Here is a 72,089-nt window from a genome sequence, read left to right as displayed (position 1 = left end):
TAGTTATAATAGGGAAGGCATACTAGGAAATCATGTCATACTGCTCATTCCATTGAGAGATATCTGCGTGGAGTGGGCAGGGTTCTAAATCTCCTTTTGTTTCTGATAATGATTTACTGGGGATGGTAAGGTCCCGTAACACCCCTTATCAGCCAGGCTAGCTTGAATCCAGAGGCAAAGTAAGCAAGCTACCCATGTCTGGGCATACCCTGCCAACTTAGGGTGAACAAAGCAAACACAGAAGATGATGGACGGAGCGCTGAAACTTTTTAGACACTCATCCTCAGTCACAGATCTGGATTGAATCCATCATCCTTCTTCACCTCACTAAGCCATCCCAGTTCAGACCGAGCCATATGCAAATCAGTTTTTACGACAGGAACTGGAAGGTGAAGGCAGACCAGAAGAATTGTCTGCTGAGAATGACTTTGTCGGCTGTTAATGTCTATGGTGAGGAGCTTGAGGAGCTCCTGTTAAGATCCTTTAAGAGCATACTCAGCCCCTCCACCACAAACAGAAGTCTTGGGAAAGGGTTAAAAAGAAAAATAATGACCATTATAATGGGAAGAAGATTGACTTTTATCGGAATAGAGGTTGCTTCCAGCCTAAAGGGAATTAATCAAATTATTCTTCTCTTCACCCAGCTGGGAAAAGAAACATGAAACAGAGCACCTGAATATTCCAGGAGCTCTTCAGGTCAAGTGTGGTTTTTTCATCAGACTTGGAGAAGCTTAATTTCATACAAGTGGGTTCTAAACTTCTTGGTTCGGGACATGATAAAGGTGGACTCCTTCCGGGACAGTGTCTCCCTTCTGTAGATCAAAGAGTCTATTTTTCCTGTCCCTCTGGAGGAGAGGGGTTTGCGATTCTACTTAAGGGTTCCCTGTTCAGAACGCCTAAGGGGACATAGGAATGATTATAGACGCAAGGTTCCTAAATGGCAATACTTCCACTACAATCAATATTCAATCAATCAATCAATATTTGTAGGGCGCGTTAATCACCTGAGGGGTATCAAAGCACAGCTTCGGTGGGGATACTCTAACAGCCAGGTCATGAGGCTGCTCCTGAATTTGACGAGGAAGGTGGAGGTTCGGAGGTGGATGGGGAGGTCGTTCCAGACTTTGGCAGCAAGGTGGAAGAAGGAACGTCCTCCAGCTCGAGTACAATGGATGCGGAAGACAGAGTCCCTTGGGTTATGGAAGGTCAGGTGGTTGTTCAGGTATTCTGGTCCCATGTTGTGGAGGGCTTTGCAGGCATGCATGAGCAGCTTGAAGTGACATCTCTTCTTGACGGTAAGCCAGTGCAGGCTACAGAGGTGGAGGATGATGTGGAATCGTCTGGGTAGGTCCAGGATGATTCTTGCTGCTGTGTACTAGATTGTATTGAGGCACTTGAGGAGGTGGGTGGTGGTTCCGGTGTAAAGGGCATTCCCGTAGTTAAGTCGACTGGTGGTGAGGGCCTGTGTGACGGTTCTTCTGGTGTCGGTTAGGATTCATCGGAAGACTTTGCAGAGAATTCTGAGGGTTTATAGGCAGGTGTATGCGACCAAATTGACCTATCATCTCATGAATAGTTTGCTTTCGTGGATGATGCCGAAGTTGCGGCCATGGGTGCTGGGGTCAGGTGGTAGTCCGAGGGCCACCAGGAGTCATTACAAAGTGAGGGGGTCTGCCAAAGAGGAGAACTTCAGTTTTGTCGGCATTGTGTTGGAGGCAGTTGGCTCTCATCTAGTCGGCGATGTCGGTCATGGCATTCTGGAAGTTCGCTCTAGTGGTGTCTGTGTCTTCCATGAGGTAGAGGATGAGTTGGGTGTCACCAGCGTAGGAGATGATGTTGAGTGTCTTACCAGTTGTATGAACCATGCTCCGAGACCATATTGGTGCACTGTTGCGAATATGAATGATATCAAACAAAGCAAAGGAGTACTCCCAATCAACAGAAAACTGTCTATGGGGTATTGGAACGTAGAGCATAGGAAAGAAAATGTCTTTCTTAAGAAAGACATTTTCTTTCCTCTGCTCTACGTTCCAATACCCCATAGACAGTTTTCTGTTGATTGGGAGTACTCCTTTGCTTTGCTTGATATTGTACTGATTAGGGGACTAGGAGTACCCCCTCCAATGGTTTTCCATTGTGAGAATCCCTTTCTCTCCATTTTTGTTTTGTAGCCAATATGAATATCCATTCCAGTGAATTGAATGCCTTCTCAAGATCGAACACTAGGCATCCGGCTCGGGCCCAGGAGAGTGTTGCATATGCTTGAATTCGGAAGAAGCGCCTGAGATTTAATGAGGTGCGACACATGGCCACAAATCCGTTTTGTTCACGATACACTAGTGTTGGAACCAACGGAGCCAGACGGGCTGCCAAAATCCTTGCCCAGATTTTGTAATCCATGTTGACTGTCAGACACAGGGTTGAGGACCACTCACCGCTTAGGCCGGATACAGCGGGAGCGTTGCTGGTAACCCTCTCCCCCTTAGCAGTAAGGCTCGCCAACCTTAGAAACCAGAATGGCCAACGAGGAACACCACTTCAGGGGAAAAGGATCAGGGGGAACCCAGGGAGAAGGAGGTACGGCGGGACCCTCGGAGGCTAATGTCTGGAGTTAACCTCACTCCAGTAGCGTACCCTTCATAGGCCCTGCAAGAAAAGAGCAGAGCATAGTAGGAGAGATACAGGGCGTGAGCACTGACCAATATTTCAGATACACAATGTCAAGCACTAGAACACAACTCACATGACCCTAGGGCGTTGTCCTGTAGGAAGGTAGGTCCAACGGAAGTCGGGTAGGGCTCCCTTTGCTTGTCGCCGGTAGGCGCCTGTCCCTGACCTGGGTCTACGTCGCCCTCCGAGCCTTTCAAGCGGCTCCAAGCGCGGAAGTTGAAGAGGTCCAGGTGCGCTCTCCAAGCCTTTCAAGCAGCTCCAAGCGCGGAAGTTGAAGAGGTCCAGGTGTGCTCTCCAAGCCTTTCAATCGGCTCCAAGCGCGATCGTTAACTGAGGGCCCCAATAGTGAGGAGGATCTGTTCATGGAGCTCCCCCCTCCCTACAGCATTCCTGCTGTGAGGCCCGGAAAGGAAACTGCGGGTCCAAAACACGGGGGACGGCCCACGTGCGTCTTGATGCGCACTCCAAACCCCCCAGGGAAAGAGCGGCGTCCTGTACGGAGTCCCTGCTTCTTAGCCCCGTGGAGGGTTGCTTCCTGCAGTGCGAAAATGAAGAGGTCTCTGGCACGGTGTCTGAGGTCTGGTAGTGGCTGAATGCTCAGCCGGCGTTGCTCCGAGAAGGAGTTCCGATTTGTCTATGGCGGGCCCAACGTTTCATATCGCGGGCGGGTCCCCGGATCGTTGGGCGGTTATGCGTCTCCCCACCGCGGTTCCACTGCCGCTGGGTGAGCGGGAGGAGCTTTAGGCGGCAAACAACGGGCGAGAAGAAACGGATAGCGTCTCCTACGCTTCCGAACGAGATTGTTGTTGACAAGCACCAGGGCACCGGAAGGCGGGGCCTATATAGGTCCCGTTCTCGTGCTCTTCCCTGACATGCTGGGATATGTAGTTCTATGCCCCTAGCGCTGGTCTCCTGCGTGCACGCCGAAACGTGACAGAACCCCCTCCCTGCGCCTGGCGACTCGACAGGCCTCCAGGTTTGGATGGGTAGGCCGCGTGAAAGCGTAGGAGCAGAGCAGGGCAGTGTAGATTGCCAATTGGTTCCCATGACCTATCCTCGGGTCCATATCCTTTCCAGTTTATGAGGTAGAGGAGCCTGCCCCATACGCGTTTGGCATCAAGGATCTTCTTCACTTCATATTCCTCCTCGTTTTCCACCATCAGGGGCTGAGGCCTAGGGAGGAGCCGAGTATGCTGGAGGCAAGGTTTTAATAGGGATACGTGGGTACGTGGAACACGGGGTGGATGCGCCAGGACGCAAGGAGGCTTAACTTCATCGCCACTGGATTCACCACGCTCTCTATGGGATAGGGCCCCACATATTTGGGCTGTAAGCGGGTGTTTTACCTTTTAGGTTAAGGTGCCTTGTGCTGAGCCATACCCTATCCCCTACCGCATGAGCGGGCTCAGGAGACCTTCTTTTATCCACAAAGTGTTTGTCTTGTTTCTGCGCTGCAGCCAACTGTACCTTGGCTGCTTGGAGTATGGAGCGGAGGTGTGCGTGGTGTTCTTGTATGGTAGGATGGTTGGTGAGCACCGGCCATTCGAAGGGCAACATGTTTGGGTGGTAGCCGGATAGACAATAAAAAGGCAAGCACCCCAAGGAGGAGTGCTCGGCGTTGTTATACGCAAACTCCGCCAACCACAATAGCCTGCTCCACTCTTCCTCGTGTAACAATGTGAAACAGCGGAGGTATTGTTCAAGTGTTTGGTTCAGCCTTTCCGTTTTTCCGTCTGTCTGTGGATGGTAACTGGTGGAAAGGCGTGCGTCTATTTTCAGGGCATTGCACAATGCTTTCCAAAAATGGGACGTGAATTGCGTTCCTCGGCTGGTAATGAGAACAGCTGGAACTCCATGTAGGCGCACTACCTGTTGCAAGAATACGTGGGACAGAGCGGCGGAAGTGGGTACTTTGCTGAGGGCTATGAAGTGGCCCATTTTGGTTAAGTGGTCCACTACGACCAGGATGGTGTTTTGACCCATGCTTGGGGGCATGTCGATGATGAAATCCATGGACACCGTATGCCATGGAGATGGAGGAATAGGGATGGGCTGGGTTTCTTGTGCTGCGCCTTTCCCTGAACGCAGACTGCACAACCAGACATGTAAGTTGCCATATCCGGTCCCAAGGTGGTCCACCAGAAGTAACGCTGCATGGCTTGAGTGGTCTTGCGCACTCCCATATGCCCCCCCAGCGGGGTGTCATGTACCCATTGCAAGGCGCGCTGCCGTAGCGTCTCTGTTGGAAGAAACAGCCTCTTCTTCGTGATACAAGAGGCGCTGCGAGGAGGATCAGAGTGTTGGGTTTTCAGCCACCCATGCGAGCGGGTCCACCTTCTCGGTCTGGGTTCTGAGGTCCTCTAGAAAGCCGTCGACACTAGTCGCGGCAAGGAGGTCTTCCGGAAAAGAGGCCTTCTGCAGAATGATGGGGTGTTCTTTGAGGGGCATCCCACTAGGTTCAGGAGGGTATTGAAGTCTTGACAAGGCATCAGCCTTTCCGTTTTGTGGCCCCGGGCACTACCGAATCACGAAATCATAGTCGGAGAAGAACAGCGACCATCGGAGTTGCCGGGGGGTTAGGGCCCGGGCTGTCTTCAGAAAAAGCAGGTTCCGGTGGTCTGTAAAAATCTCCACCGTATGTCGTGCGCCCAGCAGATGATCCCTCCACTCCTCACATCCCTTCTCAATCGCTAGTAACTCTCTATCCATGATGCTATAGTTGATTTCACAAGCCGACAGCTTCCTGGAAAAGAAGGCGATGGGATGTAGTTGGCCCGTATCTGGGTGGCGTTGAGACAGAATGCCCCCTATGGCGTAATGTGAGGCATCGGTCTCCAACACGAAGGGGTGAGACGCATCAGGGTGTCACAACACAGGGGCGGTGGTGAAGCAGCATTTTAGAGTCCGAAATGCCTGTTCCGCTGAGTCATTCCAGTTGAAGACAGCCCGCAACGCCTTCACATTGAAGGGAGATTTCCATTGGACTATGGCTCGTGTCTTCTTGTCGTCCATGCACACTCCGCCAGGGCCGATGACGTAACCCAGGAATTCCACCTCCGTAACGTGAAAAAGGCATTTTGCGTAGAGGGCGAACCTTTGCAGGCGCTCCAGTACCGCTGAGACGTGCCGGACGTGTTCCTCCATCGAGGCAGAATAGACCAGGATATCGTCTATATAGACGATGCACGAGACGCCCAAGAGCCCCCGTAAGACCTCATCCATAAAAAACTGGAATGCGGCGGGGGCGTTGCAGAGGCCAAAGGGCATCACCCGGTATTCATACAGTCCGAACTTGGTTCTGAACGCGGTTTTCCACTCATCCCTCTGCCGCACTCTTACCAGGTGATATGCACCCCTGAGGTCTAGTTTGGTAAAGACCTTGGCTGTCTTCAGTTGATCCAGGAGCACCGGCATCAAGGGGAGCGGGTACCTGTTCTTGACGGGTATTTTGTTAATGGCGTGGTAGTCTATACAAGCCCTCAATCCGCCCTCCTTCTTCGGTATGAAGAAAATCGGCGAGGACGAGGATCGTATGAACCTGTAACGCCCTGAACGTCTCAGGATCGTTTAACAGACACGATAATGAGAACGCAACCACTTGTGAAGGTTTAGTTATTTTAATGAAGGCAAAAATAATACAAGGAATAAACAAAGGTTATAGTCACTGGAATCCTCCAGGCTAAGTACGTTACCAGCCCACAGCACGGATGGTCCTAACCGTCCTCTGCATATACGCCGATCCCGGCGTATGCCAACAGAGGGCAGAAATGAAATGGCCGACAATGCCAATCGGTAGGCTGTGAGGGGCACGAAGAGTGTTGGGGAGAATCGAGGAGTCAGGGAAACACCCAGCCGGGGTCTCTACCTGAAGGGAGCAGCCGCTCAACCTCTTCCTCAGACTGCACCGGGACGCGGAGTCACCTCCTGGTGATACGTCACCGATACCCCAATCACAAGCAAAGAAGACTGAACCGAGAGCAGCCGCTCGATCGATCCCGTGGACTTCCGAGTCTGTAACGCGGCAAACACCTCCTGGTGTGCGTTACAGCTGGCAGTCCCTGTATCTCTGGTCGGGCTGGGAGTTACGACTCCAACCAGCAAAAGCGCCACTGCGCTTTGACTCAGCCGAGTCAAAAAGCGAAGCTCAATAGTTATCTGGTAGAGCTTCCGGGTCCTTCACAGGTGACGATGGGGCAAGACACGGCCCAGGGAGTAACGACTCGACCTACCTCCGTTCTTGCCTTACTGGAGCACCACTCCGGAACACTGCTCTTCACTAAGCAGGTACGTCGGTGTAAACACAATATCCGACAGCGTTGTACCTCCCGGTTCCTCCCTTTATAGGGCGTGTTTTCCTTGAGTTATGTAACAGCTCTCCTGTTTACATAAGGGCGTGTTTTCCTTGAGTTATGTAACAGCTCTCCTGTTTACATAAGGGCGTGTTTTCCTTGAGTTATGTAACAGCTCTCCTGTTTATATAAGGGCGTGTTTTCCTTGAGTTATGTAACAGCTCTCCTGTTTACATAACCTCTCAACCGCTAAGCATCCTGGGAGATGTAGTCCGTTTTCGCTGGTTACCGTTTTCCTCCCCTCGCATGACAGGAATTTTTGACAGAACCCTGACGACAGCATTTCTGCGAGGTATTGCTGTAGGTAGGTTGTTTTGGCCTCCGTGAGGGCATACACCTAGTTCAATGACACAGTCATAATCCTGGTGAGGGGGCAGCCTTCCTGCCTCCTGTTTGTCAAACACAGCCTTGAACTTTTCATACATCGCAGGCAGTGCCGACAGGCAGCATACCACTTGGTCGGTGCCCGCGCTTGCGAGCATCTCTGCGGGACTGGTCTTGGTTAGGGGGCTCCTCTCCGCCCTTTTTGTACAGTGCTCGCGACAAATGGGGGAGGTCAGCGATACCGTGCGAGCAGCCCAGCGTACCAAGGGATCGTGTAGTGTTACCCAGGGCATACCCAGGATGAGTTTAAACTGTGGAGCGTCGATCAAGTCGAACTGTATGTCTTCCACATGATCCTCCCCGATCTGCATCCTGATCGGCTGAGTGTGAAACCGCACCAGGCCTGAAGTTAGAGCAGAGCCATCCACAGCTTTCACCTTCTCAGGCGACTCCTTTTGTTCACAAGGCAGGTAGAGCTCTCTGGCGTACTGTTGATCAATGAAATTTCCCGTTGCCCCCGAGTCCAACAAGGCGTACACCACCACCCATACTCCAGAAGACAAGTCCAACACCGCGCATATGTTCATATGGGCGACCGATGACTGCAGGGTATTGGCGACAGCGGGGGAGACCTCGGATGCTGTGGGCCTCAAACAAGGGGTCTCCTTCTTGTTTGAGTACTTCAGTTTCCCTGCTACTCCACTGCAGTGTCTACCACTAACAGGGTCCTGTGCCCTGGTCCCCCCGGACCAGCCGTTCTCAGTCGACTTTTGCATTCCTTAATGAAGTGCCCTGGTTTCCCGCAGTACAGGCACAACTTTTGGCTTCTCCGTTTTTCTCTTTCGGCGGGACTGAGGGGGCCTCTGATCCCCCCGATCGGCATGGGTTCGGTCCCTTCGCTGGAGGCGACGCGATCCTCTGGAGCTACACGGGGTCGCGAAGGGAGAAGTTTTAGTTCCGAACGTTGTTTGTCCCCCTTCCGCTCTTGGAGAAGGTGGTCTAGCTGAACCGCCAGATCGGTTAGTTAATCACAGGTGGCCGGTAGCTAAACCACCTGGGCTAAGACGTCCTTCAGCTCCCCTCTCAACCCTTGGTAAAACAGCGAGGTCCTCTTTTCCACTGGCCACTCAGTCTCCACTACTAGCCTCTTAAAGGTAGTAATGTATGTGAGCAGGTCCTGTGTGCCTTGTTTGAGAGAAAGGAGCTCTTTGTCCAGGGATAATTGGTGAGCCTTGCGGTCGAACAACCTGCGCATCTCCACGCAGAAGTTCAGGAAGTTGTACAACACGGGATCATCCCGTTCTATCAGGGGAAAAGACCAGCTTGCGGCGTTGCCCCCCAAGTAAGACAGAACAAAGGCGGTTTTGGCTTGATCCGTAGGAAAGACTGCGGGTTTGCACAGGAAGTGCAATCTACATTGCCCCATAAAAATGCCAAATTTCTTTGGATCCTCAAAGAACCTCTCCGGAGGGGCGAGGGGCAGTTGCATGGGTTGTATGACATGTACAGGCGAAGGGCATGTCTGGGGAGGCGAGGAAAAGGAGGAATGCGGGAAAACCCCCATGCCCTGTCCCCCTAGCAAACCTGCCGCTCCCCAGTCTGTAGCGGGCTGGTGTTGCATGGAAGGGGGCGGAAGGGTCCATCCTCTTATATACGAACCCCCGGCGGCTCCTGTCCCCTTTTGGCGGGATAGGCCAGGCACCTCCCGTCTCATGGTACCATCTCCTGCTTAAGCGCAACATTCTTTTCCCTAAAGGCATCCATCTCCCCTCGCAAGGCATTCAATGTGTCCAATATTGCGGAAAGGGTGGTAGCCGCATCCATCGCTCAGGCTATAGGTATCCGTGGGCTTGTCAACCTGTCAGACAGAGGGTTGAGGACCACTCACCTCTTAAGCCGGATACAGCGGGAGCGATGCTGGAAACCCTCTCCCCCTTAGCGGTAGAGCTCGCCAACCTTAGAAACCAGAACGGCCAACGAGGACCACCACTTCAGGGGAAAAGGATCAGGGGGAACCCAAGGAGAAGGAGGTAAGGCGGGACCCTCGGAGGCTAATGTCTGGCGTTAACCTCACTCTAGTAGCGTACCCTTCATAGGCCCTGCAAGAAAAGAGCAGAGCGTAGTAGAAGAGATACAGGGCGTGAGCACTGACCAATAGTACAGATACACAATGTCAAGCATTAGAACACAACTCACATGACCCTAGGGCGTTGTCCTGTAGGAAGGTAGGTCCAACGGAAGTCGGGTAGGGCTCCCTTCGCTTGTCGCCGGTAGGCGCCTGTCCCTGACCTGGGCCTACGTCGCTCTCCGAGCCTTTCAAGCGGCTCCAAGCGCAGAAGTTGAAGAGGTCCAGATGCGCTCTCCTAGCCTTTCAAGCGGCTCCAAGCACGGAAGTTGAAGAGGTCCAGGTGTGCTCTCCGAGCCTTTCAAGCAGCTCCAAACGCAATCGTTAACTGAGGGCCCCAATTGTGAAAAGTTGGCCTGGCATATGCTGGTCACTAGTTATAGTGGCCACCTTGCACCAATTCAACTCGACTCTTATGGTAGATAGGTTTAAGACAACCTTCTAAAGAAAGCTATCCTAGTGGTAGCTGTGGAGAGCAGCCTTCAGGCTAAGTCTCTGAGGAATGTAAAGCAGCTTGTTTTACCTTATAATCTCTTGAATTACTAAATGAAAGGATACCACACAGGTATATATATCAAATATATATGTATTTATTTCTAGACACACTCTACTAATCTCTTCATGAGATTAGAAGCCAGGTAAACATTCAAATGTCAACAGTTCTCAATAAATTAAGCACAAATATGGCTGGAGCCCTAGGGGCGTACCAGACCATATACTAAAAAAATGGGTTAACAAACTCGACTTGCAAAATGACAAAGCCTAGGGCCTTAGGAATCGCTGGGGCTTCACTACTGCAGTGTTAGCAGGTAAGTAACTAGCCCACGGGAGACGCTGGCAGTGTCTAAACACAGCCGCGGTTTTCCTATTGGTTTAAATGGGGCAAGTCGCGGTTTGTATTTTAAAGTTTTAGGGCACTTTGAGGAAGTCAACAAGCAAGCCACTTACAAGGTAAGTATTTCGAGGGCCAACACACACTTGGGCACCGGAGTGCACGAGTTACCTCACCCAGGGAAGCCGGGTGCATAGGTGTCTTTTGGTGTCGGGTCGCGATGCTGTTTTCAATGGAGACCAATGAAGACTTGCTGCTTGAGACGACTGAAGAGGTGTCCGCTGGAATCCGAAGGTGGATTGAAGATGAAGAGGACCTGAAAATTGAAGGGACAGTGTTCAAGGTCACTTGCCAGTGACCGGTGGCCAGCAAGATGGATGACCACAGATGTTGCGTCGCTTCAGGTCATCGATGGTGTTTTGTCTCTTCGCTCCCGAGGTCCAGGAGGGATCGACGAGGACCAGCAGCTGGATTCGGAGTATCCCACAACGTCTGCAGCTGATGATGGTGTCAGCAACCGGATTGGAGCCAACAAGCCTTGGCAACTGCAAGTCTTGTGTAGACGGAAGATGGTTGATGATGCAGACCAGCAAGGTCTGATGGACTCACCCAGCAAGGGTGAGTGAGGGCAGGCCCGGAGCAACCAGGAGAGCCCTTGGAATTGTTGCTAAAGTCTTCGGGGGACCCACTAGCCAACGGGCAAGTGATCGCAAAGACACCACCACAGGAAAAGTTTCACAGGAGCCCACGGTCACTCGGGATGGGGTAGGCCACTGATCTTTGCAACAAGACCTGCTGGGGGTTTGAGCCACAAGTGGTCCAAAGTACAAGTTCGTAGAACGTTGTTTAGGGTTTGCACTTGAAATTAGTGCATGGTTCCCAGGTATTGCAGTTCCTCGTCACTCGTGGGGTCCAGATGCCACAGCTTTGCTGGGGACTCAAAATGGCCATCAAGAGGTCAGGAAATCCACTTCTGGGGCCACAGGGACTTTGGACTCCGGCGGGAGCAGTGAAGTTTGCAACCGTCGATTAAGGTTTTTGGTGCCTGCCAAGCAGGGGAGTCACTCCTTGACTCCAAGAGAGATTCTTCAGTCTTCCAAAGGTAGTGGAATGTCGAAGGGCCAGGATTCTTCTTTGTAGAGCGTCGTCCAGGGTTATCTGAATTGCATTGGCAATGTCTGCTATCTTATAGTGAAGATATGGGAGGGACTAGCTGTATGACCACTCCTCTAGGAGGGTCAGGGTAGTGGGTGGTTACACCCACTTCCCTTTGTCCAGTTTCGCACAAGAGCACGGGCAGGTAGCCCCTGAACCGGTTTGAGCTGGCATATGCACAGAAGAGCCTACTTCTCCCCCAGTGCAGTACTTCAAAGCACTCTAAGAGTGCACCCACCCAGCTCCAATACACTAAATCCTGTCTGGGAGGTGGTGACACCTCCCTGTGACAGGATGCCTTTTGTTGGGCTTCCTCCACTGCGAGTTTCGGTCAGCAGCAGGAGGGCAGCCCAGTGTCTGGACTGGTGGCATCCATTTTGTGATGCCAGGGCTCTTTTAGATTTCTACCGTTTAGTACAGTGGGTACATGTCATCCCCTCTAGAAGGGTGGGATCATACTCCCACACCAGTTACTGGTGTGGGGGTATGATTCCAAGTTGTTTGACACCAAACACAACATGTTTTGATGCAGTCATCCCAAAGTTAGCATTTACCGCGAGGTTATAATGCACTTAAGAGTATATGGTTTAACCGCATCCACAAACAGCAGCAGAGAATAGACTCTGACAGCTGCAGAGGGGTCCTGCTCAGGCAGAAGCACCCCCTCACATAGTAAACCAAGCACCCTGCCCTCAGGATTGATAGGGCCTGCAATAGGGGTGGCTGATAGGTTTATATGTGTGTGTATGGTGAGATATAGGAACCTATACCTCAGTGAGGAGTGCTAACACTACCTCACACAGGCTGCAGTAGCAGGCCTGTGGTGTCAGATTGAGAATGCTTCCCAGGGGTGGTATAATACATGCTGCAGCCCCTGGTAGGCCTGTGAAGTACCAATGCCCTAGGTACCTAAGGGACCATATACTAGGGGCTCATAAGGTACCACAGTATCCAATCACTAGTGCATCTAATATGCACACGAATCATTTAAGGGAGTAAGCAGATAGGCTGGGTTCCTGGATAGCAGGATCCCAGCCAGACTAGTCAAAAACCATGCAAACACCAGGAAAAAAGTGGGGGCAACCATATAGTCAGATTCCACCTTCCTACACCAATAGTGAGGAGAATCTGTTCCTGGAGCTACCCCCTCCCTACAGCATGCCTGCCGTGAGGCCCGGAAAGGAAACTGCGGGGTCCAAAACACGGGGGACGGCCCACGTGCGTCTTGATGCGCACTCCAAACCCCCCAGGGAAAGAGCGGCATCCTGTACGGAGTCCCTGCTTCTTAGCCCCGTTGAGGGTTGCTTCCTGCAGTGCGACAATGAAGAGGTCTCTGGCAAGGTGTCTGAGGTCTGGTAGTGGCTGAATGCTCAGCCGGTGTTGCTCCGAGAAGGAGTTCCGATTTGTCTATGGCGGGCCCAGTGTTTCATATCGCGGGCGGGTCCCCGGATCGTTGGGCGGTTAAGCGTCTTCCCACCGTGGCTCCACTGCCGCTGGGCGAGGAGGGAGGCGCTGTAGGCGGCAAACAAGGGGCGAGAGGAAACAGATAGCGTCTCCTACCCTTCCAAACGAGATCGTTGTTGACAAGCACCAGGGCGCCGGAAGGCGGGGCCTATATAGGTCCCGTTCTCGCGCTCTTCCCTGGCATGCTGGGATATATAGTTCTATGCCCCTAGCCCTGGTCTCCTGCGTGTGCGCCGAAAACTGACATTGACTTACACAAGCGGTCTGTAAGATCCTAGCTCCTTTGGATCTTTGTCAGACTTAGGAAGGGAGACAAGTAGGACCTCACGCTGGGAAAATAAAAGAGTAGCTGTCAAAAATGCCTCTTCATGCATAGGTTTTAGCTGTGGCGTGAGCAATGTAGAATAAGATTTATAGAATTGAGTTGGCAGCCCATCAGGACCCGGAGTCTTCCCAGTAGCTAGGGCTTGTATGCTGGCCACAATTTATTTTTGAGTGATCAGCCCATCTAGTTCCAGCCATTGCTCAGAGGTAAGACGTGATAGTTCTAGTGCAGATAGGAACAGACGAATCTTGTCTGCTGTGGCTTCTGTTGATGATCGGTATATTTCTGAATAGTGTCACATGAGTTCTGAGTGTATCTCCTTTTGCATGTAGAGTAACGGGCCATTGGAGGAGCAGAGTGTGGCAATGGGTGTCAGGGATTCCTCCCAGCGTATGATCCAGGCCAGTAGTCTCCTGGCTCAGTCAGCTGCAGCATGTATGTGGGCAGAATGTGCAGTGTACTTTAGGCATCGCAATCTCTCTAAAAGGGTTTTGAGATCCGCCCGTTGTTGGTTTGCCAGCTGACATATTGCTGTTGGTATATCCACAGCTCGGGTTTCTTCACAGAGAAACGCAGTTTCTACCCGCTTAAACTCTGCTTTAATAGATTTCCGTAGACCAGCCTATGTACTTAAGCAATGTCCTTGGATTACTACCTTACAAGCGTCCAACTGTATTAGGCGTGAGGACGCTGTGAGATCGTTGTCTCTAAAGTAAATTATGGCATTACTCAGTGCTTCTCGAAACGGACAGTCTTCCATTGTCTTCAGCTGCAGGTGCCACGTGGGAATTGCAGGTACATTAGCATCCCACGTTAGTTGAAGATATTGTGGATTGTGATCGAAATGGGTTCTGCCCATCTATTTGGTCCTAGTCACTGACATGGCAATGGTCGATGTGCATACTAATTTGTCCAGCCTAACATGTAGCTGGTGCGAAGCTGAGGAATAGGAGTATATTCTATCTGTGGGGTGTCAATGTCGCAAAACATCTACTAACTGCCAATATTCAAGCCACTCGTGTAGCGCCTTTGCTGCCAGAAGTGTGGGCTCTCCTGGGAGTGGAAGAAATGAGCGGTGCAGATCTGGATCAACAACACAGTTAAAGTATCAGCTTATTAACCATGGTAACCCATTCCAGCAGGATAATATATTAGATAAGGTGTCAAAAAATGTGGTATGGTCTGAATTTGGCGCATGTATTGAGCCAAAAGTAAATGCCTTCTGTCCAGGCGTCCTTTTACTAGAACATATCGCCCCTCTTTGTCTACTTGTTCCATCCACTGCAAAAGGTGTCACTGGTTTAATCCATATTAGCGTCCCCTTGCATATGAGGAATAACTCGTGGTGAAAAGCTGCCCCCACCAATGTCTTTGGAGTGTAGCTATTTCAGGGAATGTAAAATGTGTTTCTTGCAAAAGGGCGATATGGGCAGAATGGTGCTTAAGGTAGGAGTAAATAGAATATCTGTGTGTATATATTCGGCGAAATCATTAATATAGCGGGAGACGAACTGGGGGAGCGCGGCGTCTAGGGGTGTATGGACAGTTTGCATGTGGGCTTGGCCTGGTGCAGGTGGGGGAACCTTTCAGTTGCAGTTTCATGCACACAACCTAACAGTAGAACATAATTAAACAACCAAAACATAAATAATAGTCAACAGACTTAATTAATTCCAAAAGGGCAGGTGTGTAACACACAACCGTCCAAACTGTGAACCAAGCCAGTATGCCTCAGTTGGTGAGTAGGGGCATGCCCTTGGGAATGGCAGGGGTTGTGGTGTAGGGGGTGTAGACCCTCAGTATATTTTAATTTAATTTAATTGTGGGTTTATATAGCGCTAGAATCGACTCCCGGGGGAGTATCTCCGCGCTTCGACTGCTGGGTAACCCATCCTGGCTCACCCTGAGAGATGGTCCCTAATGGGTATCTCTAAGGTGCGACCAAGCATCCCCGGCAGTCTGGGGGGGCCGTTGTGAAGATGAGGCAAGCTAATGCCCAGAGTTGCCGAGTGTGGTCCCTGACTGGAGTAGGCACCGAAGCGAGAATTATCGAGCCCGCTGACCCTGGTCCACGACCCTGCCGCGTCGGGAATCGAACCATGGTCCCGGGCCGTCCTCTGCTTACGGGTCTGCCGCCTCTAACCAGTGAGCCACACCTCTCCAGTATTAAGTATTGAGCGAGGTCAGCTAACACACAAGCCCCTTCCCAGCCCGCATATCTGCATAATTCAGTCTCCAGAGGGGGACAAAAACAAAGGAGCTGTGGGATATACATCACACGATGAGTGGATTATCATTTTGGGAAACATTGACACTTGATGTGCACTTTAATATACTTATTTAGCTACTTGCATATCCTCGGGATCCAGACAGGAACAAACAACAGGCCACACTTTCCCTTTCCAATCATATCATATAGTCTGCGGTTTGTGGGGTTACTTCAGGTGGTGTAGGGGAACCCTGGAGAGAAGAGGTGGCATCAACAGAGTCCTCGTCACTGCCACGTTCTTCTGGGCTGTCACCAGATTCCTATACCTGCAGGATATCCCCTATTGCAGCCACTATTTGCAGGGCCCTACGTTGGTCCAGTATCTCTTGCTCTATATCAGGACTAGGTCCCAGTTTCACTTCATGCTTTCTGCGTAGTTTCCCTCAGTAACTTCCACTGGATGCAATTACATGTATTTCGTCATGAATTCCCTGAGATGCTGGTACGTTGTTCAAGTTTACAGAGTCTAGCCACTCCCATGCCGCAGTGGGGGTGGCTAGACTCTGTAAATTGAAAAGCACATGGAAAGTGGCACATGGAAAGAGTGCTGGAAACAACAAGGAATATTTAAGGTCAAGACTGCGTATGCGGCGCTTCACTGCTAGGAATGAGTTCCTGTGTTTTTGCACTTGTATCACTTGTACAAACTGAAGCTTGCGAACTCCCCATAATATTGAGTCTCTGCCTTTGTAGTGCAATAAGAGAAACAGAAATGGTCTCGGACTTGAGCCCGGTGGAGGGGGGGGGGGGGGGGGGCGGTGTTTCGCTGGAACTCTATGCACCCTCTCCACTAAGAAATATTATGACATAGCTTCAGGTGGAATCACTTCTGGGACCCATCGTTCAACATAAACAGTGGTATCCCTTCCTTCCGTTCCTTCAGGCAGTCCCACCACTAGTATATTATTTCACCTGGAGCATTTAGGAAGGCAAAAATGAAGCACTTTTTGTAATTCTGAAGTGCGATGGAAACAAAGATTTTAGTTGGGTCACAACAATTCAAGACACTTTATTTGGTGATGTACGAATGATGAATACACACTGAAAAGCAATTTCATCACATTATCACCTGTGTGCAATATAGTATCAGTAAACTGTATGTTTGTGCAAATTTAGTAGCCATTTTGATTCGTGGGTTGCGAAACTTTGGTGTTCTAAAAATTGGGTTATGGTTGGGAAGCACTGTGCTAGGTAATTATTCACACACACACACACCCTGTAAATTTGATAGAGATCTAGTTGTGGACCTCAATTGCTATGTAAGGGTCAACAGGAGTGACATTCTTGCTTTGATTATTAATGACATCAAGGGGTTGCACCAATTGCTCCACACTCACCTCTTAACATCCTAATGTTTGCGGCAGATGTGGAAAGCGAAGCTCAAAAATTGACTACTTTAGAATGTGAGAGGGTCTCCCAGAATTCTGCTTGCTTTGTATGCCTGCCATTGTCTTCAAGACTGCTAAGAATAGGGATAGCAAGTGTAGTTTCAGTGGTATTAAAGGGCAAACTGGTGACTAACTACTATCCTTCACTACTCAATGGAAGTTTATAGAGCCTATGCTCCATAAATATGCAGCTTCACACTCTCCACAGTGAGACTTTTCTGCAAGTCTGTTCAGAATGGGTTACTGCAAGCACCATATGGTGAAGCATATGAACAAGTTTTTACTCGATAATTATCCCCTACATCGCGGTGGTTTTTTAAAAGATTTGTTGCTTGTCCTGAGCAGGCCCATAGCCAGAAGTTTATTTTTAGGTGAGCATGGCCCTCAGCTATGACCAAACATTAAAGATGTGCTCTAGTCTTTCCGAAATACTGGTTGAACTAACAAATATTGATCCCCCAGAATATCGTGATACAAGAATATTGATGACAGAATATTGAAAAGTAAGCATAGATTGGAAAGCATAGATTTACTATTCCTAACTCTACATACTTTGAAGATATATGTATTGCGTAAGTATATATATGCAGAGGTAAGTATAGAAAAAACTATATTATCTGTCTGCATTTTAGATTTGTTGTGTTGTCTTCGATATTCTGTGCCTTTGATATTCAATTGCAGACCTAGTGAATGTGGTGTGAAGGAATACGTGGCTATTTGTAAGTTATGTATAAAAGCACACTCAATCATCTTTTCACAATCCAACTTGAAATTCAATCAATTAGATGGGATTTAAAGTAGAAGGGTGTAATGTTCTAAAGTATTTTCTAAACTGTTCACACTTTGTGCAATGCAAAGCTTATCAGTAAAAAATACGCGGGCCTCAGCTCAGAGCCATCCCTTCCACTCTCTTGTGTTAGATGTCCAGCCTCCACACACAAAATTGTTTTGCTGGAGGAGGTCCTATCAGGGATATTCTACCTCAGGAAATTATCACACTTGGCAGTCCCAAAAGGATAAACCTTACCTCGCCTAAGTCTAGGAAATTTCATCTGATTTGTAAAGTGTGGAATATCCTAATTCTGACCAAATTCTGTAGTGAAGTTTTAATTTAACTTGTCACTAATTTAAACTAACTTTACAGAGAGCTTAGAGCATATCCATCCAAAATATTTTGGGAAACTAGTCGCAAACAGTGTGTTTTAAACATTTTAGGGCAACAACAATGATGAAAACTAATTTGAATTTAAATGTCATTTTACAGGTTATGTTGGGAAGGCCCCATAATGAATTTCACTATAAGGTTGTGACAAAAGATGGATAGTTCAAATATATTTGATCACAAGCACTAGTCAAAGCGGCATGGACTTGAAGCAGTCTCTGACATTGGCATACACCCCTCAAAGTTACAGGCATGTTGTGTGAAAGGTTTTGTACAAAAGGAGGCCTTTGTTAGACGTCCACCAGCAAGAGAGGCAGGCATGGTACAGGATAGGTGATTGTGTGAGCCTAAGATGGTTCCATTTGAGGCCGGTGGCCTGGCTGAGGACACTAGTTTCATCTCCAAATAGAGGAGCCACAGATTAGCAAGCAGCAGAATAATGATGGAAATGTTCTACTCTTTCACATGCAGATAGCTTCTTGCATTGAATCCTCAAGTATGTGGCTAACATTGCTTGGACGAGCATACACGTTTTTGAGTGGTGAATTTAGAAAGCATAGAAGCCTGCCATTTCTATTAGAAATTGAAAATATTTCCTTGTCAATGCATTGTTCTGCATTACTACAGGTGCAGATAAAAGTCAAACTTCATGGTATGAAACAGTTTAGAGACAGGCATTTTTAAATGTACATTAGAAGGTCAAATCACCTCCTTAAGAGAACCTGAACTTCTGAGCAAGTGGTTGTCCTTTCCAGCATCTACAGCAGCAAATATAGACATGGCTGATATGCATTACAAGAGAAGTGGCATCAATTTTTACCAAGAGCATATGGTAACAAATAACAAGAGGGTGCCATTCTTAATTAATTCGCAAAATGAAACGTGGATCAGGTAACAATGGTTAGACCTTATTAGTATTTTAAAGGCCAACTGGAAAGGTGTTTTTTTTATTATCTTACACTAAGCTCCCTTCCAGAAAATAAAATGCAGAAGTGTGCTTTGAAATCACATTGGACCAGGTGCTTAGTTTAGTTTATTGTTCATTAATTAAAATCTTATAATATTAGAAAAACAAATATCATGAAAATAATCAATTTTGCCATTATTGTTAAAATCAATAGTATTGTTGAAGTAGTTTTTACATATTTACATTTATAGGGCACCAGCAAGGAGCAATTTTTTCATCTAATAGATAAAAAAGTTTTTGTTACATAAGGCTTAAAAGTATGGTCACATAATAAATGCCAATATTGTTTCCACTGCACTCTTAAATGTTACAAATATACAATTCAATTCCATATCAGATGGTTTTAGACATGCTATCACCGCTTGTCTGCATGAACGAATGTCCCTCTGGCTGAATGGGATCCTTAACAGTCTGCGTTTTAGGTCTAATAGAGCCGGGCATATACAAATTAAATGGGTGATGTTCTCTTTACCATGTTTGCACAATCTACAGGTAGTTGATGTTGTTTGTCTCAACCACAGCATTACATGTTTGATGCCTGGGAGAATTCCAAATCATGCTTTTATGAACCTCCTCCTTTGTCGCGGGGACCAACCAGACTCTAAATAAAAGTGAGGTTTAAGGCATTTGTATTAATTTATAGTCATCCAGGCATGTGACCTAGATACAAATAATTCTTAGTCCATTAGTATTGATTTTGTTTCATTAACACACTGATAGATTTTGTTTAATTGCTGGAGTTAAAGAACTGTCCCATATTGAGCCAATGGACAAGTCTTCTTATGCCTCAGTTAAGTACTTCCATGTTGGTAAATTAGGATTTGTTTGAATTTCCTGCCAAAGTGCTTGATCTAACTGGTTTGATATATTTGCTTTTATTCTTTACCAGGTTGTAACATACAATCCTTTACCTGCAATAATTTGGTTTAACGGACCGAATTCTAATCGGATCTGTGCTTGCATTGCGTTGCATGGTAAATTAAACAGAGATCTAAATATTCTGACAACAATTTTATTTAGTATTACTGCATCTTTACCCCGCATTGCCTCACTCCCATACGAGATAGTTGGTAAAAGTTTTGCTAATATTATCTTCAGTAGTAGTTGGTGGCTGAAACTTCCTAATGATCTCTGTAGGGAACGAAAGGCCGAGAGTAAGGAATTTCCTTTCCTTTTTAACTTTATTTTATGTTGTTTGAAATAGCCTTTTTCATCAAATATTACACCAAGATACTCATATGTTTTAGCGTATTCTAGTTGCCGAGTTTGTAAAAACCACTTATGTTTTTTATGAATCTTATTACTTACTTCCATCACTTTCGTTTTCTTTTAATTTATTACCATTTAATTAAATAACAAGTAATTTGAAATTTTATTTATCAGTCTCTGCAGTCCAACCATTGTTTGGCTCACCAGAATCACATCATCAGCATATAAGAGATTTGATATATATTTCTCTCCTAACATTGGGGGATGTGCGTTAACTTCATCTAGATCTTGAGTTAAGTCAGTCAAAAACAAATTAAATAAGTATGGTGCAAGTACAGAGCCTTGTTTCAAACCTTGAAAAGTTCTATTTTTTCTAGACAAAATAGAACTATCACCCATTTTCACTCTTATCCATGTATCTGAATAAAACATTTGGATCACTTTCAATAGGAAAGGGGGTATATGCAATTTAACCAGCTTTTGCCACAAAAGGCCACCTTGAACATAATCAAATGTGGATTTGAAATCCACAAAACAGAAGTAGATGGGCTGATTCCTTGCTTTGTACTTATCTATCATTATTGAAAGCGCTAGGATATTAGATGATGTGCCTAGACCTTGGACAAACCCAGTTTGATTAGGGGGGATACGTTGCTTTTCTTCTGACCAATGTAAAAGTTATTTCAAAAGTATCCCAGTGTAGAGCTTAGCTTCAATATCCTGGAGCGTAATAAGACAGTAGTTTTCTGGTTTTGACCCCTCCTCTCCTTTAAGTATCGGTACTATTAAAGAACCTTTCCAAGATTCCGGAATTATTTTTGATTGCAGAGCATTATTAAACACTTTTAATAGGTACCCCGCCCAGAAAGGTACGTCAGTTTTATACAAAACTTGCAGGATTCCATTCGGGCCCGGTGCCCCATCTGATCTGCTACGTTTAATTAAATTTGACCAAGTGAATTGGCCTAAACATGATAACCTATAAATTGGACTTACAATCTCCAATCACCATTTCTCTGAGTGTACCTAGCTCTCCTTCTGCTCCTTTAGGCTCTTTCTAACTTTCTCAATTCTGTCCCAATCTCTGTCCGCACTGCCTCTTTCAACCTTTTCCCCACTATCCTGTTCTGGTTGCTGCTGCATTAATCTTCCCATTCCCGTCTCTCAATCTCTCTCTCTTGCCTTTTCAATGTACTCTCCTTTCTTTCTCTCAATCTTCTTTCCTTTTCTGGAACCTTGTTTCTCTATCTTTTCTTTAATTGTCTTTGTACTTCTCAATATTTGTTATTCTCTCTCTAGCCCTCTTCTCCTTGGACTATGTATGTCTATTGAATCTTTCTCCTGCCTGTGCAGGAACTGGAGAGGTCCCCTACTATCATGGCACAAAGAAGTTAGTGCAATGTGTTCATAACCTCCCTGCAGTTTGTTGTAAATTCTTGTTAGACTGGACATCAGGCTGCATGGATTTTGTGGGTTTAAACTGCTTTAAGGCAGATGACAACACGTTGACATTTACCTCACTACCTTCACAGTGCAGTGGACTTGAACGGGTCATCCACAGTGCCGGAAAAGAAAATGTTTCTGGTAAAAGCACTAGAAACATTTTCTTTTCCAAACTGAAAGTCAGCCTACGAGGGAAATGCTCTCCACAAGTCCTGAGTTTGATATATTGCTTTGCTGTATTGCATAGCACAGTTAAACAGCAAAACAAAAGTGAAAGCTAACTGGACTAATGGAGTCTGTGGGGATCCACAAAAGTCTTACCACACAGCGTTCCAACACTTCTCCCAATAACAATAGTACCCCACTTGTATGACTGAGCTATCACCTGTGAAAGGAGAGGCTCTCAAAGGCCCGTAATAGACAAGAAAACCTAAATAGTCTGCCTTGCATATTGACCAATTTTGGTGATGTGGGTAGCTGTTGTATTTAGGTCAGGGCTCGTTCAACATCCAGGGAAACCTGCCAGGCCCAGACATTTGTAACAGCGAGGTGCCTAGGGTAGTCCGGAGAGGTGTAGCTTGCATAGATCCCACTACGCTTTCTTACACGGAATGCCTTGCAAACACCAAACTTTTGTTAAATCATAAAAATTCCTATCACCCAGCATTCCCACACTTCTCCCATTAAAAATGCTACCCCAAATGTTCACCAAATATTTTGTATTCAGTACATTACTTTTATAGGACCTCAAAACAGCAATGTACGGGCTAAGTCCATAAATTAGATAGGAGTCAATAAATTTAAAAAAGCAGATTAATACTACATAGATCTTAAATTGCAATATACAAAACTCACAAAATTGTAGTCAATGTTCTATGGAGATGTGTAGAGAGGTCGATTATAATACAAATGTTTTCAGACTCAAAAGCCCTGATTATGATTTCCACAATATTTGGTTCAAAGAGATGAATCCTCAGTGTGTTGAGTGTGGCAGGATTATCTAGATAAAAAACAATGTTTTGAACAATAGTCTGTTATAGCAGCCTTTTGAGACATAGCAGGCTGTATTGGGTCATTTCAGATTCACACTACTGCTAGTTAGGGTATTTGCCACCTTTTGCAGCAGGCACATTAACATAAAAAACTATCTGGCTCCTGCAAACAAAATAAAGATCTCTAGAGCAGATGCAGTATCGTTCCAGGCTATATTCAAAACAGGCCAGTGTGGGCTGATGCAATGTCAGTCAAATGTAAGACGTACCTGACTTGTGTTAACCTTCCTCCCGCACAAAAAGCTAATCAAAGAACCATGCCATATTGGAATCAGGAGTTTCCTGTTTGGACATTGCTTTTGAATGACTGGTAGATTTAGGTAGTGACAACCACTTAAATTTCTAGAATAGGAAATATCGTGAAAGTTATTCGCTCAAGAACAACATGATTCAATGTCCTTTACAGTACGCAGCAAATTATTGTTTGACATACCGTATATGAAAGGTGAGAAGGGAGTTCAGCTAAAACTCACTAAATTCTTAGCCTCTCAGCTGTGACAGTGAACTAGTATTGGTAGCACCTTTCATATCAGCTCCTCACACACTCAAATTTGAAATGTGATGGTCTGGAAGACTTCTGCAACTTGATGATTGCCTTTGAAACATAAACACATGGATGATGAATGACCATCTAAAGCTAAATAACAAATACCGCATAGACAGATTTTATGCCCTGCGGACAAAAATACCAGCCTACCGCTGTATGGCATAAGGAACATGAGACACCTCCAACAATGTCAAGAGAAGTAAGAAACCTAGTGGTAACCATAGATTCAGACCTATATTTGATACCATATGTTAAAAACGTAAAACGGAATGCCTTCCACACAATTAAAACACTAAGTTGCATCCTCCCATACCTTGGATACCAACAGAAACTGCAAGCCATCCTCGCACTCAATCTCTAAGTTTGACTATGCCGACAGCCTATACCTTGGCGCACCTGAATTCATCATATGCAAAATACAACTTATCCAAAATGTTGCTGCAAGACTTGTTCCCTACCTTCACCCAAGAGAACATATGACTCCAGTTTTGCAATCACTCCACTGGCTATTTACAGCTAGAAGGGCAATGTTCAAGGCACTTTGCTTTGTTTACGGATCTTTCAACTAAAAGGACAACTATACCTAGAAGCTAAATTCAAGCAATTTAAACATATCAGGACACTGCCTTCAGGCTTGCACCACTAATAATCATCTCACCTTACCTTAAGAAATCCGTAGGATGCACTGCTTTCTCAGTATAGGCTGCCAACTTCTGGAGCTCACTACCAGCTAGCATTCGAAGCATCCAGGAGCCTACACGCTTCAGATGACAGTTGTAAATATGGATATTTCCAAGACAACTACACCATCCACAGACTCTGGAAAGACCGTTTCATTCTCAAGCTCAATCTTTAATTTGCAGTCCACAGGCGGAAACAACCCAACCAGCAAACTACTGTTGATAAGCAGGTAAGTTAAGAAGGGCTGACTTATGCTTTGCTAGTGTAGTATATAGTTATGTAAGTTCATTCATAACATTTCTAGCCCACACTAACACCGATGCCCTAAGATCCAGCAGTCAGCAGCCACCTGTAACTTACACCTTTTGCATTCAATTGAAGCATATTTCCTACGAGGGTTGTCCATCATCAGTACTGTGCAGCCCATACACCAGCTATTACTAAATGAACAGACATGGAATAAATGAAGAGCTCTGTCATATGCTGTTGGTCAATTGCAGGACTTTAATCCACTCCATGACTGCAGGTCCTAAATATCTATACACCATGGCCACTTCTTTAATCTCCCAATGACTTTCAGATATGAGATGATAGTAACAATGCCCATCCATGCAGATCTCTCCACTTCTCTTTCCCACCAGCAATGCCAGCTCTGGCCAAGAACTATACACCGGGGGCAGATTTACTAAGATTTAGCATTAGGGTTGCATCACTTTTGTGGTGCAGCCTCGATGCAAAATCATTTTTCATATTTACAAAGCTATGCAAAGCCGCTTTACATGACTTTTGCGAGGTTTAGTAAATACAAAGTAATGCAAGGCAGCACATAGTGCTGCCTAGGGTTATATAGCATTGGAAAGAGTCCATGTTGGAGCATGGGCGTTTCCATGCATCCACCCATAGATTTTGCAGTCTCAGATTTACTAACGCTCGTAAACCTGTGCATTTGTCAAAATGCTACGTCTTCCTCAGAAAGGGGAAAAGAGGAGAAATATCTTTGATTCTCGTTGTTACTTCCTCTTTCTATGTGTGCTGTATTCCTGATAGAGGAATATGTCTCTAAGGATTGTTTTGTGCAGGAAGGTGCCCACTTCTGCACAAAAACAATTGTGCCTATAATGTAGGCACCCTTGCACCATGGTGCAAGAGTGCCTGTGTTGGTGCAAGGCAGCACACAGTGCACCAGCACTAGAAGACAGCAGAAATTCACTCTATCGCTGTAAATATGGTGCATTTCTGCTGATTCCCTTTCACACAACGCAGCACAGCAAGTCACCATGCTGTGTTATGTTGTGTGAAATGCAGCCGAGGTCCATGCAGGTAACAGCGCTGGGGCGGTGGGGCTGGGTAAGAGGGAATTTTGAGGGACGATGCTGAGGGAAAATTCATTATTTATGTAATTTTCCCTCTGCATCATCCCTCAAAATCCCCCCTTACCCGGCCCCACCACTGTTACCTGCACGGACCGCGACTGGTAAAGTGTAAGTAAATCTGTCTCAAAATTACCGATCGGACAACCCAGTGCAGTAACCAGCTAGCAGACTATATTCATATACTACAATAAAGGGACCTGCAGAGCTGTTCAAAGCTGCCAATGTACAGAAAAAACTAACTGCACATCAGTGTCATCTTCCACCACACTTCTACAAGCTGCATCCCACGATAACCACACCTTGGAGGCCATCACGCATAGCATGGAATCACTTCCCACATAGGATCACAAAATAAAGACACCACCTTTCCAACCATACACCACCTTATGGGATATAGCTTGCTACCCATGAAGGTACGCACTTCAGTGCCACACGTAGAGATAGCGAGCACTATATAAATAAAATACATTATTTATCTTTTGTGCATCACCACGATTTGCTTTGAGTCTATTAAAATATTTGTTTCCATCACACTTCAGAATTGTAAAACAAAATGTGCTTCAGCTTTGCTTTCGTACCTGCTGATATTTGTTCAAATATTTGTATAGTTCATTTACAGGTATAAACAAAATGACAACCTACAGTACTTTCTTTCGCACTCCATGCATACAAAGCCACTGGAATAATGTAATTATGTTGCATTTTCCACATATTCCATAATCTGCCGTATAATCCGTAGATTTTAATGAAAGCTAATTTTTTTCTAATTTAAACAGATCAAAAATTACTAAGAAACGCTGCAACACATGATGCCTTCGCAAAAGTGTTGACTGGTCACCTTTTAGTTATTTAAAGCTGTATTTGGATGTAGAATTAGTACTAAATGAGTGAAACATTGGCACAGACAGTGCTAACATATGTAAAAATGTCAAAATAGTGAAGTGAAACTATCACAGAAAGTGCCGCAATAAGCTGCATTATTTGTGTTTTCGTGTCACAAAATTTAGTCAACACTGCTGCATAATTTAGCCCCCTCACCGTATAATTCCATTGGTCCTGTATGTGCCCCAGCAAGATTGTAATATAGTTCACTTTACAAAATCCTGTCAACTTGCAGTCAGAGAAAGAAAAGTGAACAGCATCTACATTTAAAAGAAGAGAAAGCAATTTTTCAGAAGGCAAAGCCTGACATTTAACCTGTCGGGGAACATGAACCAAATGTAACAAGATAAAAACAACATGTAAAGGCATTTTTATTGCTCAAACACCTTCTGAACTATATACTGTGCCAGCTGCCTCACTCATTGGGGGGGGGGGGGGGGAGATTAATTTGGGCTGACATGGCCTTCAAATGCCCGCCCATGGCTACGGTCCTGCCTAGATCGAGGTATAGTGTAATAAGGTGAGTGCTGATAGAGATAAGTGTTCATAAAAAATTGTTTTTGGCTATGGCCAGCTTCTGGGTGTCAGTGTAACTCCAAACTTCGGTACCAAAAAGTGCTGCATTTTGAGCCTTATTTATTTATTCATTTTAGTGTTTTATAGAGCGCGAACTTGACCCGTGAGGGTATCAGAGCGCTTTACAAGGTTTACAAAAATAAATGTACAGAAGTGAACAAAAAGGCTTAGAAATACAGAAGTATACAAAACGATTGGAGAGGGGCAGGGGTGCTGGACACAAAGGGGAAAGAGGGACACGTGTGTGTGGCTACAGTTACAGTTACAGTTAATCAGTATAAAACCCCACAGCTTCTTGGTGGAGTGAGTATGTGATCTGAGGTCCAGGCGATAGTCTTAGATTAGTCAGGCTCTCTGTGGTGGTTGAAGGCAGAGATTAGGTGAGGAATTTTCCCATGAGGAAAGTTTGGCCTTCTTTTTGAAGCGTGCCAGAGAAGGTATTCTTCTGATGGCGGCTGGGAGAGAGTTCCAAATTCTTGGTGCGGCCCCGGAGAAAGCCCGATTGTAGGTTTTTTTTACCGAAAATGGGCAGGTTGGAGCAAGAGGTCTCTGGCGGAACAGGAGTTCCTGCTTCCTCCAGATACCACTTGTTTCTGTGCAAGATAAGCAGGGGAGTTTGCGTAAAGAGCTTTGTGTGTAATGCAATCCAGTTTCAGCTGTATTCTGGCCTATAAGGGGAGCCAGTTCAAAGCTTTTAGATGTGGAGAGATGTAGTCGAATTTCCTAGTGCCGGTAAGTAGTCTGGCGGCCGCATTGAGGCAGGCTTTTAAAGGTGCCATGGACCTTGGGTAAACACGAGAGGGTGGAACAGCCATATTCCAGCCTAGAGATGACTAGTGCTTGGACTGCCATTTTTAGGTCGGGAGCATCAATGAAGGGTTTCAGCTTCCTTAGGTAGCTCAGGTGGAACCTGGCTGATTTAGCCATCGAGTTAATGTGGTAATGCATGTTCAGATTGCAGTTAAGGATTATTCATAGAGATTTGGCCGAGTCCACGATGGTCGGAGGGCAGTTTAAGGCTGTAATGGCCTTGATCCACATCTGAATTTCTGGGTTGGCTTTTGTAGGGGAGATTAGGAGAAATTCGGTTTTCTTTGCGTTGAGTTTGAGTTGGTTAGAGGCGAGCCATTGGACGGTCAGTTTCAGGGCCTCATTCAGGGAGAGGATCTCCTCGAGTGATGAAATTTTAATGTATATTTGGGTGTTGTCCGCGTACATATGGTAGGAGATGTTAGTGGTGCGAAGTACTTCGGTAAGCGGCTCTAAGTAGAGATTAAAGAGGGTGGGGGACAGGGTTGATCCTTGAGGGACTCCAACCATCACCGGGGAGGGAGATGATAGGTTGCCGTTAATTAGGAATCTCAGAGATCGGTTGTGGAGGAAGGACCTGGACCATTCTAAAACAGAGCCATCCAAGCCCATCCCCTGAGTTTGAGGCGTTCGAGTAGTTTTTCATGGTCGACCGTGTCGAAGGCCAAGGATAGATCTAGGAGGATTAGAAGGCAGGTTTTGCCTTGGTCTAGGGCTTGGAGGGCATCGTCCACAATGTGGAGCATGGTAGTTTCAGTGCTGTGCCCCAGTCTGAATCCAGATTGGAAGTTGTTGAGTAGGTGGAAGTTGTTGATGTGTTGACTTAGTTGCTGTTGAACACACTTCTCTAACACTTTGGCTAACAGAGAGATATTGGAGATAGGTCTGAAGTTGTCAGGGGAGGCTGCATCCAGCAATGTTTTTTTTAAAATGGGGAGGACTGGGCCGGCTTTCAGAGAGTCAGGAATCGATCCCTATTGGAGAGAGGCGTTGATTATTACAGTCCAGCTAGGAACAATTGATTGTGTGGCAGCAGCGAGGCAGTTGGAAGGTAGGGGGTCATTAAAGTGTTTATTCAGGTTTAAGGTAGAGAGGATTTTAGAGACGGAGTCTTCGTCATAGTACTTGAAGTCAGTCCAGCGTGCTTGATTTTTAGGTGAGGCCAGTATGGGTGGCGCAGACCGAGGTGGCAGGACAGGAAGGGGTTGAGAATATGTAGCGGCACTGAGTTCATTTCCTACGGCTGTGATTTCATCAGCGAAGAAAGAGGAGAACTCCTCAGATGATATTAAGGACTTAGGAGCTTCTTTCAATGTTTTAGCCAGCTTATTTGATTGGTGTTTGACCATTTCAAAGAGCTTGCGGGGTCTATTCTTGGCATTCCCCAGTTCCGATCGAAAGTATTCTTTTTTTGAATTGAGGATGTTCTTGTTGTACGCGTTTCTCACCTGGCGGAGAAGTTTTAGATTCGCTGCAGAGGGGTGCTGTCTCCAAATTCTTTCCGATTGCTGGAGGGATCTCCTCTCCATGTTGAGGGATCCAGAGAACCAGGGATATCTGTCTTTGATTTGTGTTCTTTTTAGTTTTAGTGGGGCAAGGTCATCCAGAATGTTCGATATAGTCGCTGAATAATGATCATTGAGGTCACTGACCGTAGTTATATGCAAGGGGGGGAGGTCAGATTTACAACGGGCCTCCAGTTTCCTCTGGTCAAGGTTCTTAGTGTCTCTGACCCAGCGTTTGGGAATCACCGGTTGCGGTGCCTTTGTTTTGTGGGTCCCGGGTAAAAGGAAGGCAATGGCGTGGTGGTCAGACCAGTCACATGGGTCTATGGGGATAAGCTTGACTGAAGATTCCATAGTGATAATTCAGTCCAGGGTGGCCCCTTTTGAGTGGGTTTGCAGTGAGCAGGCTTGGGTCAGGGCTTGATCGGTTAGGAGGTCTTTGATGGCGTTGACGTGAGGATCCTTGGGATCGTTCCAGTGCAGGTTGAAATCACCCAGAAAAATCTCTTTAGCGTTGGAGGAAATCTTAGATGTGATTATTTCCAAGAGGTGATCGGTGAAAGAGTCGTTCAAGCCAGGGGGGTGATAAAAGATGTGCAAATTGCACAGTTGAATTGAGTTGCTGCAAATGGAGAGGGTAAGGTATTCGCAGGAGTCAGTGGTGTCCACCGAGAGTTCCGTGACAAGGAGGTTAGATCGGTAGATGCAGGCGATGCCTCCTCCTTTCCTGCTGGATTGTCTTCCAGTCTAGCAATGTTGTAGTTGGGAGGGACTAGTAGGTCCAGGCAAGGCGATGAATAGTCGTTGAGCCACAATTTCGTTAGTATTGCTAGGTCTAAGTTTTTGTTCAGGATGAGATCAGCAATATCAGTGGCGTGCTTAACTGCCGATCGGCAGTTGATTAAGAGACCAGATAAGGGGGGGTCGTGGGAAGTGTCAGGGATCTGTGTGGACAGGAGTACAGGCGCAAGGTTGCTTTTAACCACACTTCTATTACGGTGGGTAGCTGCTCTTTTGGGGTTGATGGTGCCGTGCCGATGGCATGAACGGGACTCGCAACTAGTAGACAAGGGGTGACTTGGACAGAGTTGTGGCTAGGATTTCATTTTCCGTGAGGTCTAGTGGAATAGAGGTGGCAGTGGTAGGGTTGTAAGAAAGGGCGAGAGCTCGGGATTCCTCCTCTGAAAGGTGGCAAGGGTGCTTGCACAGGTGAAGGTGTCTCAAGGGTAGCGGTAGTGGAGCTTGGGAGGCTCTGTGACGTAGGGGTGGGTGGATATCAGTGGGGGTTTCAGGTTGGCAAGGGAGAGTTCGGAAAGGTGAAGGAGGTTCATTAGGTCCAAAATGGAGATATGGATGCTCTGTGTTAGCTTGGCTGCTCTGGAGTGCAGAGTTTCGAGATCAATACAAGAGGGATGTGCTAGGGGGCAAGGGGGCAGAGGTTCAGGAGCAGTACTGGAGGCATGCATAGGTGGAAGGGGAGAAGGGTTGGCTCAAGCTGAATCAGGGGTCTTTGGAGGCATACCAATCTCGTGGTTCGGGTGGATGGCTGGCGGGGAGGTGGTCAGAGATCTCGGGCGGCTCTGTTGGGGGTGCTGGGGGACATGCTATAAAGGTTAGGGTGATCAGTGTTGAGAACCCTTAGGGGGCTAGCTCGATCTGAATCAGGGGACTTTGGGAACGTACCCGTCTCCCGGTCAGTGTGAGGCGCTAGGTGGGGGAGATCAAAGGTGAAGTAGAGATTCTGTGGTCAGGGTCAGGAGACATGCTGGGGAGAATAGGATGAGCTGTGTTGGAAGCCCTTGGAGGGGGGGTAAGTGGGTGGCTAGGCATGCTAGGCTGGCCGAACGGCTGGTCATAGGTGCGGGTGTTAGTTACCCTGTCGGTGTCGTGCACATGGTTTCTGAGGAGGGTGAAAAGGTCTGTGAATTTATTGAGGTTATTAGTTGAGGCTTGGACCAGAACGATGCCGTTTTTGTAGAGGGTGATGGTGAGGTCAGCTCACAGGGCTGAGGAGGGCACTATTGTGAGCTTGGTGCCGTATGGAATGTTCCTGGTTGAGTGGACATTAAGACTTCAGTACTTTGTTCTAAAGCCTGTGTGTTTTTTATTTCACTTCTCTTTATACTTTTTTCAAAATAATTAAACCATTATTCTCATGTCTCTTATCGGGCCACACAAATATTTCAAAGACATATTTACACATTCAAAACAATATATAGTACTATAACACCACAAAATGCAAAACAAAATTCACAATGCAATACATATAACAATACAGATGACCAGCCCGTAATTTACAAATACACTTGGCGGACACTCAAATGTGAACCCAAAGGCTACTGCCTTTTGTCCTGTCTATGTGTAACGCTCAGGGAATACTTAGTTCAAAAGGTGTTGTCTAAGGGGGACCAAAAGATAGATACATTCACTCTTGGCACACCCAACTGTTGATCCCACGAGGGAATGTATCTATCTTTTGGTCCCCCTTAGACAACACATTTTTAACTAAATATTCCCCGAGTGTTACACATAGGCAGGACAAAAGGCAGTAGCCTTTGGGTTCACATTTGAGTGTGCGCCAAGTGCATTTGAAAATTATGGACTGAACAAAGCACTGAAGTCTCGTATGAGTAATTAAAAAATGACCTATCTGGACACTGCGTTTGTTAGTATAATTTAAGAGTGGTCTAGTCCAGATAGTACATAGACCCAAGCCTTTCGTGTCCATAAAGTATTTTGAGCCCTGGCACGATATGCCTCGAGAGCTGGTGAGATTGAGCAGGAATAGGTCCACTTATGTAGTCTGAGTATGGCTTTTGAGCTATGTACTGTTAAAAGGGAGCGCATGTTAATTTGGGCTTCCCATTTGGACAGTCTATTTTTAACTAACCCTACCTGGGTGGGTTGAATTAGTTTAGGAATCAATTTATGCAACCGTGTGGCAAGAACTTTGGCGTAGATTTTACATGCTATATTAATAAAAGATCTATACAGTTGCATTTTTAACATTCAAATAGGTATCTCTAACTAAGTGTGTCCTGATAGTGAGGGAGAATGTTTCCAAGAAAATCTGTGCCAAACCCCCCCTGTTTGGTCTCATCTTTTCTATACAGCCCTGAGGTTTTCTGCCAGGGAACTCAACAATCAGTGATTATGGAGGTTCTTCATGTTTTTGTTCTGTTCATCAGAACAGAGCAAGACTTTGCTGGTCAAGCGGTGTACTCAAGTGTAAGGGCAGGACAAGTGGAACGCCATTTGCAAAGTACTGCTAGTCCAGTCAAATGTACTGTTTAAACCCAAGTGTGAGTTGCTATGGAAGAGATCCCGGATATGGAATCTGGGTAGAGCTTACGTTTAGTGATTGGGCGTTTTGGTACAAAAACTGGAGAGAGAGGGATACCGACAACATTGGTAAAATGGCATTGCTATAGGTAAGGGGTCTCGATGGTAAGTAGAAAATCAGCTTGCTTTCAAGAGATAAGAATGAGTTTTAAGGGAACCTCCTATGTGTTTTTGTGAAGAATGTGAGTGGCTTCAGTAGTGAGAGACTACTGGTAAAGTGGAAAACCAAAATATTCTGGCAGCAACATACTTAAAGCCTACAGGGACAAGTTTATTTGATAATCAAGTGCACTGCAGGAAGAAAATATCAGATCAACATTAACTAATTGAAGAAGTAAAACCATGAGCTACTCTTAGGTCATGTACTTAATGTAATGCACACTTATATCTTGTGTCCTTGCTGCACATTGCTCTTACAAATGGGGACATTTAACATGTAATGCATCAACTGCATGTAGCCATCCCCATGCAAGTGAGGTAATCCCCCTTTCCACGCACATATTCCTGTTTGGAATCATGTGCAGCGACAAAGAGGATCCCAAAGGCATGCAAAATTTACATCACCCTTAAGTGACGGACACATAGTCCATTCGTTTTGGACAGGGCATGTATGGTTCCAGGAAGACTTCATGAACCCTGCTTCATAAGGTAGGTATTCGGTTATGGACTTCTCTCTCCAGGCCATCACCACATCTAAATAATGGTCAACAATGAACATAAATCCCCGTGATCAGTGCAGGCACACCACATACCCTAAAATGAGCTTCCTGGCCGGAATTTTGATGGGTGCAATTAAGAGAATCAAGTGTTCACTGATTCGGAAATGAGATGCCCACTTACTGAGTGGCAAATGAAGGCACTGCTGAGTAACCTGGAGCTACACTCTTTAAAGCATCTGTAATATAGTCACCTCTGTACTGTCTGTAAGTGCTGATGAATGAGCTGCAGTTCCAATAATGTATGCTGAGGTTTGTGGGTGCTCAAACAAGTACATGCACTGATATTCAAGAATTTAGACCGTGGTCCTTAATCCCTGAAAGGTGAGACCATGTGGTAATTATCACCGTATTTAAGGTGTAGCGAGAGAAAGAAAGAAAAGAAAATATGTGTGGACCTATCGGATTTATAAATTCTAGTTGCCAGTGTGAGAAGTTGGCCTGGTATATGATGTTCACTAGTTAAAGTGACCACCTTGTACCATGCCAAGCAACCCTTATGGTGTGGTTGTAAGTCAACCTTTTCGGACTAGCTGCCCTAGTGGTAGCGTAGGCTAAGCAGTCTTTGAGGCTAAACTCGTTAAAGCGTGTTAAGCAGGCTGTTTTACCAAATGTAACCCCCCTTTATACCAATGAAAGGACACCACACAGATATATATTCAAAATATATATGTATTTATTACTCAAAGTATCCCCTAGACTCTTTATGAGCACAGGAGCACAAATCGTTAAACAAGACAATGTTATAATATACAGAAGTTGCACTTTATATGGATGGGCCCTGGTGGCCACTCAAACCATATACTAAAATAGTGGTATAAGTACCACGAACAGGAAAGTGAAAAGGCCTAGGGCCTCTAGAATCGCTGGGCCTACAAGGAGCTAACTTTAGTTAGTGACCAGGAGGTCCACGGGTCGCGTGTGCAGTCAGGAAAGTTACACGCGGGCTCCCATAGGTTTTCAATGGGTGCGTAAAAGTTACAAAGTTACTGCAGAAAGGGTCTTCTGAATGGACTACGATCTTAAGATTTGAAACACAGACACTAGAGATGATTCTCTACACTTGGGCACCGGAGTGCCAGCTTTACCTCACCCACAGGAAGCGGGTGCATAGGTCTCGAAGTGCGTCGGGTTTCTTCTATCGATTCAATGGAGCCTGTCGACAAAGATGCTGCAGGCGGTCGGTCCAGAAGAGATGCGGTGGATCCAAGAGTGGATCGCAGTTGTAGAAGACCTGAAAGCAGAGGGGACAGTGTTCACAGTCACTAGCCAGTGACCGGCGTGGCACCAGGTAGGTACCAGGCGATGTCGGGTGCAAACAGGTGGTGAAGGGTAGCTTGTCTCCACAGCCACGTGGTCCCTGAAGGTCGACGACGTCCAGGAGTCGGTTCACGAGCTGTCCCACGCAGGCTCTCGCTGTCGGCGGTGTCGGCGACTCAAAAGAAGCAAACAAGCCTTGGCAAAGGCAGGAGTCGTGGAAAGAGAGGAAAGCTGATTGTTCTGACCAGCAAGGTCAGAGGGGCTGCTCTTTTGGAGAGCAGCTAGGGCCAGTCTGGAGCAACCAGACCAGTGTCGTTGATTTTAGTTTTCGTCGCCAAAATGGCCACTAGCCAACGGGCCAGGGACCAGGCAGGCGCGTCGAGATGCAAAGTGCAGAGGGGCCCCACGCAGATCGTGGAGATGCTGGAGGGCTCACCTTTGGTGCAGATGCTGCTCGATGGTTGGGCTTCTCAGGACCCAAAGCACAACTCGGAGGGAGCCTCTGTTGCTGCGCTTGCAGCTTGTCGTCGGTCTTTCAAGATGGCTGGCTCCACGTGTCTCGGTGCCTCCACGGGTTCCTTCTTTGCAGGGACTGTGGATCGGGCAGTGAGAGGTCTGGAGGTCCAGGTCTTGTCGGGCTCTGGGCTCGGGCTCCGGCAGGAGGCGGCGGCAAAGCAGACGTTCAATAGCTGGTTGGTGCTTGCGTTAGCAAGATGGTCACTCCCTGACCATAGGGGAGATTTCCTTCAGTCCTCTGTGCAGCAGAGCATCGAAGTTCTCGTCTTCTTCTTGTGGTTAAGTTGATTCCAGGATGTCTGAAGTCTTAGGACACAGCTCCTACCTTTAAGCGGAATCTAGGGCCCGGACTACCTGCTAGGTCCCTCCCTAAGGGTGGGACCAGGAAGGGGGGTGGTTACACCCCCAATCCTTTGTCCAGCTCGCCCCAGGTCCGGGGCTGGTGTGCCCCAGGACCGGTTTGAACTGGCATATGCACCGAGGCTCCTTGTGAGCCTCAGGCATGTCTGGTTTCTTTCAAGCCCTACCTGACCAATACACAAAATCCTGTCTGGGGTGGTGCACGCACCTCCCCTGGCAGGAAACCCTTTGTCCACACCTCCCAAGCTGGAAGGACTTCCAGCAGCAGGAGGGCAGGCTTGTGTCTGTGGTGGCAGCATCCATTTTGTGGAGCTGAGGCTATGTCTGATTTTACCCGGGTTTCAGGTACTGTACATGTCGTGTCCCTCTAGAAGGGTGGAATGCTAACCCCGTCACCAGAATTGGCGAGGGGTTAGTATTCCAATTCGTATGACACCTTACTCGACATGTTTTGATAAAGCCAAACCAAAGATAGCATTTAACCACGAGGTTCATAATGCACTTAAGAGTATATGGTATGACGATATCTGGAAACAGTAGAAGGAAGTTGTTCCGACCACTGCAGACAGGCTCAGCTCATGCCAGAGCACCATCTCACATGGAACCAAGCACTCTGCCTTCAGGATTGTTAAGGCCTGCCATAGGAGTGACTTATAGGTTAACATGTGTCCCATTTAAGGTTAGGTATAGGTATACTACACCTAAGTAAGAGGTGGTTACACCAACTTACCCCAGCTGAGTGATCAGCCAGTTGTGTCAAATTTGTTAGGCCAGGCCAGGGGTGGCACAATACATGCTTCAGCCCCTGGTAGGCCTTAGATACACCAATGCCCTGGGTACCTAGTGTACACTGGTACAGGGGCTCACAGGGTGATCCACTTCCAATTGGTTATGCACCTAGGGTGCATAGTGTAAATTTAGTAGACAGAACAGCAGGCTGGGGGTCTGATTAGCAGGCCCACAGCCTCAATATGTCAAAAACCAGTGAAGCAAAAAGCAAAAATTTGGGGTGACCATAGGATAGCAGACCCTACTCTCCTACAGCCAGGAACAGTTATGGTTGAATCAAGTCACATTCTATTGAGCAGGCCAAGGTATGAACAATGTGCTGTCATCCTCACGATAGTCTGACCTTGAACTAAATTTTAGTCTGGATTAGAATACCAGCTTTTAGTTTTGGTGTTTTAAATTTAGGGCATTTCTGGCTTTAGAGGACAGGGTCACTGGGAAGGTCAATACAGTCCTGATGGGCTAGGCTTACATGAGAAGTAAGTGCCTGGCTCTCATAAAAGGATTTAATCGATGTGGATACAGCAATAACATCACCTGATTGCAGTAAATGATGCACTCTATCAAATCATTTTCTTCTTCACATTTTGGCATCTTGTTTAAACTAGTAGGACTTGGGCTACAGCTCCTGTACAAGACTGGAAGCAGAAGGCACTCCAATACCAGTTGCATCTGCAGGATCACAATCCAGCTGGGAGTAATGTTAGCAATTAAAGTGTGTTCAATCCTCATTAGGATAAGCACCAAATTACAGACACTCTGGTGTGGCCATTCTAATTGGAGGTCCCACTACCAGGTAGAAACGATTGCATGGCTATTTTGTAGTTTATGAAACATGTAAATAGAAAACACGTGCCACACATTATACAATTCCACACAGAACTTTCAAGATCAGTGTTGTGGAAATTTTGAGTTACATTCAAAATATAATGTTTTTAAAATTCAGATTATAAGTAGAAAGCAGCAGAGGTCATTAAGATTTGTTTTAAATGCAAATGCATGCAGTTGTATTTACTACAGAACTGTAAAATTGTTCTCACATTCTTGTTAAAAACAATATCCTAAACGTTTTTCAGAATTCAACTGAATTATTTAAATAACGTGAAACTGTTTTACAAAGTTGCCAACATTTCTATCAGAATAATCGGCAAGTGCTGCTTTTACTGAGCCAAAATACATACACTAAAGATTCTGAAAAATTAGGTTTAAATAGCCATTTCATGAGAGAAAACGCAAACGCAATGAGTGGTGGCCATTTCACATACACATTTCACGGCACCCTGTTAGACCAGTCAGCCGTAGTGTGGTCTTCCCCCAAACATTCGCCTACATCCTCCCATTTTCACTGATCTTGGTTTTGTTGGCCTTAGGATCTGAGCACTTTACACTGCTGACCAGCGCTAAAGTGTTTGTGGTCTCTCCTTTAAACATGGTAAAATTGTTTACACCCAATTGGCACATTTAATTTACTTGCAAGTCCCAAGTAAAGGGGTGGCACAGGTTCCCAGGGCCTGTAAAATAAGTGCTATTAATTGACCCACAGCACTCCCTGTGCCGCCCACTTAAGTAGCTCTTTAAACATATCTCAGGTCTCCCATTGCAGCCTGTGTATGCAGTTTTAAACTACCACTCCTACCAGGCAAAACACATTTTTTTCCAAGCCTAAATCTTACTTTTTCATACATGTACGTCACCTCTAGGTTAGACCCTACAAAGGCCAGAGGGCAGGGTGCAGCGTATTGAAAAAGTTAGAGATGTACTTTTGAGTTGTACATGTCTAATAGTGAAAAACTCTTACATTTGTTCTTCACTACTGCAAGGCCTACCTCTCCCATAGGATAACATTGGGTTACCTTATTATATTTAATAAGTAATAACTTTCAATTCACAGCTGGTAGGAATGTCGAGTTAGGTGTCTAAAGAATTGTAATTTAAAAGCCTCTTTAATGGTAAAGTCGCATTTTAAGTAACTTTTCTGAAAATGCCTCCTTTAGAAAGTTGAAAACAGTAACTAGAATACGCGCTCTAGATACAGAATGCACTACTATAATCCACTAGAAGAGTGAAAACAATTTTGGCACAGCAAAATAAATCTATTTAACAATTCAACCAGCAAGTCGAATGTGTGTATGCAAATTATTTTTTTTAACAGAGTGTCCATCAAACAACAAAATCGCTGCATCTTGCTCAAGTTGATTTAATTTCCAACAGAAGTCTTGAAAAGAAATATTCCACAGAAAGCGAGTCAAATTCAATGTGTGTGGAACTGACTGTGTGACAGTGGGAACTACTTCAGTCTGAACAACACTTTAGAAACATTTTTTCCAACCCCCTCTCTATTTGTATACAAAATATCAAATAATCTGAAGAAATACAAAGCCAGCTAAATCTGCCATCGTGGAATACAATGGGATGATGAAATGTCACAATTGTTCACATTGTAACAAAGTGTTGATAGGTAAAACCATTTTTCAGCGGTGGTCTGGCAAACAAATCCACCTCAATTACACAGCAGACTGCAAAGAATAGAATCTCATTTACGTAATTAAGTGCCCTTGTGGACTACTCTATGTGGGCATAGACTTTAAGTTCACCTTTAGCCACTCATTGGAATGAACACAAACATACCATAGTCCAGGTCCGTTTTACTATTTTAGAGGTGGTGACGCCTCAAACAGATAGAGAAATGACCAAATTACTGACCCAATGTGAAACACATTGGATACGATTCCTGGACACTCTTATTCCAAAAGGTCTCAATGACAAATTAGAATTTTCATATTTTCTTTAGTCGTGCCTCATCACAAACACACATGACATGGTTATTGCCTAATTCAGAGAGTTAGATTTTCTCAGTACACCATCTTATACAAATGTGATTTTCAGTTGCATACTGCTTGTTATTTTACTGCTGTTTTCATTAGGTGACAGGTGTATCTCACATTTACAATGGGCTGTAAACCCATGTCTCTTTAAACATGTTTTCTAGCCAGAGGCACTGTTTGTATGACATCATATGTTCTAAACTTGTTCTCTTATGGAATGTCAGCGAATTAGGTTAGTGCATCAATCCCTATTATGCGCATCTAGCCTTTACAAATGTATTATGTTGTCATATGCACTACCAATTGGTTCCATCTTGTTCGAATATGTACTGCTAGCGAATGAGGCTAGTGCACCAAGCCTTATCATGTGCATCATGTTGCCACATACATTGTTAACCAATAAGGATAGTGCATTAAGATAAGAAGCACTCCGTACCATTATGCATGTCTTATGTACATCTCACAATGTTGTTCTTTTTCTTGGACGAACGGTGTTATTTTCTCTGTTCACAACTTCCACTTTGGGTTTTACTGGGTGCACTCATTTCATTCCCTTTCACTGCCCGCATATTTGTTGTTAGTACGGAAGTCCCCCGTGTTGCTGGGGGGTTGGACTTTAAGCACGCTCCACGTCTCCATACGCTTACGCTTTCACGTTGCTCCTGTTACATCGCGGCCGACAATTACTGACTTGTAAGCACGCTGGTTTTCTGATATCACTCGGGTGAGTTGGGCTAATTAGGCTTACCTAGTTAGATTTCACAACCTCCTATGTTCGATTTTCCGCTAATCTAACAGTCCTTCTTTCCTTGACAGATCCTCACGTTCTGGTTACTTAGAGTTCTTGCTTTTCTTTTACTTTGAGACTGACTCTTACACACAGCTGGCTTTGTTGTTTGGAGGTATTATTTGATTCAGAAACGTGTTTGATATTTTGGTTATCTGTTCACTGTAGACACAATCAGTGTAGCATGTTTTCAATGCACAGATATGATAACTATCAATTTCATTTTACTCCTTAGGTGATGGTTTCTCTTAAACCCTTCAGGTCAACTCTGCTCACCATATGTTCTCATGCAGTACTACCTTCACTATTTTCATCACTGAGTCTGGATTGTTTTGGGATTCTGTTGGGTACTGCCAGAAGTACTTTCTTTCATTCGCATTTTTCACAGGCATGTTTTCTCTGTGTTTGTATGTTTTAGCCCTCTATGAATTTCCTACACACTCTGAGACTGTTTTCTTGAAAGATTTGTAAATATTCAATGACGACTATGAATTAATTGGATAGGTTTTGGATTGTAGATACCCTTGACGAAGGGCAGCTGTTAATACCCGAAATACATTGGGATAAGCCACACAGCCAGTTCCACACATATTGAATTTGACTGGTTTTCATGTGGATTATTTCTTTTCAAGACTTTTCTTGTTGGAAATTAAATCGACTTGAGCAAGATGCAGCATACGAGCGATTTTGTTGTTTGAAGGACACTTTGTTAAATAAAAGTTTTGTATACGCAGTCAACTTGATGCTTGAATTGTTAAACAGATTTCTTTTGTTGTGCCAAAATTGTTTCCACTCTTCTAGTGGATTATAGTAGTGCATTCTGTGTCTAGAGCGCGTGTTCTAATTACTTTTTTCATTTTGAATTGTGTGGCTGGGTCGAGCCTCCCCACAGGGTGCACACATTAGATTGTTCATTTGAGGAATATGTTGTAATTGGTGTTAAGTTTATAGTATTAGAGTGCAACACAGGTTTTTTCTTCAATCTTTTAGAAAGTTGCAATTTTACTGTCCCAACCATTTCATGCCTGTATCCTGGGTCACATAACAAGGTGGAGCTGGTAGTTGGTCTTTGTGTATTACCCCCCAGATAGAGAGACTAAGGGGAAACAGATGCTGTCAGGATGGGCCACCTCTGACATGATACGGGGACGGAGCTGTCACCTACCACACTTGCACATCACAAAGACTCTGCCTCACCACACTCAAAGTGTTTCACACCAGTCTTTTGTGCCCCATACAAGCTTGAGCCTGGACAGGGAGTCAGGAATTTCCATACACCTCTGCAAGCGGAGGACTCTAGAAGCGTCTCCCACTTCAAAGTGGGCACCAGGTATAAATAGTGGATCCTCAGATCCACCTCTTCAGATCACTTCTGGATATGTGGCTTCAGCTAGGAAAAAGTAATGCCCAGTTGTGAAGTTTATCCTATTGCCCAAACTCTGTCCTGTTGACCAAGGACTGCTTTTCTGCACCATGACTCTTCAGCTGCTGTGAGCTGCCCTGCTGAATCCAGTCTGCCTGTATGGACCCAGAAATTCAGGAAATCTCCAAGGGTCAGTGAGCTGGCCCCCTGTTCAAGCCACAGGGACATAACAAGCTTCGTCGAAATCGGCGAACATCCACACAGTTCGATGTACCTGCCATTGATTCCAGCCCAGCGTGACGCAGCTCATCCTTGATGCCTACACATCTCTGCGCAAGTCCTCGCAAGCCCCAGTGGCATCTTCAACACTGACGCAGACGCCAGTCCAGAGCGACGCATCTTGTCCCCAGCGCCAACACAATGCAAAGTCTCTGCAAGCCCCACCAGCTCCCTCGATGATGAAGCTGGACTTTGCATCTCAGCTCTTCATTGACTCCGCTGCTGCTTGACGCATCTCGGCACCGAACCTCACATTGCAGCTTCCCTCCCGACTGCTCCTTGACACTGACCTGCGCATCTCAATGCAAGGACTTCGCATATCGACACCCATGCCCAAGGTACTTGTCAGTGGACTGAACTTAGTCCTGCATCAGGTCCACACTCCATTGCAGTCAACCTGAACTTGTGACTTGGGCCCGATCTACTGCAATTTGATATCCGCTGTTGGTGCTTTTTGCCTATTAGCGCTTGTTTTCTACAAAACCTACTCATTGGATTTTTGTCATTTTGGTCTCAAATAATGTATTCATTTTTTCTCTGTTTGTCTATATTGGTTTGGGATTTTACTTCTGTTTGTTTTCACTTTATGACTGTTTGTGTGTTGAATAAATACTTCACACATTACCTCTAAGTTATGCTTGACTCCTTATGTGTCAAGTTGCCAGAGGGTTAAGCAGAGGTTAATTTGGTGTTTGCTTGTGTTTCACCCTGACAAGAATTGTAGTTTCACCCCACTCAACCAGTAACTCAATTTCTCACTCATCCATTCACTTGTAGTATGTATACCAATAGGCCTGGCTGTTGCATAGGTCTGAGAGTCGGCGTTCTTCCACAGTTCATGACTGGTGGTGGTAGTAGAAACGTTATTGCAACAGGACTCATGCCACTGAATAGAATCCTGTAGAGTCGAAATTATTTAAACCTTTGTTCACTATTTTCTTCTCTATAATCTAAATCTTACATTACTATATTTCTTTTACATTGCTACATATAGCCCAATAACAGTCACGTATAATTAATCTGAAAATTATTTGAGCTGATTACACGTCACATCAAGACCCATTTTCAAATGCATGTTCAAATTTCTTACAAAGGTCCCATAATTTGCCATTTATGAATATATGTTGGTAAACTAAGGGTTTCAGGTGGGTCACTTGTCACTGTAATTCAATAACCTGAAAAGATATGCATTTGGTCGGTGTGCCAAAATTTGAAAAAGTATAGCTGTATAAATAGTCATACATGGTTCTCTGTGGTTAATAGTTAATGGAGTCGATGGCAAATAATGCATTTATGCTTTACTGTTTAAAAAGTGTGCAAAAACGTTCTTAGATTAAAACAAATATTTTCACAGCATTTTTAAATTTTTTCAATGAAATACACATTATATACTTCACATATATGCTGTAAGAACATTCTACTGTGTCATTCACCTGCTGTGGCTTTGGGTCAATGGACCTAGAGAAGAGTGTGATAAAGTTTACACGAAAGGTGTTCTGTGTTCTCTCTTTACTACCCTAATGTCGAGAGAGAAATTGAACTTCACAAGAATAATACTTCACAATAGAAAAGTTTCTCAAGGAGCTCCAGAAGTAGGGATCAACCACCCCGTTTAGACACGGCTTAACAGCATCATAAGGCACCAGGGCAAAGGAGTGCACTGGACTACACTCACAGGAATAAAAAGGTTTAACAGAAAATGAGTGTTAAATTCTGGTCTGCATGGGGCCCCTATGGTCATGGGGCTGCGGTTTAACTGCCCAGCATGCCCAATGCGTTAAGACAGCACTGTGTTTAGAGGCGACATAAGCACAGGGTTTCCAGTGGTGGACCCTGAATAGGTTGTGTCAGTAAAATCCCTTGATCTGATGGCCCATCTACCACTTTACCACTAGGTCACAGAGAGAGTAGCCCTGCCCCATTTAGATCAGGGAGACATCATCATTATACCCTGTCGTTCAGGGATCGCTCATAATGGCCCCACCACACACGAAGAAGACTCCCTGCGTGTCAGATATTCAGTGTTATTCAGAAACAGTCCCCCATTTCGAGCTTTGTTGTGAACAAAATAAAACAAATGCTGAATTAGACAAAAGGACCTTGGCAGCGTGCTCTGCATTAGCAGTAAAAAATTGTATCAGCTGTACCTGTGCATGCACAATTGCAACAGCAATCCAGCCAAGGCAGGTGGGAAGCTCCAGTTTAGGCGTCTAGCCTGGTGGGCTTGCAGGGTGCATGTCAGGAAGACTCTGTCAGTAACAGGCATTATCCAAAAGAAGAGATTAGGTCATAACACTAATTTTACCCGATTACCACCAAATATTAAGATGAGGCACACCAACACACCACAGAATCTTATTATAGAAGGGTTGCTTGCTCCTGTGCTATTATAGGTTAGGTCAAAGGGAAATATATTCACCATCATCAAGAGTAGCATCAGAAGCCGTAAACAGCATAAATATATAAATATAGTTGTGTACTGCATATGAGATTAGCCGACAAGTGCTTTGCATGTTCTGCTTATATACTCCCATTGCATTTCATATAATCATGTATTTGAGTGCACATGTTTTATTTATAAATGTGCTTCATTTAGCTTTAGATGAGTGTACAACACATACATTTTACATTATAGGATGACAGTGCATCAATTATCCATATTAATGCAATAAAGAGATTCATAGGGTGTAGTGTATTTTAGTGAATGTACAACAGCAGTCATATGCTAATTCTTGGATTTTGCATCTTTCATCACGAGGTCTGGTCTTTCCATAATAATCAAAAAGTGCATGTAATACTGGTACTGGTATAGATGTCTATGGGGCAAAGCAGCATCTTCAGGTCTTCCTGGGAGCTTTGTGCGAGCTGTGCTGTAAACAGCTATATCTATTCATATAACCCGCACTAGATTAGGGCATTTATCTTTAGCAAAGGCTTTTAAAATACATAGTGGGGATTTTTTTGTGGGCCTCTATCCATAGTGAAAGAGTCTCAGAACATACTACTACAACAAATGATCCTGTAGATTCACAGGACTCATTGTTGCTGCCCTGTACTCACCATCTTCAAGTAATGCATAACATGGGTTACTGTAGGCCAGATACCCTGACTCGGGTTGGTAAATTGAGTCAGCCTGCACTTTTTCAGAGGGCATAGGATTTCTAACACTGGGCTTTATTTGCTTATAAAGTTGCCAAAGCATATCTTAGTGGACAAAAAAAAATTCGTATCATGTTTCTATATCCAGTGAATAACGTCACAACTAATTCAGGTGCAAGACTGCAGTGAATTTGAGAATGTTCAACAATAGCCTCAATTTTCTCAGGTTGGATGGAGAGAAAGTAAAACAATTTTTAAAGAAAATTCCAATAAAAGGAATATGAAAAGTTATTCTGGGAATTTCATTAACTTTAAATATATCGGGTTTCCATAATTTACAGACTGTTAGAGAGAAAGGCATGTACCAGAAATTTACCTAAATATTATATATATTCTTGACCATATTCCTGAACCTAATGGGACACTAAAATCGGACCCTAGCGCTATTGCATATACAACTCACCGGTTTTCTGCCTAAATGAAACCACTTACATATACAAACTAATTCAAGTGAATTTTCAAAAGCTATAATAAAATCTGATTACAAAATTGACACAGGGCCATATGTATCAAAAAAAGAGTTTGCGATTCTCAAACTGCAATTTTTAGTGAATCGCAATTAGAGAATCGCAAAATGCAATGTATGTAGGATTTGCTAAAAATGTTGCGAATCCTACATATTCCTTATTTGCGAATCGCAAATTGAGATTCGCAATTAAGGAATACCTTCCCATTCATTCCTATGGGCTAGGAGGCCCGTAGGAATGAATGGGAAGACATTCCCAATTTGTGATTACCAATTAGAGAATCGCAAATTGAGAATGCAATTTCAAGGTTGCATGGGTGTCAAAAGGACACCCTGTTGCTCCCCTGAAATATGCATGTGTGCACATTTTGCACACATGCATGCCCTAAGGGCATGTATGTGCGATATATGGCACTTTTAAAATATCCAAAAAGTGTTTTTTTTAAGAAAAACGCAAATTACCACCAACTTGAAGTTGGTGGCAATTTGCAATTCCTTAAGGCCAAATAGCAAATTTCTGGTGCTTCCAGAACTGCATTTAAGGAATCGCAATTTGCAATTCCTTAATTGCATTTGCAAAACCGAAAATTGCAAATTTTGCCATTCTCTATTTTGCGATGGCTTTTTTGGGATGATACATCCCAAAAGGCTTTTTCCAATTCGCAAACGGGAAAAAGGCTTGATACATATGGCCCATAGTGAGGTAGAGAGTGGCCCACCACTCAGTGGCTAGTGTGCAACTGAAGATTACCCAGCTCTTGGCTGGCTCATTCATATGACTCATCTATGTCACGTTCAATGAGGCATCCAATAAGAGCAGTGTAAAATGAGCCATTTCCCTGTTGTCCAAGACCTTCTACTGTCCTAACTATGATCACGTGAGTTCTTCTGTCTGTGTCCTCAGCTTGTAATTTTGTGGGTTACAGCTGTGCTGTCTATTGGCAAAGCCAATTTTGTTGTGGGTAATGGATAGATCTTCTGTTTTAATAAACACGTGAGATCTGAATAGGCCAGGAGATACTGTTATCGAAAGCCAAAAAGTGTAGGTTAGGTGACACTTGAGGAACCACTATTCTGTCTGTAACCAGTTTTGTAATTTGTGTGCAAAATATCCGTAGATCTTCTGTGTAAAAACAACACAAATGGGTGGACTAATTCGTCCCAGGATTGCTTAGATTATGAAAGGTTTTGCAGAAGTCACATAACTGTTAATTTCATTCCTCAATCCTTCCTGCTTCTATCAGGACACATTTCTCATGTGATACATTTGAAAAAATACATTAAGAACACCTGCGAATTCGATGGCACTTCTATGTGTAACTTCATTGAATCAACTGTTGACTGCAACCACTAAATTAAACTAGCTCTTTGTTAGAATATTTTTTTGGATCAACAAATGTAGACATTCTATAACGGATACTATGTTTCATCCGAGCCCCACTATACTAGCCTAGATGTGTCATAATCCTGCATTTGTATAATTTTCAAAACTCTCTGTTCTGTGTACCTATTGAAAATGCTGGGCTGCCCGTGGTTCTCGCTAAAATCACAAAAGTAAACTAAATAAGACATTGTCATTATTCTCAGAAGCAGAAAATGTGAAAACAGCAATGGTATATTTATAGAGCAACGCAAAATGTTCATGATAAGTACATTTAATACATGAGAGCCTGCAATTCCTTAAACGCCCACCTCTGATTTCCATATTAGAGCCATCTTTCAGCGTGTCTAGTCACCTGTAATAAAGAAATGGCTCTGGTGCTCAACTTTACTAAATTAATACAGTGACGTTCTGGCGCTGAAAGGTCTGCTGCCAAAACCAGCAGCCATGGTGAGAAACAGGTCACGCAGCTGTGTTTGAAACAAGGGAAGCAGAAACTGGCTTTTCCTTCCTTGATTTTTTTTCTTAAAAGAAAACATGATCAGTAGAAAGAAGATATTTATAGCAAGATGTTTCGTTTTTTCATGGGAATGATGATTTAAGTTAAATACTCTCTTTCGTGATTTGTAAAGTATCTCCTATACCTCCCCAACCCCCCTTTTAATGATGTGGAAGATGAAACGATAAAGGCCTCATTTTAAGATATCTGCATTTGGACTACCGGTTTGCTAATTTGCAGGAATCATATCTGCCATACCAGTAGAAGATATTCTAGGCAGGGCCAGACTGGTAATGCCGGGCACCGAGTAATCCCCCAGTAGGCTGGATGGGGTGGGGTACGGTTGTTTGATAGGGGGCCGGTTTTGTAGCTGGGGCCGATTTTCGGTCCGGACCGTGATTGTTAGTCAGAAAATCAGAAGCAGTTGAGTAAGTTCAGTTCAGTTCACTCAGTACAGTAGTCAGTCACTACTTTGCGAGGTGTCTCCTCGGTCCGCGCTCCGTGTGGGGGAAAAAAAGTACAACTATAATCAGTCTGCATAAATAATCCATTGGAGGCGGTACACCATTTAATTAATAGGGGGGGCGCGCTACGCGCGCAGATGTCTCCGCCGCCGCGTCTGCGCAGTCTCTTAGTTCACCCACCTTAGGGTGGGGCGGCTAATGGTGATCATGCGCATTGGGGCTCGTGCAATAAAAAGTGCGTGTGACCAGTGAGGTCAGGTCGAGGAGCATTCCAGAGGTCAGCCAGAGACTGAGACGACTCACTGAGAGACAGCGAGAGGAACCACATTATTTAATTATTTCTAGCCCCTGCCTGTCCCTGCTGCTGAGTGCCGCCGCCAGCAGGTGAGTCACTGAGTCAGTCTTCTAGTGCCTGTGTCTGTCCGTCCAGTCGTTTGCATTTTAGCAAATTGCAATCATCATAGCACTGTGGGCCGGGCCCAGGATTAAACAAAAGGTATAGGCGCTGGCTCAGTTTGTGACCTATGGTTTTTTAAATTGTCCGGATTTCACAAGAAAGGAGTTTGCGCCGTTAAAATGCGCTCTTGTGTGTTCAGTGCAGGTGGTGGCACCTGCTAGTGTCTTTTGCACCTTGGTTGAAAGACGCCTCCCGCGTTGGCTAGGGCCTGCTCTTTTGCTTTGACTGTGAGGAAACAGAAACGGCCCCAATCAGTTCCGCTTGGCTAGCGAGTTGGCACTTGGCAGCCATGTGCCAAACACTCTCCCTGGCGCGCATAAACAGACACACACAAACAGGGAGGCAGCGTGGGTGGCGTGTTGACAACAAGAGGTCTGGGAAATGGTTATCCTAGTCCGAAAATCCCCCGGCTGCAACCTCTGTTCAGCGAGAGTACCCTAGTTAGTCACGGCACAGCAGCCAGCAACAGAGGCAGAGCCGGCACTCTGCAGGCCACATCATTCATACCATTTACATCACCACCGCACTCCTCCTACCACTGTCTGGGCCTGAGGCCTCGGAAAAAATGTCAGCTACTAATAAATGGTCCGGCAGCTTCATTTGTTAAACAGTTACAAAACTATTCCGATCATGTTTTTAAAGATTATTTACACTTTATTTTGGGGGACTACCCGACTTGGTCCAAACCTGAGGATGCTGGATTATGCTCCTGCGATAACTACTCCATCCAAGATACTTCACATTTTGTATTATTTTGTAAACACTATTCGGGGGCCCGTAAGAAGTTCTTGGTTCCCTTACTCAGACAGAAGGGTTTTTTTCAGGCCAAACCTGCCCTACTATATTTACAAATGCTATCCAATAATTATGAAACTTTTTGTATAGCGTCTTTTCTTGTGGCCGCAGTTAGGGTGAGGGGTAGGATGATAGTCAGTAGGACCTCGCCGCTTGATTAGAAAATGGCAGGTATTTATGGAATGGTATTCCTCATGTGATCATGACTGTTTATGCACTTTAGCTTCTGTGCTATGAATTATTTTTAAGATTGGTTTTATGATGAATGTAATAGTCTTATTTATTGTATTTTGCATGTGTATATGAATGTATATGTTCTGTGTACTTTTATGATTTTAATTAATCGAATAAAGTGGAATGAACTGAACTAAAGATTATTTATCTCATCAGTACTACTACCTTGCTCAGGCCGGCAATCAAATGTGTAATCACACAAATACACGAAATCTATAGCAATTTTACACTCACTCCATTTGGCCTGCCACTACAAAATGATATAAAGAGACCATCATGATGCAGTAAGAAGAGCCTGAGGCCATAACACATTCATCACTTAAGAGGCATTGATTGGTACAGGTACAGAAAATACGCAGCCTTGTAGAAATAACCCCGACCTTCGGCGTTGTAATTTCTACCTAACTTTTCAAAACGTTCCCATTACAGTTTGCATTGCATTGCCTGCTCTACAATCTCGTTGCTATCTCTGAATAATTGTAATACTGATCTGTTGAGAATGGGACCAGATTTACCACACTAAATGCCCACCACTGTGACCCCCCCACACACACAAGATCACTGAATTGTACTGATAAAGGAGATAATTGCATGTTATGGTTACAAGGCCAGTGTCATGTGTCTAAAACCCAGTGACGACATTAAAGCCAGGAAATGCTGGTTCCCAGACAATTCAAAACAATCTACGCATGTGCCTAAAATCAATTGCATGACCCCCAGAGCCTCGACAAGCACAACAGGAAACTTTTAATGGGCCTACACCACAGCAAACACCTGGCTAAAAGGCAGAGCAGGCTGCCATACCCGGCTTAAATAGCCTCCCAAACACGTCCAGATCTGACGGGTACAGTACCTAGGTAAAGACAGGTTCTTGAATTTGTCGAGTATCACACCACTTGGTCTAGCACGGTTGTGCAATATTTAAGGACATTAAACTCTCCGTAAAGAGTAGGGACGTCATACCGTGTGTTCCCGCAGTAGATACTTATTCGACAAACCCAGATATTTCACTTTACCCCACACACACACACACTTCTTGTACCCAAACTGGCCTTCTCATTGGACTATGATACCACGAATATGAAAAAGACGCAACACTAGAGAGCCGGTGTTAGATGGCAGTAACACGCTCCTCCTGGCTCCAGTATGAGACATGCCACATGTTTCTGGTGGTGGCTGGCTGCAGCCTGCAGGTAATAAATCAAAAATTTTAATCATGATAATTCTCACCGCCAGGGACCGTGACAATCATCATAATTACATTTTTTAATTTGGTGCGCGCAGGCGCAGCATTGTGTCTGCCCTAACAAAAAGTGTTACTATTACGAATGCATTAACACAATGAGTGCATAGGCCGTGCGATTATAATATATGATGGTGCACTGTTTGTAGTTTGAACCTGCGAGGGCTTTATCTTAGACATACTTAAAAATGTTTCATATTAGTCTGGCGCAATCTGGAAATATGATGTCTATTTTTGGTGCTCTCTGTAAGAATGTCTATGGGTACATATGACTGGGTGGGTAACCTGGTGCTCTTTAAGGTCCTCATCTTCTACTATTTACTGTGCTTTGAAAGTTGATACAAATGAATATGTAATGAAAAATGTGATGTAAAATTCACCATGTTGTGTCCAAATAATTATTCCAAGGGCCACACTTACCATTGGCCCGCAATATTAGGTAAGAAGGAGCAGTTGGCAACGTGGAAGGTTCAAACGTTTATTAGCCACCACAGAACTCTATACGGAGGAGCCTCGTCGATCCTCACCCATCAGGTGCGCCGAGGAAGACTGCTGGCTCCTTGACAGTAACACACTTTTATACATTATCAGTACAGCATACAAAACCTTATATGTGGAAAAGTACCAGTTAGTCCTGGCACCCCTAATGAGCTCATGCCTATTTCTAGTTTCGACTACACATACAAAGGGTTACTATCTTTACAGAGAAGGTCGAAAGGGTGACTCCCTTCACGTCCCAGGTCTAGAGGAATTTGCCTGATACTCCCTTTTAGCAGATGTGACCTTGCTTCTCAGCAACTCAGCCTGTCTCCTAATTAAATGCAAGGAAAGGGGAAAGCAGAGGGTGTGCGGAAAAGACCACGTGACTCCCAAGTGACAGAGAGAGCCGCAATCCAAGATGGAGGCGGTTCGGTTTCTCGGCCCTTTTTGTCGTACTAAACATAATCGGGGATTTCGAACCGTTTAATACACCATAACGAGGTAAACTATCATTAGAAATACTGCGCTAATCATATCGTACTATCTTGAATACCTCAGAACGGCCCTTTTAGCGCAGCATAGCTAATAACGGGGTCAGTCTTCGAAAATACCCTCATCAATCTGCATTAAGTCGTGCGTCTCCTTCTGAGCCCGCTGAGTATCTATTCTGGTTTGGACGGGCTCGGGCCTAGGGATAGATCGGCGAACTTGAGCGGCACAGTATGCACAGCAAGCAGGCCCGCACTGTAGACAAAAACAGCAGGTGAAAATGAACCCCACTATTCCTAAAAGAATCATAAATAACTTCCATCCCCAGGTGGTCACCAAATCCCAAAACCACCCGGACAAAGACCAAGTACCAGTCTCGGTGTGAATTTCTGAAGCTAGCCGATGTAGTTTCTGAATGGCTAAATGGACAAAAGGGGCGGAGTGAGGTATATATACACAACAGGAGCTGCCGATGACTCTACAAGCTCCTCCGCGATCAGCCAGGATAACATCCAAAACAAGACGATTTTGGAGGGTCACGAGCCTGGTCGCCTGGAGCTCCACAGTGATATTAGTTAATATTCCTGCAGTAGTATTAACCACCCCTTCTACCACTCTAGATAGCCTCCTAACTTCTTTACTATTGAGGATGGGTCCCCATATGGGCAACGCCCCTTTTATGATGTCAACGAAGTGTTGGGCTGGGGTATCAGTCTGGTCAGTGGCATCATTACTAGCAGCTTCGGCCTTTAGGCTCCGCCGATTTAAGGAGTGAGACTTATGATAATCAGAAGGAGCTATGTAGACCGGTGGGTAAAGAAAAGATAAGTAACATCGACCTGCCCATCCTCTGGGTAGCCAAGTGTATGCATTTTCACCGCACACGAAATAAACATTGGGAGGGGTGAGTGTTGGGGGACTACTGAAAGTCTGTAGTTTATAAGTGTAATTACATCTACTATATCCTACGGATACATGTCCAGTACCCTGCACGCAGAAGGAGGAAGACGTATTCAATACCGGGACCGGAATGATCTTTTCATCTGAGACATTTCGCTCCTGGAAATACTTGAAATACTCAGTGAAATTAAAAGTCATGAAATCCAACACTTCATCCCTCAACCAGGTATCATTCTCATGATCAGTGTATACGTTCATACAGGCGGTAGGATCAAGGGTACCATCCGTCCCCTCAGCATTAGGAGTAAAACCTTGGTGTGTCTCTATGTAGGCTAAAATCAAGGCATAATCCTTCTCTGAGAATCGACGTTCATCTATAGCGTAGTGTTCATATAGCATGGATAACATTTTGAACCAGGCTTCGCAACTACCTAAGTAAGACAAGGGCATTGATATGAACAAATCTTGCTTATGCATCACTGACGGGAGAAGACCACAGACCCAACAATCAGTAACATTTGTGGAACTATGAGTCTGGTGTAGCATCTCAATGAAGGCATTATGTACATATGTCTGTCGGTGTCTCTCCTTATGGGGGGCAAAAGTCTGGAAATGATGTTCCTTAGGAGCAGGGGTAGACACTATCAAGGTGTGCACAGGATGGCGAAACTCTAGATATATAAACAGACCTAAGCATAGTACAAATGATACAATCAATATAGAAATGAAAACAATTTTAACACGCAAGCTCCATGAGGAGAACATTGGCAAATGCGGGGGAATGGTACGGGGTACTATGGGCCGCCCTTCTTCAGGGACAAAACGAGCAAAAGGGTACATTTTCTCACTAAAAGTCCAATATAATCTCGGGAAAAAAGGGCTACGAGCAGTCCGACCTGCCGGAGGGTGCTTCTTTCCTGTGTCCGTATAGAGCCTCACAGGCAAACTCCTATTGTTCAGAAAAACAAAAAAAAAGAAAGAATAAAAACTTCTCACGTTGGGGTCGCACTTGACGCAACCCTTGTTGAAAGGAAACTCCACCTGGGCCCCCACCAATCCGACCAATGTCTCTACCTTCGTTCTGAACAGAGCTTTACTGAAAGTTCCATGCTCTCAACGAGTTCAGTCCAGTGTTCTACCAATCCCCAGGTCCTTTTGCCGAGGCCTCCAACCTCACTCGCCAAGCTTAGACCGGGGATTCCCTATTTCCGGGGCCGCAGGTGATATCGATCCCGACCAGGGGTTTCAGGATTCACAAACAAAACAGGCACAGTGGGATCAGACGAGGAGCTGGGCTCCCGACCAGACGCCTCGCTTTGAGCAATTGAGTGGCCGCAAAAAGGGTCTTTCAGGCTCACAGCACTCTCCCCTCGCCCGCCAACCTCTCTGCGGGTGTCCAGGGAAAGTCGTTCTCCAGTGCTGGGTTTGCCCTGAGTTGGCAGGCCTTCCTCCTGGTCAAGCTGCTCCCTTGGCAATGGGAGAGGAACTCGCTTAAGATGGGAGATATGGATCCAGCGCTGCTTACCCTCGACTTTCACCGCCGTTCGCGTTGCCAGGAGCACCTGGTACGGTCGGGACCAGCGCGGATCCAAACTCGATTTTCATTGGTAGTTTCGAACCAAGACCCACTGTCCAGGTTCCACGCTGTGTCCAGGTCCCTCCGGCAGGGGCTGCAGTACGGCAGATATCTGTTGATGAATGGAATGGAGATCTTTAGTCAAAGCATACAAATAATCAGTCAACATAGGATGGTCGATGTCCCTGAAGGATTTGGGCCGGGGTACTCCCCACACGTTGGCAGGTCTGCCAAAGATTACTTCATAAGGGGAGATACCGCTCCGGGAATGGGGGGTAGTTCTTACGGACAACAGGGCCAGGGGCAGGAGATCAGGCCATTTTAATCCTGTCGTGTCCTGAAGTTTAGCCAGTTTCAATTTCAAAATCCCATTATATTTCTCAACCAGACCCGCTGACTGAGGATGTCGGGCTGCGTGAAACTTCTGCTGAATGGACAGACCCTTGCATACATGCTTAACTAAGTCAGCATTAAAATGTGTCCCGTTGTCACTCCAAATCACCCGTGGCAACCCATATCGAGGGAAAAACTCCTTTACCAGAGCTTTCGCGGTTGCCAGGGCAGTATTTTCCTTTGTGGGATACGCCTCCACCCATTTACTAAAAGTACAGATCACCACCAGCACGTATTTCAGATTGTTAACTCGTTCTAGCTGTATGTAATCCATTTGAAGTACTTCAAAAGGCAGGGTGGGCGGCGCAAAATTACCCGCTAAGACGGGAATGCTAACCCCAGGATTATGCTGGAGACAAATCATGCAATGCTGAACCAGGTTCGCCATAGTTACTACTGCATTTACAAATGCGTTTGGCAGTAACCATCTACACTTCTCTGACAAGTCAGTCCAACATCCATTCTCATCAAGCCTCCCCACCTGTTCTTGCCAGTATGTCAGTTCTTCCGAGGTCACCTCCTTTTGTAGCTCTTTCACACTGTCTATGGTGTTGTTAAAAACCCCTGCCTCTATCATTTTTGTCACTACAAACATGGAAGTGGTGTCAGACTGGGCTGTTTCTTTGGAGATTCTATCCGCAAAGGAATTTCCCCTCCCCACATCATCAACTATAACCTTGTGTGCACTGCATTTCACTATGGCCAGGGTTTTAGGCAATGTTAATGCAGCCAGCAATCGGTCAAGTAATGGTCCATTCTTTATCTTTTCGCCATGAGATGTCAAGAATCCTCTTTCCGCCCATAACCTCCCGAAGCTATGTGCTACACCGAACGCATACTGGCTATCGGTGTAGACATTTAGCCTCAAACCTTTCCCCAACTCGCAGGCCCTGAATAATGCAACCAATTCGGCCGCCTGGGCCGACCGGTATGGTATCTTGGCTGCCTCGACTACCGTTTGCAGGGTAGTGATCGCATAAGCCGCAGCTGTCGTACCATCCGGTAATCTAAAACAAGACCCATCAACATACAATTCTCCTTGGGCATCAGATAGTGGGGTGTCAGTTAGATCTATCCGGCCCTTGGTTTCTTCTTCAGTTCGAAAAATACAATCATGTATGTCTTGTCCACCATCCCCCGAAGGGAGGGGCAACAACGTGGCAGGGTTTAAGTTAACTATAACACAGAACAACCCGGGTCTGATGTTGAGTCAACAGGGATAAGCAAAAAGCATATCTACTAATTTCGACATCTCTAGTTAGATAAGAACCCTTCTGGGAACAGAACCCATCAATCACCGAGGAGTCAGTGTGTTGTCATCATCTGGGTCTGTCTCTCTTGATACATCGCAACAAGTCTGGGTGGAACGACCTATTTGCGAGTAAAGAGGAATGGTATACAAGGGTTATAAACAAATCTCCACTAGAGATGACACAGACCAAAAATTGAACTCTCGTTCAGGTGAAAGGGGTTCTAAAAGTGCAGCATTAAATCAAAAAAATTGTGGATAAAACTGGCTAGGGGAACTCAAAAGTGCTTTAATTGATAGAGTGCCTCTGCCAGAATTAAAAAGCAAAATGGCAAACTGGCATAAATACGTTGTCATTATGCGCGTTGTCCATAGTATATGGTCGACATGTTTCTGCCCGCTACGATCTAAATAGTATCAAGGGCATTCATCAGGACCTAATTTTGCTGCTACTATGTAAAAAGTGTGAAAATTATAAAAATATAACTGACATTCCTACCACCGGTTGAACTCTACGGATGTCAAAACCGGATACCTAGGAAAGTAAAGAGACAAGAAATAAGAAAATGCAAGGAGTTATCAATGTTGACTAACAGACAACAGTATATGTATACCGTCTTAGATAGCACAAATAATGTGTCATGTACATCCACTTATTTATTAGATTGTACTTACCCCAGAATTCTGGGTAATGCCCTCACCTCAACCTGGTCTCTACTCAGGGAAGGGGGCCCCGCTCTGATAGGGAGGAGGAGAAAAAGAAAAAAGGCTGATGAACACATGCCCAAATCTTTATATTCCCCATCTAAATGGCTAAAAACGTGGTATAGAATTTGTCCATGTATAGGTTTAAAAGTAGGTGGAGGCAATAGTATGTGGCAATAAAGTCCTCACACAGTTCTAGCCAATTGTTTAAAGAGACAACTCTAACCCTACAGCATAAGTAGTGGTTACGCAAACAACTGAAGAACTAAAGAACCAGGATGTTCTTCTACAAAGCGCCAGTGTTAGAGGCTACAGTGTTAACTAGACTAGATTCTAACTACTACAGGAAACACAGCGGTGTAAGTAATGCTTACCTCTCCGTCGGTACCCCGGGGCGGTCTATGAGTAAAGACCGGAGGTACCGAAGTGAGCGAGAGGAAGGTGTTTTATAGCACGTAGTAACTCGAAACAGGTGAGTCTAGTTGCCTGGGTGACTCCGGCACTGCCTGTTGTGATAAAAGCGGCGTGAGGACCCAGCTCACTTTGTCTCGTAATGCGCATGTGTAGTAAGAGCAGTGTTACTCTGGCTGAGCATGCGCATATAATGTATGGAAGACACTACTGTAGAACAGCTTCCAGGCTGAATGGTGTTAACAGAATGTCTTTGACACTTGAACGGAATTAATTGTCGAACACAGGAAAAGTGTCTCGTATATATTTACTATAATGTGCAACCCGATGTAATCATTTAGAAATTTTTTTTTTTTTTTTTTTTTTGTGGAAATAACACGAAAGCATTGAAGGGACACCATATAAGTAAAGCCTACTTTATATGGAAAGAATGTATGTTGTTTGTGCCCCTCGTCTGTGTACATGGCAGGTCTATGTGTATACTATCTCACCCAGCTCGGCTGAAACAGGAAATGTAGGGCCTGGCTAGAACGAGCAGGAATCATAAGGGTTAATGACGGGACCCGATACTGCTAAGAAACAGCGTGGGGGTAGAGGTATGAAGATTTTGGGATAAATTCAAGTATGTATGTGTTAACTCGTTGGAGAGATCTTTAAATAAAACACATCAAACGCTATGTATAAATCTCACAAATGGTGAGAAGAGGAGGGACTGGACCCATCAAAAACAGGATGAGATCCACAGAGCAAAGTGTTGACTAAGGTGAAATAAAGGGCACACTACTGACTACCCACAACTCATAGCAAAAGCCAGGGAATATCGTCATTAAGTCCTGTCACATCTGAATGTAGACGATAAACCCATTTCTGTTCTCTACAAAGGAGAAAACGTTGGATGTCCATAATGTGTTGGGGACTATAAGGTTGTTCGAGTATCACCCAACGTAGATCTGTCTCTCTATGGCCTGCCGAAATAAAGTGGTTGGTGAGTTTGGTGGCACTCTTCTTGCACCGAATAGTGCTCTTATGCTCTGCAATCCTTAGTTTAATTTTTCGTGATGTCATCCCCACATAATTCATTTCACAGGGGCACTTTATGAGATAAATAACTCTCTCACTGTTACAATTGGTGTGTTTATCAAGCCGCCAAGGTCTATCTGTCCCAATGTTGACCTCTATGGTGTGTGATGTCTGGGGGCACACCGAACAGTTCCCACAGGGAAAATGGCCTTTCACTGGAGGTAAGCCCCACAGGGGCACCACCTCAGATCTCTGGGGTGCTCGGGGGCGTGTATGTATCAATTGATCCTTGATGTTCTGACTCCTTTTGTAGGCAAATAGAGGAGGAGGCAAAGTCTGCCCTTCGATCTTGACTACTCTCCAATTCTTGAGGATGCTCTTCTTCAGAGCATTGGAGTAGCTGGAAAAAGTGTTAACACAAGTAATCCTATTTTCCTCAGTGTTAGGATTACAAATTCTTGTCTCCAGGAGAGCCTCCCTGTGATTGTTGAAGGCTCTCTTCATAGATGTTCTTATGGCTCTCTTGGGATATTGTCTATCCAGGAGTTGAGAAGATAGTTGGTTGGCATGCTCAAAATATTTTGAAGTTGTAGAGCAGTTGCGCCGAACACGGAGAAATTGCCCGAAGGGCAAGTTCTCTCGTAGAGATCTCGGATGAAAACTCTGAAAGTGTAACAGCGAGTTCCGAGCCATCGGTTTCCTGTATAGTTCTGTGATCAGGATGCCATCCTGAGAACTGATCGAAAGATCTAAGAATGGAAGATTCTCTTTCGACGCCACACAGGTAAATTTCAGAAAATTGTTTCTGTTGTTTAACCATGAGTGGAAGTTCTCGATTGTTTCCATAGGTCCTCTCCATATAACTAAAATATCGTCTATGTACCGTTTCCAGGACAAAATATGGCCTAGAAACGGATTGGTGGTAGACAATACCTCAGCCTGTTCAAATTGATGAACATAAAGATTGGCTAGGGAAGGGGCAAAAATACTCCCCATAGATGTTCCGGAGATCTGTAGGAATAACTGATCATCAAACTGAAAGAAATTCTCCTTCATCGCCAGAGTCGCGCAGAACATGATGAATTCAACTGGAGTGGGACTCTGCAGATCTGTAGTTTCCAGAAGTGTTCGTATAACAGCTAGAGTCTCATCCTGTGGGATGCAGGTGTATAATGACTCCACATCAAAACTCACAAGGAAGTCTTGTGTGGAGTCAAATGGCATTCCCTCCAGGATGCGCAAAAGGTCCTTAGTGTCCTCAACATATGTGGGCATTGTTTTCACTAACGGTTTCAGAAAAAAATCCACAAAGGTGGACAGGGGTTCAAGGAGTGACCCTATCCCCGAGATTATAGGTCTACCTGGGGGGGGTAACACTCCTTTATGTATTTTCGGTAATACATAAAAGTAGGGAACCACTGGAAAAGTGGTTTTCAAAAATGATGCCTCATGGTTCGTAATCCAGCCTTGTTCTAAGGCATCATCTACTCTCTCTTTGATGGCAGCTGAAAGCCTCTTGGTGGGATCTAATTTGAGAGGCTGGTAGAAAGTACCGTTGGTAAGTTGTCTCATACACTCACTCTGATATGTTGCTGTGTTCATGATAACTGTAGCGCCCCCTTTGTCCGCGGGTTTGATGGTAATAGATTTATCAGATGATAAAGTCTTGAGAGCGAAGTTTTCATTCTTCGACAGGTTCATAAAATGTCTATTCTCAAGTTGGAACAGTGCTTCAGCATCCCTTAAGACAGCCCTCTCGAAGGTGAGTATTTCTGGAGGAATTAGATGTGTTGGTGGGTTAAAGGTGGATTTGGGGCGCAAACCAGTGTTAGTGATGTTCTCATCATCGGCCTCTTGTGGTTTGTTGCCGAAGAAAGCACGTAGTCTCACTTTTCTAAAGAAAACCGCTAACTCTTGTCGAGTTTGGAAAGAGTCTCCTTTATATGTTGGGACGTACCCAAGACCCTTCTCCAGGACGGTAGTCTCATCCACGGTAAGAATGCGGTCGCTTAGATTCACAATCAAGCTGTCGTGTTGCTCGGGCCTGGTGCTGTTGGATCTCTCAGGTTGCTCCGAGTCCGGGACGATGGAGGGCTCCAATGGACAGTCGTTTGGGCGGGTCTTCTTTTGCCTCTGGAACGGCGTTGGCCTTGCCCTAAAAAAGGCGGTTGTTGGAAACTGTCAGGATGTAATGGACCCGGATACATTGGTTGTTGGAAGTAAGGTTGTTGAAAATTGTAGGGGCCAGGCGGCCACCATTGTGGCTGAGGGGGACCTCCAAAGAAATTACCTCTCCTGGGCCCTCTTCTCCTCCAATTGCGGCCACTAGAAGATTGATGCATGCCTGGGTCTGAATCAGATGAGTTGCCATCACTCCCAGATGTGGAGTAGTTCGAACCAGTCCTACCACTTTGTTGGTTATATGTGGGAGGAACATAGGAGTCACTCGTGTAGGGGTACACTTTGGTCATAGAGAATTTAGCCAAATCCTTCTTGAATTTTATGATTTTGTTGGCCAGAATGTTATCTCTAAACTCTTTGCTGGTTTTATCAGTTTCTTTAGACTGTTTATTATAGGTAGCCGTGACTAGTACTGATTTTATCTGAGACTCTAAATGTTGTATCTCGACTAGAATGTTATCCGCAATCCTCTTAGCTGTTGTGATTATCAGGATTAGCCAGTCACGTGTGCACCGCCATGCCACCAAAGACCAATCCTTGAGGAATGTCTTGTCCTCTAGGAACAATCTCGGTGCATTGTTCACTATGAGGCCGGTCGGGGCACAATCAGCCCGTAAATATTCAGTCATAATGGCCCCATGTACTTGTGTCCGTGCATGTGAACGTTTAAGAAAAAGGACTTTACTCCAATCATCATTATTGATAATGGTAGTGTTAGGAGGTAAGTCAATAATAGATGGTGTTTGGAGAATGTCTAATGCTACTGCATCATCAAAAGCAAGGCCCTGTCTTTCTGACATTGTTAGAAGGGAGTATTCACAATTTTGCTAGAAGTGAAGCTTCAAGAAGAATGATTAAATAGCCACCATTGCCATCCACCTATGAAAAAAGGACAAAAAACATATACCACTAAAACCAAAGAGCGTTCTGAATCCTCTCTTAGAGAAAAAGGACTCTTTAAACAAACGTAAGGACCTACGGCCAAAGGCCGCTCTATAGTAATAACAACAGAACAAAGTGGGAGAAGGCCCAAGGGAAATTTTTTTTTTAAAGACCAGCAGGTTGTAAATCCCCTTAACCAAATCACTATAACACAGAACAACCCGGGTCTGATGTTGAGTCAACAGGGATAAGCAAAAAGCATATCTACTAATTTCGACATCTCTAGTTAGATAAGAACCCTTCTGGGAACAGAACCCATCAATCACCGAGGAGTCAGTGTGTTGTCATCATCTGGGTCTGTCTCTCTTGATACATCGCAACAAGTCTGGGTGGAACGACCTATTTGCGAGTAAAGAGGAATGGTATACAAGGGTTATAAACAAATCTCCACTAGAGATGACACAGACCAAAAATTGAACTCTCGTTCAGGTGAAAGGGGTTCTAAAAGTGCAGCATTAAATCAAAAAAATTGTGGATAAAACTGGCTAGGGGAACTCAAAAGTGCTTTAATTGATAGAGTGCCTCTGCCAGAATTAAAAAGCAAAATGGCAAACTGGCATAAATACGTTGTCATTATGCGCGTTGTCCATAGTATATGGTCGACATGTTTCTGCCCGCTACGATCTAAATAGTATCAAGGGCATTCATCAGGACCTAATTTTGCTGCTACTATGTAAAAAGTGTGAAAATTATAAAAATATAACTGACATTCCTACCACCGGTTGAACTCTACGGATGTCAAAACCGGATACCTAGGAAAGTAAAGAGACAAGAAATAAGAAAATGCAAGGAGTTATCAATGTTGACTAACAGACAACAGTATATGTATACCGTCTTAGATAGCACAAATGATGTGTCATGTACATCCACTTATTTATTAGATTGTACTTACCCCAGAATTCTGGGTAATGCCCTCACCTCAACCTGGTCTCTACTCAGGGAAGGGGGCCCCGCTCTGATAGGGAGGAGGAGAAAAAGAAAAAAGGCTGATGAACACATGCCCACATCGTTTGATCGTTATATGAGGTGCAAACAGGGTCAATTCGTACCCTGTAAGACGCGCACTAGTTAAGTGCTGCGTCTGTGTCCTGTTTAATAATACGTCCACAGCATGAGGCACCATCACTGTCAGATCCGTATTCAGGACTAGCCCTTCCGATTGTCTGATCGCTACAGCCACTGCCGCTGCAGCCCTCAGACAACTGGGAAGTGCTCTGGCGACATTATCCAAAACCGCCGAGAAATATGCACAAGGCCTTTGCTTACCACCAAAGTCTTGTGTCAACACTGAAAGAGAACAACCGTCCACCTCATGCACATAGAGCACAAAAGGTTTCCGGTAGTCAGGGGTGCCAAGCACAGGAGCAGAGCAAAGAGCAGTTTTCAGAGCAGAAAAGGCAGTCTGGCATTCATCGGTCCAAGGTAAAGGCTCATGCACATCCTTCGTAGTTAGATACAAGAAAGGTTTAGTCAAGAGAGAATAGTTAGCAATCCATTGGCGACAGTAGGAGGTTATACCAAGCAAAGCGCGGACATCACGTTGCGTGCGAGGAACAGGCATATTAGTTATGGTTGCGATGCGCTCAGAAGTCAACCGTCTTCCCTCCTTCGACAGGAGATGACCGAGATAGGTCACCTCCGGTCGACAATATTGAAATTTAGAGAGCGACACCTTGTTACCATGAGTGGCCAAATGCCGTAGCAAAGTAACCGTGGCATCGCGGCAACCATGTTCTGTATCGGAGGCCACAAGAAGGTCGTCAACATACTGCAATAGAACATTACCTGATGGCAATTGCAAAGAATCCAATACTCTTTTTAGGGCTTGGCTGTAGATACTAGGGCTTTCGGTATACCCCTGGGGGGCGCGACAGAATCTAAAGCTGCGGCCCCCCAATGAGAAACCGAACAAATGTCTGCTATCCGGATGTATGGGAATACTAAAGAAGGTATTCTTCAAATCAATCATCGAGAAAAATGTTACAGTGGGAGTAATCATGGTCAAAATGGCATTAATGTCTGGTACCACCGGATATTGGGGTACCACAATCTTGTTAATCTCTCGCAAATCAATCACAAATCGGTAGGTATCAGCATAATCAGGGGATTGGGGTACGGGGGCTCGTTTAAGAATCGGAAGAATGGGACTGTTACAGACATTGGAAGCCGTTTCTTCCACCACCCCGGTTCTAATCAAGTCAGAAATAATGGCCAGTAAAGCGCGTTCCCCTGCGGGGGCTATTTTGTACTGTGGGATCCTCGGCAATTTGGCATTCTGTTTCAGGGTGATGGACACCGGGGGAATTTGTAGGAATCCTACATCAGTGTCCCCCAGGGCCCAAAGATCCCTCGGGAGTTGTGCGAGCTCAGGAGGTAGTGAGTCCGTTTTCGAAAAACATTGAACGGAGGGGATAGAGGTATTCCGATTGGTCAGATAAAATCCATCGGGGGAGCAATAGATGCGGGCATGCAATCTTTTTAATATATCCATACCCAGGAGATTTTCCCCACACTGGGAGGTGAGGAGGAAAGGTGATTCTATCGTAACCGGTCCCAGAGTAAGGGAAAGTGGCTTAGAAATGGGGCTCACCACCGGAGTTCCAGAGAACCCCACGGACACATTAGTCTGGCCAGACAGAGCGGCCCCCGGGACCAGGGCACGTGAAACAGAACTGTTCATAGCCCCTGTGTCAACCAAAAACTTACCTGATGCATCCAACAATCGTGCATGGACATAAGGTCCAGCTTGATCTATCGGGATTGACACATGCCCCTTACTCTGCCCTTGGCTGTCCTATGCTTGAGTATACCCGGTGTCTTCGTCCGTTACACGTCCATCATGTAGTACTGTTTACCCTGGCTTTGGTCGAAATAATTCTGACTGTTCTCACCTCGGGCTGCCTGTTCTTGTCTCGTGTATCCACCTCGATGCCCACTCATCCTTCCCCGTCCACGGCCCCTTGAAGCAGTATTCTGCTCATATAGCAACGGGCACTGTGCTCTCCAATGCCCCTCCTCTTTACAAAAAGCACATTGATTTATGCCCAGATCTATTCGCCCAGCTGTTTGCGTCGGTCCCGCCCCTCTTGGAGCGAAATTCTGCAACCCTCGTCCTCTTCCTCTACCCCTCTCTACTTGCTGTAGTAACACTCGTGTTTTCAACTCTTTCGACTTTCTTTCTGTCTTATCCTTGCTCTCATTCTCCCGATGCTCATAATACTGAGCCATGCTCAGTATCGTGGAGGGCGTGGTGGTCGTCCAGGTACTCTCAGCTGCCTGTAACCGGGCCGACACCTCAGGTAGCACATTGGTTACAAATCTATTAACAAATAAACGTACACCCCCCTCCGTTGCCAAGTCCTGTCCGCTGAAGTCAATGAACACTCCCTCAAACCTCGTGAAAAAATCAGATACACTCTCGTCCTTCTTTTGTTTACAGGTCGTCAGCTTGTCCCAATCCACTTTCCTGGGTGGGATCAATGAATGCATATAAGTTATTATTCTCTCAGGCAAAATCAGTATCTCAGGTCGGGGCTTGTTCCCTGGTTTACGATCTCTATCCCAGGTTCTCAGTTGATCCCATGTCCCACCAAATTCCGTAACATGGTCCTGGTCATGTACCTGGCGCCAAATGTCCACCGGTACCAATAAGGCAAAGAATAATTCAATATCTGCCAACGTCATTACTGCTGACGAGGCGGCCTCGTTCCGTTCCTTGTAATATGCGGTGGGGTTCTTTCTAGGATCTGGCAACTGGCTTTTTAGGGATAGTACCTCACTCCGCTTCCAGGGGGTATAGACCCATTGTTCCTGGAACCGGGCGTCTACCCCGGGACGGGTAACGACGCCGTGGGCATCCACTACTGCGGCAACTTCTGGATGGAAGATAGGGTGCACTTCCCGCATAGGGAACTGGGAGAATCCGGCGGGAGTGGCAGACTGCAAACGAGTTCTATAAGAGACCAAAGTCTGTACCTTCCCATACACCTCCTCCGGTGTCAACTGAGATTTATGGACCTGATCAAGAATATCATATAATATAGCCGGAGCCTTCCCTTCCTGGTGTATCTGTTCCCACACAGAAATAAGACGGTTGGCCATATGCTCCAGAGCATGCTGTTGCATCACCGGTTCATAGTCTCTCATAGTACTCCAAATATCAGCAAGCGTATAAATGGGATGTCGCATCCACTGGGATGCTTGTGTAGCAATAGTTTCCCTTTCTTCCGTTCCCAAGGCCGAACGAGTGAACAACTTCCTACCCTCAGTTAGACTGGCCGAACGTATCGGAGTAGTTACAGCTGTTACTGGCGTGGTACTGGCGGAGGAGGAGGGCAGAACAGAAGGGGAAGGCATTGACCCCGGCGACAGCTGAGGGGTCCCGGCTGCAGCTGTCGTCAATAAATTAGGCAGTATGGCCATAACTTCAGACACAGATGTCGGTAACCGGGAGAGGTTCGGCAGGGAGGGAGGGGTAGTAGTGGCCAGGGGGAGCCGAAGCCGAGGCCCCCAGAGACATATTTGGAGCCGGGGCCGAGGCCCCTGATACCTCCGGATATATCCTCTGCGGTACATAAGGGGGTGGTGGTCTGGTGTCCAGTAAATCCTCTATCTCATCTTCTGCATTCGGGCGGGTCACATAGCTCTTATCCACCTTTAGTCGAAATTCACGATTCATGCAATCCAATCCCCTTTCTACTCTGTCTCGGTCATAGGCCATAGCTTTCTGAGTAACATTCTGTCCTGCCTTGGCTCTGGCTATTTTTTCTTCCTTCATTCGCCGTTGTTTGGCCTCTTTCTGCCATGCAATTAGAGCGTCAAACATGGCCTGCCTACTTCGCCTAGAAAACAGCTGTTCCTGTAGGAATGCAATTTTCTTTTCATCAAATGAGCCCGTTTTGGGCCAGCGTAACTCCTCATTGCCCTTGGTATACTTATGCCACAGAGTGCAAAACAACAACGGAGAGATCCCATGTTTGACATACATAAAATGGCTAGGACTGCCCTCCGGCGGGGCAGGTTGGCTCTCAGCTAGTCTGGAGTCACTTGTTCGACAGCAGCAGCCAAAACAATTCAATTTACTAAAACAAGACATTTTTGTTAGTTTTCAGACATGTATACACAAACAACAATCAACATGAATCATACACAACATACAATCAGTATCAGAGAACCAAGCCCGTCGACTCTGGTTCACAGTCCAAACACCAGACTGTACGCGAGATTCCGGCCACCCTCCTGGCTCACCACTAAGGCCAGACCCAAACGAGGACTCGCCCCGTCAGGAGTATGCCCTGTGGCTACCCAGTCTAGGTCGCGGGTCCTTCCACGCACAATCTGTTTTATAATCCTTCGGCGCGCCGTTTTTACTCAAATCAAATACAACCTGTACGTACTTCGAGTCAAACCACGGTAATGCTAACCTCGATCAAGCAAGACACCACCCTCCGGTGCGTGTCCTCAAATCAATGCACCGCTGTCCAGCGCGAGCTTCAAACAAATGCAATCCGTGTTCAAAATCAAAAATGCATCGTTCTCAACGAATGCTCTCAAATCAATCAAATAGCACACCGTCTTCAACGCGTGCCTTAACCAATAATGCACCGTTTACAACGCGTGCGTCAAAATCAAATCAATACTCACCGGGTGCACCCAGATACGAATGTTCGTTCTCCGCTGCCAACTCCTCCCGACCAAATCGATCCAGTTTCTGGGTTAAGCCCGTAGGACCCCGGTGAAGGGTAACTAGCAGCAGGGGACGTACCGAAAAGTCGTGCAGGGTGGGAGAAATCCTCAGGCTCCTCTCCCGCCAACCGGTCAGGACGCCCCCAACCCCACCACCCGAATACGGGGGGGGAAGACCCTTTCACGGGGTCCCTTCGTGGTCGCCAACTGTTGTGTCCAAATAATTATTCCAAGGGCCACACTTACCATTGGCCCGCAATATTAGGTAAGAAGGAGCAGTTGGCAACGTGGAAGGTTCAAACGTTTATTAGCCACCACAGAACTCTATATAGAGGAGCCTCGTCGATCCTCACCCATCAGGTGCGCCGAGGAAGACTGCTGGCTCCTTGACAGTAACACACTTTTATACATTATCAGTACAGCATACAAAACCTTATATGTGGAAAAGTACCAGTTAGTCCTGGCGCCCCTAATGAGCTCATGCCTATTTCTAGTTTCGACTACACATACAAAGGGTTACTATCTTTACAGAGAAGGTCGAAAGGGTGACTCCCTTCACGTCCCAGGTCTAAAGGAATTTGCCTGATACTCCCTTTTAGCAGATGTGACCTTGCTTCTCAGCAACTCAGCCTGTCTCCTAATTAAATGCAAGGAAAGGGGAAAGCAGAGGGTGTGCCGAAAAGACCACGTGACTCCCAAGTGAGAGAGAGAGAGCCGCAATCCAAGATGGAGGCGGTTCGGTTTCTCGGCCCTTTTTGTCGTACTAAACATAATCGGGGATTTCGAACCGTTTAATACACCATAACGAGGTAAACTATCATTAGATATACTGCGCTAATCATATCGTACTATCTTGAATACCTCAACCATTTTAATCTGTCTTTTTCCAAAATGTTCTTGGGGTGGGAGAACCCCCCCAAACCTCCCTAGTGGGGGTCGGGCTCACTCACTGAGCTCCCTCGCTATGTGCCACCGGACGGGGGCTGGTCTGGCAAATTCTAGATTCTTCTGAGTCAACTGTTAAGGAGGCAATTTTTTTATTCCCAAACCAGCAACTGCTGGCATGGCAAAAGTCATGTAAAGAAAACACTTCTGCTGTGGAAGTTCCTCTGCGCATGTTCGTCATAGTCATCGCAAATGTGGGCCCTAAATATACACCCTCACAAAAGTGATACATTGCCATTAACTGTCGTAACAGTGTCACTGATGTGCTAGAAGGTTACTCCAAGTGGAACAGCGACATTTTAAAGGCTTCCTGCACAAGCCCACCATCAGATTCTTGGTAGTCTTGCACAGAAATAGAGCTGCTGGGCATAGTTCTGGATCCCCACCTTAAACTGTGTGGCTAGTCAAATGCTATTTCCAGAACAATCATTGCTGACCAATGGGATTCCTCTAGATGGAGCCGGTGGCAACTCCACCACATGGAACACTGTCTTCTGCCCCAAGCTAAAGGATTCAGCAAAAGGAAAAGTGGGTGGTATGAACATCTCATTTGTCAACGGATGTTCTTTAATTTTGCACTGCTTAATCTAGCCCTAAACCCTCATCCTGAGAACCATGTCTGTGTGCAGGGGACTGTACATGCATGTCGGCTATCTGTGTAACGTGGACATCTGTTTATAAGGTAAGTATTTATTTTTTTACTTTGTTGTGTCAGCCCACAGCTTGAAATCCTAAAGGATGGAAATAGTTTGAAAACTAGGTCATAATTTTCTGACTCAAACTTACAAAAACAATACTAATACTACTCACTTGAAAAGCAACATACGATTAAATTAATATAGGAGCTCGTCAATCTAAATTTAGAGGGTCTGAATGTTTTTTAGATATGTATTCAAAATCCACTCACTAGCAGAGAAAACGTGTGTTGCTCGATCAGTTGGCCTAATTCAAATTGGAAAACAAAATTAGCTAACTATGAACTGGTTTGTCAGGTCTTTCCACTCTCTGGTACTCAACTCAAGAGCATCCTCAGCCTGTATTACACTCCATTCTAACTTACAGATTGCATCTCAAGGGCAACCATATTTGCTGCAGATGTTGTTCACCTTGAAAGTTTATACTAATGTCCTTGTTCGCTACCACAACGTTTTATATGTTCGTATGCGACCCAGTTTTGGATGAAAATTGTGTCAGGTGTAAAATTTCGACTTAAAACATAAAAGTTCTTTCTGTATGATGTTCCTTCTTTTATAGGTATAACCATTCTCCTGAACTAGTAAAGGCATGGCTTTGGAAAAGGCACTGATTCTGTAGTACTGGAAAGGTAAATATGAACTGACAACTCAAGATTCCATAAATGAGGTACTGTGAAGGCCTCTCTGAAGAAGACCAACTAAAGTATAAGAAATATGTTAACTTTAAAAAATGTTGAACCTATCTGGAACTGTAAGGCTTGTCTAGTAAAGATTACTGATCATCAACTTGGAACCATTGCATTTTTAATGTATATTATCTTTGGTATCCGTAACATTACTAGCACCCCTGTTGAACATTTATAAATAGAGTAGAAAAGTATTTTATTTGTTATGTTATAACCAACTTATATAGTGCACGTTCACCATAGACTTCTTGGCACTAGTGTAAAGAAGGTCAGCAACGGCACGGATTATTGGCTGTAAGGTGGTGTGAACAGCCAAGTTTTCAAATGCTTTCTGAAGTTGATATAGTTTACATCTAGTCTAATTTCAGCTGGGAGCGAGGTCCTATCACTGAAAACCTTACCCCGCCCATCCTTTTCCGATTAAATCTCAGTACCATTAGGAGGTTTAGCTGGGATGATCTGAGATTGCACGTAGGGGTGTAACTCAGAATTCTTGAGGATACGTACGTAGGACTTTTGTTGTGGAGTGATTTATGGATGATGCAACCTGTTTTAAATATGGCCCATTGGTCCATCGGATTTCAGTGCAATTTCTTTAACAATGGTTTGATGTGACAGTGTCTTGGTTGTTGAAAGACCAGTCCAGCTGCCTGGTTTTGAATCATTCGAAGTCTATGATTAAGGCATTTTGGGAGTCCCAGGTAAAGGGCATTTGCATAGTGGATTTTGGATAGAATTAATGTGATGACTATTTGGATGAATGCCTCCATGGAGAAGAATTTCCTGATCTTTCTGATTTGCCTAAGTTGAAGAAAGCATGAGGAAGTCACTGCTGCTATTTGTGACTTTATGGTGAAGATCAGTTGCATATCGTCAGCGTAGTGTGGTACTGTAAATTTTGGAACCATGTTGGTGGCATGGTCCCACCATGCCGATTTTGGTATCAGCGAACCGCAAATGACTAACGCGGTATGTATGAGTGTTTTCGTCATGTTTTACCGATGAATTCACCGTGTATACGATACTATATATCGTACCCTCGGGTTCCATTTTAGAGCGGTAGCCATTTTGTGGTTGCCCTCACATAGGCTGTGCACTAAGGCCATGCCTAGGCCTAAAGGACACGTACACCTTCTGATGACTTCTTTGTGACCTGTGTAAACTAACTCCAATGCCCGAGGTCATTCATGTCCGGCCGGTTCCTTTTACTGCGGCCAAATGGGATTAGCATCAGGGCTTGACACACCATAAAGTCGTTCTTCCCACACGAACCCTGACTAATCTCTTTCACACCTGACTCTGTTTCCTACTTTATGGCTTACTTTACGAGGAGGAGGTGCCCGTTTTATTGGGGTCTGCTGATATCTGATGAGGGTTCTGAGCCTCGCTGGGTAAATAATTGTGGGCTGACTGAGCTGAAATGTGGGATTATCATCATGACTTTGCTGTTCCTTTGAAGCGAAAATATGCGAATGATCACTTGTAAAATGGGGGCGGTGTTGCCCAGAGCGTAATATTTTGTATATAAGAAAAGACTGGTTTTTGGTTTGGGGCAGTCTCCTGAGAACATACATCGTGTTGTACTTCTCGGATACCTGTGATTGGTCTGCAGCCAATAAATACGATCTTTGACTTCACCTAGAAGACTCTGTGTTTCTGTAGTCTGAAACAGGAAGAACTCGAAGTCTTTGGGTGTGTCCCCTGGCACCGCTGGGTTGGTTCTGAAAAACCCAGTACTTCAGTTGGCGCCCATCGTTGGGCGATTTCAGCGGTACCGGTCCAAGCCAGAGGTTCGTGAGGAGCTTCGTGTGAAAATTCTGGAGGAAGGCCGCCACTTCATCGACCCCTGCATGTCGACGTGGTCCGAAAGTCTTTACTGCAAGGTTCTCCGCGTCCCGACGGCTACCAAGGACTGCTGCCCTGACTATCGCCCTGTTTTGGACCCTTGATGATTTGGTAAAGCGAAACGATTTAACGAGTCTTCTGGTGACGTCATCGATACCTCAGTTAAGTATAAGTGGAGCGTCTCCCAGTTCTTAGTTTGGTTCTTAGTTTGGTATCCCTTTGGGATCGCTTTGATTTGGAACTTGCAAGTGCCAAAGCCGAAGGACTCGTGTATTCACGAGACTATCGTATTCGATAATCCTTTAAAGTTTGAAACTAGACTAGTGAGCGACGATGCCTGGTTCTAGTATATTTGGAAATTTGTTTTGTTTGGGTTGTAATAGGGACTCCCTATTGGAGGATTCGTGTCCGGTTCCTCCAATTGGAACTCCAATTTATGAGCTTTATGTCAAACATGGCGTGGGCCCCATTGCGTATAACGAAGTATGGATCCGGTACACCAGGAAGGATGGTGTTTTAAAATGGCCCCAAAATGGTAGTTTCGACACAGAAATCCTAGATAACTTAGAAGTTAAATTATTTAAAAAGAAAGCCCGGCCGGCGATGTTTGATTCTTTCCGCCTATGGCGAAAGGAAGCCAAACAGAAAGAAATTAAATTAGCAAAGAAAAGTAAAAGAGAGAAAGGTATGTCGATAATGCAAGCAGCTTTGCAGTTTAAAGATAATGAGGACGAGCAAATGAATGAGCAGTTGCGCAGGCAACATGAACTAGTAATTGATAAATGTTACCCAGTTTTGCCGCCCCTTCAGCAAGATGCGTCAAAAGAAAAGGAGAAAGATCCCCTAATGTCACATTTGCTGAGTTCGCCACCCCCGTATATGCAGAGTGCTACAGCACCTCCGCAACCCTTAAATGTACAGCCTCCAGTTAATTTCCCGCAAGCTTTCCCGCAGCCGCCAGCTCCTCCTCAGCCGGCTCCTATGCCTACGGCGCACCCCTCTCAAGGTCCGCCGGTTTCGCTACCTATCTCTTCTGCGCTTCCTGCGACTTTACCTAGTACATCAGCTGCCTCCCTCGGCGCTCTTCCTGATACGACCCCTGTACCTGTATCTGCACCCGTTTTTCTTCCCTCTATTTTTCCCCCTGTTCTTGCCTCAACTTCTCCTTCTACACGACAACGAATAGCTAGTGCGGTCACTAGTTTTGTATCGCCTCTCTTTGGGTCACCTAGTACGACCCCTGGTTCCCAACGTAAGCAGTTGCGTAGTCAGCTGCCTGATTCTGGAGAGAAAGAGGTATTAGATCGTATGACACGTAGATGGATTGTTTTTCCTTCAAGATATGATGTGGAGTCTGTTGTAAATGTTTTTCATCAATGGGAAGCACCAAAACAGAGGTACGTTTTTGAGAAAATGTGTGAATTCCTCTGTGAGGAATTGGAAGATCATGGTCTAGATTCAAGCCCACAGGAGTTGTGTCATGTACGGTTTGATTTTGGAAAAGGCACGATTGTGGGCGCCGATGTCGAGAAAGCAGTCACAACATTGTTGTCCTTCAGGAAGGGGGATTGTCATCAGTCGTTGTTCGACCAAGAGCCCCCTGTGGGGAAACAGGTGAAAGCGCGCCAATATCCAATGCGGGAGGTTCCCCCAGTTTGGAGACCTGGTGATTTAAATGCTAACCCACCTGTTCAGCCATATTTTCAGCGTGTTTGGGTACATGTTCCTTGGAAGCGATCAGAAGTTTTAGCCCTTAAGCAGACATTGCGTGACCCCCGTAAAAACCCTGCAGGATATTATAAGGAGTTATCACAGACTGCAGAGTCGTGTGTCATGAATTTAGC

This window comes from Triturus cristatus, chromosome 11 (genome assembly GCF_964204655.1).
Source record: "Triturus cristatus chromosome 11, aTriCri1.1, whole genome shotgun sequence".
NCBI lineage: Eukaryota > Metazoa > Chordata > Amphibia > Caudata > Salamandridae > Triturus > Triturus cristatus.
The sequence above is the reverse complement of the archived record's forward strand: the minus strand, read 5'-3'. Positions refer to the sequence as shown.